The sequence below is a fragment of the Solanum lycopersicum genome, chromosome 10 (assembly GCF_036512215.1).
Source record: "Solanum lycopersicum chromosome 10, SLM_r2.1".
Classification (NCBI taxonomy): Eukaryota; Viridiplantae; Streptophyta; class Magnoliopsida; order Solanales; family Solanaceae; genus Solanum; species Solanum lycopersicum.
Genome location: NC_090809.1, coordinates 22,735,267 through 22,807,355, shown reverse-complemented (window position 1 = coordinate 22,807,355; position 72,089 = coordinate 22,735,267). Strand labels below are relative to the sequence as shown.

Sequence of the window (72,089 nt, the reverse complement as noted above, 5' to 3'; positions counted from 1 at the left end):
CTTTAAAATTACATATGTTAAGTCTCTTGAAAAATTATATGACTGTTATGATTTGGAATGCATAATTGTAGGCTCATTCTGGAAAAGTGAAAGCATATTCAGCTAAGTGCTCATGTGTGTGCCTATGATTTGTGAGATTCTTCTCAAATGATGCTTACTGTGAAGGTGAGTACTATGTTAGAAATTGGAATTTTGTGAGATGACTTCCTATTTTTTGTGATGTACTTGGTATTACTTCCCATTTAGACTTCACTCGGAAAAAGACATGATCATGTCTTGGTTAAAAGTTGAGAATTTCTCAGTTTAAAAGGAATTGACCTTGTACCTTTCTTAAGTGTGAACTCATGATAAATTTTAGTGCGTGTTATAGATTGTATGTTATGATCTTATTAATTCTTAAAATGAGTTATAATTATGTTTAAAGATGTTATATGGAGTTTTGAGAAGTTTGGAGGTCAAACGATCAAGAACGTCCAATGTTTTCGAAAGTTAGCCCATACGACGCTCAACATGTGTCTAAATGGGGCGTAGGGTAACTGGATGAATTGTAGGTTTTTTATTTGGCTAAAACTTGTGTGGAAGGTCTAAACCTGGTTAAGGTTTGTATTGACATTGGAAACTTCCGGGTACAACTTCTAAAGGACCCTACAAAAGGCCCCAAAAGAAGGACCAAACGACGGCCAGTTGGTCAATCAATGGCCCGTAGGTGAGTTCTCATCAATTGATACTTAGCTTGGGCAAATGATCTCTTAATGTATTAAGGTGTAATGACCATGTTATGATTAGGAGAAGGGTGTTCCTCCTATGAACATGATTAGAGCCTTTGCGTTTGACGCATTAAAGAGTTAGTGAGTAATGGTTTTTTTATTATGTGCATTGAGTGATGAAATGATTTAATGTGTTTAAAAATGTTATGAAATGATATATGATGCATTAAAAGTTCTTGTTGTGACTAAACAGCCCTGAGTGTCATTCAAGGACGAATGTTCCCAGGTGGGGGATATTGTAAGACCCCAAAGTGAGTTAGGGTGTCTAGGGACTAAAATGTTTTTTAATGAAGGTTATATTTCCCTAAAATGAATTATAATATAGTTTAGAGGCAGTGTTTAAAGTTTCAAGTGATATTAAAGTCGAATCAAAAGGGACGACCAAAACGTTTGACGACTAGCCACGTATGTGCCTCATGTGTCCATGCGTGTTTATAGACTAAATTTCATGAGCTTATTTATGTATGAAAATGAGTTATAATGATTTTTAAAGATTTTATTTGGTTTTTCGAGAAGTTTGGAGGCCAAACGATGAAGAACGTCCAAGGCGTTCGAAAGATAGCTCTTAAGACCCTCAACGTGTGTCTCGATGTGGCCTAGCCTGTTTTGACGAGTTGCAGGTGTTTGATTCGGGTGAAACTAACTTTTAAGATATAAAAATTGTTAAGGGTTGTATTTACTTATAGGCTTTCCAATGATATAAGAATTGTATTCAATTGTTATCTAAATGATCCTAGACTGTTAAACCTAGACTGAATTGATAGAGATTTCATTGTATTTGTGATTATTGCTTGAATTGTTTGTTAAGGCCTTGGGTAAGGGCCTTGTGATGTTGAGTTGGACGATTTAGCATGAATTGAAGTGTGAATAAGGTAATGAAGGTATGCAAACCGGATTTCCATAATTTGATATTATTTTTATTTCGATTTTATTGTGATTTGTATGGTCCATTTATGATGGCGGTGTTATGTGTTTTACTTGCAATTAACGTGGCCTTTTCGGCATTACTTTATGTAATATTATGATCATGGACTTATTGGCTACTACTTGAGGTTATGTGTCTATTTGTGTAGTTTGATTATGTGAAGCATTATATTATCTATCTACACGTGAAGATATGTAGTCATATATGTATTCTTCTACTTATGTTGCCTTAAGTGATCATGTTAGAGTATGACTTTGACATTATAATTATAGTGTTAGGTAAAGTCTTTGTTATTCCTAATTTACTTTATGGGTCTATATGGAGAATATTAATGATGTTATGATGACATATATGATGAGTTGAAAATGTTAGGTATTTTTAGAGGTGTTTCTAGAATGACATGTAATATGTATTATGTGTTAAGATTGATTGAAGTGTAAGCCGTAATGGTATCTTTCAAAGTAAACCAATTATGGACTTAAGGTTAGTTCGCTGGAATGACATCATATTAATCCTTAGGAAAGTCATCATGATCTTCTTGTCGCCGTTGTGAGGTAGCCCTAGTGGACCTTCCTTGGTAGGGTAAATGTGATTGGGTTATGAACTTGTTATGGAACCCTTTTATGTGAACCTAATGTATTAATTACTCTATGTGAACGAAGGCTAGCACCGAGTGAGTACGGTAAGGGAAAGTAGTTCTAGTTATGTGCGAGACTAGAATACGAAGCATGCCCTTCATATTTCTTAACCATTTGCCTACATGGGATGTGTCTAAGTTCTACCATTGGCAAGTAGAACAACCTCATCGGAGTAGGGTAGAACTCCGGATTCCATGTCTATCTATCATGGTCTATGTTGGTTATTGCCTATTCTCATCATATGGAATGTCTATTAGAATTATAGGAGATTAGGAAGTTTAGGTGGTGGTGTGAGAGACTACCTAAACATTGCGCAATCGACTTTGAAGGTGTTCAATGTAGGGTAGAAGCGGAATTAAGAGTGTGAGAGAGATGTATATGAAAGGGATGATTTTATTATGAGGGAGAACCCTCTATTTATACAACCAAATTTACATGTATGGCCAATACAAATGGCCGACACTTACTTTTACACATGGCCTAATTATATTTGGCCGACACAAAAAACAAAATACTCACTATTTCTACTTTACATAATGGCCTCTTCTTTTTATTTCTGGCCGACACACACTATTTACTTTATGAAAGACAAAATACTTTTTACATAATTGGCCTTTTATGGCCGACACACTAACTTTCTACTTTATTTCTTTACATACTGGTCTTTACTTTTACATATGGCCGACGCAAAACAATAAAATACAATTACAATAATAATATTATATTATTACTTTACATAAAGTATCTTATTTTTGCAAGTTATTTTATTCTAGTTGTACCTCAGGGATTATGTCATCACCTTGGTTACACTTAGAACATATATGGTCTGGATATTTATGACCAACTAACTTTCAATATCTTGTCATTAGTTCTTCAGAGATCAATTCTTATTTTATTGCTCTAGTTGTTGGAGTAGCTTCTGGTATTAATAAGGACAAAATCCATTTCTAGACTTCCTCCATATCTGCTTGCCTTATCTCTCGCGAATTGGCATATATCATTAAATGGTCTCTTGAATAATAGCTCCATATGGCATTTCCTTATAAATAGTTATTAGCTAACTCCTGTATGATAGTTGATAACCCAATTATTCTTTTGTTTGCATAAAAACTGGGTATCTCAACTTTTGGTATCTCTTGTTGTTGCCCTATGTCTTCTGGTATTATCATCTGTTGTGTTAATCAAAGTTTTACTATTTGGATCATTGGTTTTATCTCGTCATAAAGTATCTCAGCTGGTGCTGTATAGAATCTTATAAAAAATAAGTTTTCATTTGTTATTTTTTTGTATATCAAAAATGATTTGTGGACCTCCGGGATTCCACTTATCTCTTCTCCTATATATGTATAAACTGTATTTAATAGTCCATAATTATAACAAGTCTTAACTAGATTTGGATTCGTTTTTGGTTGTGCAATTAGCTTGTTATAACCTTGTAATTTTTGGATTAAATAGTCCTGGGTTTTTTCTGTGGTTGTGGTAGATTTGGGTTTGAGATTTAAAAAATGTTGTATTTTGTATAGGTTTTCAATGTAAGCTTGGGATATATGGTTATATGTTTTCTTTTCCTTATGCAGGTTTGCTGCATATGTAGATGTTTGTGGTATTGGGGTATCTACTATTTGTACCTTTCGAATAAATGGTTTTGTAAATAAGCTGTTTAGGTTTGTATTTTTTGATGTAGTTTTTTCCATAGCTCCTGTGCTTGTACCTGCAACATTAGCAACGTTATGGATTTTAGGGAGTTTCCCAACGTCTCCTTTTAGCTCTGGCTGTTTATCGTCTGCCGAACGACGTAGCTCCGCATGTTTATAGTCATGCTGCTGACTTGTAGCTTTAGATTTTTCTGCATTTTCTTCTAGATTTCTAACTCTCAAGCCTATACTATCCACTTTTGTACAAAGTGTAGATAAGGTTTTGAGTATGTTCTCCATAAGATTATCTTGTTCTGGCTGTGTAACTTTGTCTTGATAGATAGTCTGCAATCATATTTTTATCAGTTTTAATTACCTCAATTGTAAATGTAAAATTCAATATATTCAGTACTAATCTCCTTATTTCTTTTGTTGTAACTGAATCCTCTACCTTTTTTGTTATCCACCATTTTACCTGTGTGTTATCTGTTCTTACAATAAATTTATTGTAAACAATATATGGTTCAAATGCTAATAAACATTTATATAATGCAAATAATTCTTTTCTGTTTATTTCCCATTTTATTTGTGCTTCTGCATAAGATCCTGAATAATATCTACAATTGTGTTCTATTTTTTCTTTTTCATATTTGTATTTTAAAACTCCTCCATAACTATGATCACTTGAATCTATTTCAACAATATAAATAAATGTTCTATTTTCATAAGGAAAGTAGAGTTTTGGTAATTTTTTACATAAATTCTTAATATTTCTTATATGTTCTTTATCTTTATTGTCAAAATAATATTCTATATCTTTTTTAAATTTTTTGTGTAATGATTTTAAATGCTCTGCTAATTTTGGTATATATTCTCTTACTTGATTTATTAATCCTAGAAAGGATTGTAATTTCTTTTTCGTATCTATATTTTCATCAAAGGTGATTTTTTTTGTACTATATGATTTTGCATTTTTATTCCATTCCTATCTATTTGTATTCCTAGAAATTCTATTTGTGGTTTTATAATTTCTGCTTTCTTTCTACTTAAGCTTATACTTGAATGTTTGATTATATGTATAAATTTTTCTAATAATCTTATATGTTCATCTTATGTTTTAGAATATAATAATATATCATCTATATATACAATACAATTTTCTAACTGGTTAAAGTGGTTGTCCATAAAATGTTGATATCTACCTGGTGCATTCTTATATCCAAATGGTAATACATTCCATTCATAGAAACCTTGCGGTACTGTGAATGATGTTAGCTGTTTAGATTCTTCTTCTATTTTTAGGTGATAAAATCCTGATTTACAATCGAATTTACTGAAATAATTATATCCTTGTATCTGTCTTATTTTTAGTATTTTATTTGGTATTAGGTAATTATATGTTTTAGTTTTAGCATTTAAGTTGCGATAATCTATAACCATTCTGCTTTTACCTCTTTTTTGTTCACTATGTTTTATAACTATAAATGCTAGACTTGTATGTTTACTATTACTTTCTTGTATGTAGCTATTTTCTAAAAGTTCATCTATATGTATTTTGAATTCTTTTAAATCATCACAGTTATATTTTAATGGTTTCTGTGTTATTATACTACTTTCATCTATTAGTTCAATTTTTACTTTTGTCTTATGTTTTTCCCATTCTTGTAATGGATCTTCGTTATATAGTTGTTCTAGTTGTTCATTTATTATTTTAACTTTATCTATTGTAAATATGATAATTTCTAATTGTGATATTTGTTTCTTATTCATATTTTCCATTTCTTGATTTATTTTTTCACTTCCTTTTATCCATTCTGTAGGTTTTCGTTGTTTATTATTTACTCTTTTTGCTCCTATTTTGTTTCCGCATGGTGTAGTAAACCACCAATGTGTTTTTGTTATTATATGTGGGTAAAATTTATCTAAAAATGGCATTCCTAATAACATGTCTTTTGTCGTAAATTCAAAATTGTACATTTCTTCTATTGTTAGTATTTTATCCCATATTTGTATTTTTATATTTTTTGCTTTGTATTTAATCATACTTCCTTCATTATTAAATCCTGTTACTACCATAGGTGTTTTTAGTTTTTCCCATTTATCTTCTGGTAGACAATTATATTTACATATATTCGCTTCTGCTCCTGTATCTATCATAAGGGTATAATATCTGTTGTGATATCCTTCTATAATAATTTTTGCAAGTATAAATATTTCCATTATTCATTTTGTTCTTTTTATAACTATTTTCTTATTTTGACAAGTTATTGTTAATTGTTCATTTTATATATTGTATGGTTTAACTTTTTCTAACCATTTTATACCTAATGTAATATTATGATTTCCTCGGTATATTTTAAATGGTATTATTAAGGGTATTCCTCCTATATTATTTCTTTTTCCGTTGTTTCTTCATTTATGTTTACTATATCACTAGGTAATCCAGGGCATATGTGTCCTGTTTTTATAATTTCTTTTTCTAATACTAACTTTCTTGTTATGTAATTTTCTTCTTGTCCTGTATTTATCAAAATTTTATATTTTCTTTGGTCCATTATTCCTGTTATGAAATAGTGATATGGTGTTATTTCTTCCTTATCTAATAAGTTTTATGGGATTTCATAGTTTCTTTTAGATGTACTCATTCTTGATGAGGTAGCTCTTGTTAACGTATTTGGTACACTTGAAGTACTTAATCTTTCTTTTACTATTTCTAAATATTCTTCCGTGTCAATTTCTTTATAGCTATAGTCATTATTGTCTATTACAGTAATTATTTTTTTGAAAGGATTTTCTAACTTTATTTTATCAATTTTGGTTTTTTGCTGTTATTTTATGTTTTTTTGTTAATATATATAAGTTTTTACATCTTGCTGTAAATATTTTACTGCCTGGTGCTAACTCTATTCCAGACATTTTCCAGTATAATACTAATGATTTATCTATATTTCTGTCTGTTACTGCTACCGTATAATTGTCACTTATTATAAATTTAAATTTTTGGTATATTAAGTTTCCTTTTACTGCACTAATAACACTTTTTTCTATAGGGTGTATGATTTTGTCATCTACTAAGAATATTTCAATAGGCATATCTATTCCTTCTCTAAAACAAGCTTTTATTAATATTTCTGTTCCTCCTAAATGTACATATTTTATAGGTGTTTTAGCTTTTATATCTTGTATTTCTTTATTTATTATTCGTTTACTTAGTATAGGTATATATGTTTTTCCTCTTATATATTTACAATCTATAATATGTTCTTTGTGACTAACTACATAATATTCTTCCCTTTGTCTTTTAAACCTATTTCTTAAAGTAGGTATTTCAAGTACTTTTTCAACACTTAAGTCTAATTATTTTTCTTTTATTTGTTCAAAAATTGTATTATCAAATATAATTTTTTGGTCTGATAATTCTTCATTTTGATAATCTTCTTTAGATATTATTTTTATCTCATCTTCAGACATTATATTTCTTCATCTGTTTCATTGTTATCTAGATTAATATTTTCTTCTTCATTTTCCGTTTCTATATCTGATACTTCATACATACTATCGTTTTCACTTAATTCATAGTCTATGTATTCTATTTGCATATATTTATTATTATCTATAATTACTTCTGCAATTTGCTTCCTTTTTGGATCTTTGGGTAGTTTACAGTCTCTGGCTAAATGTCCTATCTTTCCGTAATTATAACAAGTACATTGGGATATTTTTCTTTTTTTGTCTATATGGTCTTTTTATTTTATAGTTTTTTATATAATACCTTCGCCTTGGTTTCTTATATTTATACTTGGTTTTAGTTTTTCTATAATTTTTATACCTTTTGGGCTTTTGCTTTTTATTTGTACATCCAAACTGTGGTGTTATTTTATTTTTACAACAGGCTAAATTCTTCTTTAGTACTTTTTCCATTTTTAATTTTTCTTTTTGGTTTTCACATAGTTGTATGAACCATTGATGTAAAAATTTTCTTCTAGCTACTAATCCTTCATCATTCCAATCTTTAATTATTTTTGTGCTAAATGGTTCTGGTAATTTTGTAAAATATTGTTGTCTTCTTTCTTTTTCTTCATCTAAATTGTATTTTGCTTTGTAATAGTATTCCTTAAATGCACAAGTGTATTCTTCTATATAACACATTTTACATATAGCTAATTTTGTCATAAGTTGTCTATTTATTATTTTTCCTTGTTTTGTTCTCTTATATCTGTGGTCATACCTCCAAATTCACTTCTTATTGCTGATTCATATTTATCTAGTATATCTATATTTATTGATGATGGAGATCCATCCATTTTCTTGTCACTTCTAAGTACTTCTAAACATTCTAAGGGTAGATTTTCTATTCATAATCTTGTTGTTCCTACAAATGTTCTTTCTATATACCTTGGTGTTTCTGTTGTTTTTATTTTGTTATCTATTAGTTGCCTAGATATATTTCCTATCCATAGTAATATTGCTTTATTTGTATCCGTGACACAATCTAGATCTAAGAAATTATATTGTTCGTTTATTGGTCTTGGTGTCCAATTTTTATTTAATCTACTATTCCATATTGCGTTAGTTCTATCTGATTGTTGATATCTTTCTGTATAATAAGTTGGTGGTGTCCATCTAGGACTAATTCTAGGACTATTTCTGGGACTATTGTTGGGAGTTTTAACTCTTGACGTACTAGGTCGATTCATATCTCCTGTGTTTATTTCTAATTTTTTCAGTTTATTTACCTGTTCTAGAATTTCTGTATATGTCTCAGTTATATCATTTATTTCTGATTTTTGGTCATTTATTGTATCTAATTCATTTTTGTCTATTTCATTTACTGAGGTCTTCATTTAGTTTTTGTTCCATCTCTTTTATTTCATTAGTTAATTCTAGCTCTTTTTCTCTTTCTTTCTTTTTTGTTTAGTTTCATATAATAATTTTAACCTAGCTAATTCTTTTTCTAATTCACTTATTCTTGTATTTTTTATTTCTTCCAAATGTTGTGCTTCTTGTTTTGCTTGTATTTTTATTTTTTCGATTTCTTTTGATTTGTCTATTTCTTCATTTTCTTTGTTATTCTTATCATAGCTGTTAGACTATCTTCTAATTTTGCTGTTTCTTTTTCTATCATTAAATATAAATTATTTCCAATTTTTTGATGTCTCCTTCCTAAATTTGAGAATATTATTTTTATTATCATTCCGTCTTGATTTTCATATGTCTTTTCGTCTACTGCAAATTCTTCTTTATTCATTATAATTTATGTATTATGTCATGTTGTAATTTATATTCAAGGTGATCTATTTGTATTTCTAACATAGATATAGCTTTTCTTTGTGCTAATATCGAATTTTTACATACTCCTGCTAACATGTTTTCTATTAATCTTTCTTTCCTATGTTGTAGTTCTTGTCCTTTTTCATCTATTTTTTCTATCAATTGTTGCCTATATGTTTCTTTGTTCATACAGTTTTTTCAAATAACAAACATATTTGTATTCTGTTTTTGAAATTATATTTATCAAATAATTTGCCTCATCGTCACTTGTTTTAATAAGTTGTGATAGTTTATATTCAATGTATAAGGGTTTTAATTTTTTCCATATATTTCGTACCTTTTTATCTATCTTGGTTTTCGTTATTTTAGTTTCTTTACTTGTTGTATTATTCATTTATATTTTTCTATACAAAATTTTAAAAAGTTTACTTAATTTGTTTGGGTCTTTAATAAATTTTATCTTATAATTATTATTACTCCGTTTTTTCCAAACTTCAAACTTTTTTGGTTCAATCATTGATCCCTGAATATCTCTAGATCATCATATAAATCATATATGTCAAAATAAAATTCATCATAAAAATCATTTTGTATATCTAATTTAGTCCAACCTTGGGTTGTTACTTCTATTACTTCATATGTTACCAACATATCATAAATTTCTCTTTTTATATCTGTATTAAGATCTTTTATGTAACGACCCTCTTAGTCGTTTTAGAAATTCCAACTATTATTTTTTATATTAACCTTTTTAGTAGATTTTATAAATAATTTATATGACTTGTAATAATGAGTGACATGATTTTAGATTTAATAAAAGATTATTTTATTGCTAAAAAATAATTTAAAAAAATAGAAAAGGAATTAATTAAATAAATGAATAAAATAATAAAAAAAAGGGGCAAAGTGCCCTAAATTGTGAAAAGCCGCAAGGTGCATGAGAAAAAAAAACGATCTGAAAAAAAACGCAGAGAAGAAAAGAAAAGAAAGGAAGAAAAGAAAAGGGAAAAGGAGGAGAAAAATCAATATTTTCATCTCAAGGCGTCAAGGTAATTATTTTCATCCTTTCTATTAAGTTTTTATGTAATTAGAAGTAGATTTTTAGATTAAAACGTGTATAATTTACACTAATATGTGAAACTAATTTTTAATTTTGTGTACATGTATGCATATGTTATTTAACATAAATTTCACCTTAGTCATTAAGTAATTATGACCAATTGTTGATGATCATGAAACAATTATTGGGAAGAGAGGTAAATAGACATGCAAGAAGCCTTCCGTATAAAAGTATTTCATGAAATATCTTTATTTTGGTGTTCAAATACGGGTGATATAAATTGGGATCAATTTGAGATCCTTTTAATAGTTTTCATATTATCATTTAAGTTTTGATATATTATGTTTTAAACTTGTTTTTAGAATAGAACAAGATCATAATTAAGGAGAAGAAAGTCTGCTGCGATGGAAACAGCCATCTGACAAATCTCCAAGAAACCTCAGACAAGGAGAAGGGAAATATCACAAAGTCCGGGCTAGTAACCTACAAAAAAAATTGTAGTAGCAAGGGTTGAGTACCAAACCACACGGTACCCAGCAAGTAAAACGTCTAAACACAACCTAAGGGGATAAAATATGGGTACTCCTACCAGCCCCAACCAAACCTCCACAACTACAACCTGCATTAAAATCAACCCAACCTAACAGCTCACAGTTTACATAGCACGTAGCTCAACAACAACACTTAGAAAATTTACATATCCTCAACAACAACACTTCAACAAATTACATATCCTCAACAACAATACTTCAACAAATTACATATCCGCAATAACAAGCTCAATGTTGATCAATCACAAGTTCCGCAGAAAGGCAATCAGAAGATCAGCAAAATATGATATCAAGTTCACTAATGATAAGTATGTGCAATGCAATGGAATGCAATGTCAAGTATAATGATGCATGTCTGACCTAGTGATACACACCCGCTGTCTCTCAGTCCGGGACCCATGGGGGACATATCTGTCCATGCATCTGTCACGGCGCACGACACGACCCTCGATAATTGTCACGACCCAAATCCGGGCCGCGACTGGCACCCACACTTACCCTCCTATGTGAGTGAACCAACCAATCTAAACCTTAACATTTCAATGTAACATCAACAGAAAATAATGCGGAAGACTTAAACTCATTAATAAAAACCAATTCAATAACTATCAATATTCAACATCTATTATTCCCAAAACCTGGAAGTCATCATCACAAGAACATCTACTTTAAACTACTAATTCTAAGAGTTTCTAAAAGCTAAAAATACATAAGAAGCTAGTCCATGCCGGAGGTTCAAGGCATCAAGACATGAAGGAGAAGATCCAGTCCAAGCTAGAAGCGTTAGCTTACCCTGAAATTTGACGTGATCAAGACTGGCTAGAGTTGCGGTTGAATTGAAGACGACGGTATGTTTGCTGCACTCCACAATGAACAAAAGGAAAACATACAAGTAGGGGTCAGTACAAAACACGAGTAATGTGTAGATATCATCGGTCAACTCAAAATAGAAAACAGTATATATCAGATAATATCATAAAATCAACTACAATACTCAACAGGTAGCAACAACAAGTACAAGAATCATTGATAATAACGCCAAGTACACCCATTAGGACGCAAGCCTCTATACCATACTCATTTGGGAAATAGGTTCATTAAATCTGAGTATATTACCATAATTCAAGATTCCCTCTCTTTATTCCTCTTGTGTCAGAACGTGACACTTCGATCCCCTAATACTATGTGTCGATTCGTGACACCCGATCCCCCAAATACTATGCGTCGGTTCGTGACACCCGATCCCCCTAATACTACGTGTCGGTTCGTGACACCCGATCCCCCTAATACTACGTGTCGGTTCGTGACACCCGATCCCCTAACCTCATTCTTTTAGTTCATCAAGCCTTCTTTTATACCAAGGCATCATCATTAAAAAGAGGTTTTCAAGATTTAGGATTCAATAGCTTCATCATACTTATTTCATCACAATTATATCGTCACATCATGAAAACATACAATTAAGCATATAGAAGGGTTTACAACACTACCCAATACATATCATTAGCTATTAAGAGTTTACTACGAATAGCATAAACCATAACCTACCTCCACCGAAGAATTGAAGTCAAGCAATCTACTTTCCCAAAGCTGCGTTCTTCCTCTCTCTTAATCGATCTATTCTCCCTCTCTCTCTGTTCTTTTTCTCTTTCTTATTCAAACCCTCTTTCTTTTACCCTAATTAGCATATAATTAAGTATAAAAGATGATAAAATACCCCACTACTTGTTTCAAGGTTCTCTCTTTTAACCCCCAAGTAATTGAATTATTAACATTCAACCACTAACTTTATAATTAAAAGCAGGAATAGTCCAAAAAACCTCTTAAAACATTTAACAGAATTCCGACCCAGTCAGGGTCACGTAGCCTGTGACGGGCCGTCGTGCCTGCGACGGTCCGTCCTGCTGAGTCGTCGCAGAGTTCAGAGACTCACTTTTTATTTAAGACCCTGTGACGGTCCGTCGTGCCTACGACGGTCCGTTCTGCCATTTCGTCGCGAAGTTCAGAGAGTCGATCTCAATACCCAAATTTCAGAATTCTAAGTGTTTTGGAACGAGACACCCTCAACGGTCCGTCGTGCCCATGACGATCCGTCGTGGGATCCGTCGACTCAGACTGTAATTACCAGAAAATACTCTACCGCTCAAACAAACTAAACAGGTCGTTACAATAAATTATTTATAAAATCTACTAAAAGGTTAATATAAAAAATAATAGTTGGAATTTCTAAAATGACTAAGAGGGTCGTTACATTGAAGAAAAGAAAAGAAAGGGAGAAAAGAAAAGGGAAAATGAGGAGAAAAATCAATATTTTCATCTCAAGGCGTTAAGGTAATTATTTTCATCCTTTCTATTAAGTTTTTATGTAATTAGAAGTAGATTTTTAGATTAAAACGTGTATAAATTACGCTAATATGTGAAACTAATTTTTAATTTTGTGTACATGTATGCATATGTTATTTAACATAAATTTCACCTTAGTCATTAAGTAATTATGACCAATTGTTGATGATCATGAAATAATTATTGGGAAGAGAGGTAAATAGACATGCAAGAAGCCTTCCGTATAAAAGTATTTCATGAAATATCTTTTTTTGGTGTTCAAATACGGATGATATAAATTGGGATCAATTTGAGATCCTTTTAATAGTTTTCGTATTATCATTTATGTTTTGATATATTAATATATATAATTAAGTATTTGGTATATGGTATTAAGTGAATGTCCTAAGATTTATGATATTGAAAAGAAATTAAAATTTAATCCTAATCTTGAAACTTAAGAACTTAATTATAAATTTGCTTGAGTTTTTGTGGTTTAGTCTAGACACGTGCAATATGTGTGTTGTTAACTTCGAAACCTTATAGTGTTTAATTATTTGAATAGACTGGATTTTATTTGAAAGTGCAACAAAGGAGGATGGCTAAAGTCCCGAAGTGATTGTTCGATAAATTGAGGCAAGTGGATCTCAAAACTCTTGTTAAGTGTATGAAATGCGTGTATGTCCTTGTGGTATATGTTGGAAGTAATGGGATTGGTGATGGGTTGACTTGTCCACATTGATTAATTCTAATGATGAAAAGAATGAGGATAACAAAAAGGCAATGTGATTAATTGTTATGTGCGTTGTGTTGAGAAAGGGTTGAAGGCTTGTTGAATCATTGTTGATGTAACTTCATGTTTGTGTGGTTATGAACTGTACGATGTTATGAAAATAGTCATCTCCTCATTATTTGTGTGAACTTATCATCTGCATTATTCTGAGGCATTTGTTGTGACAAGTGTTATGTGCATTGAGAAAGAATGGGTACTTCAGAGGATGCACCATTTCGAGGGACGTATCGCGCGCCGTGATGGATACTATATTTCGAGGGACGTATCGCGCGCCACGATGGTTACTATTATCGAGGGTCGTGTCCTGCGCTGCGACAGATGTATGGACAGATATGTCCCCCATGAGTCCCGGACTGAGAGACAGCGGGTGTGTATCACTAGGTCAGACATGCATCATTATACTTGACATTGCATTCCATTGCATTGCACATACTTATCATTAGTGAACTTGATATCATATTTTGCTGATCTTCTGATTGCCTTTTTGCGGAACTTTTGATTGATCAACATTGAGCTTGTTATTGCGGATATATAATTTGTTGAAGTATTGTTGTTGAGGATATGTAATTTGTTGAAGTGTTGTTGTTGAGGATATGTAAATTTTCTAAGTGTTGTTGTTGAGCTACGTGCTATGTAAACTGTGAGCTGTTAGGTTGGGTTGATTTTAATGGAGGTTGTAGTTGTGGAGGTTTGGTTGGGGGTGGTAGGAGTACCCGTATTTTATCCCCTTAGCTTGTGTTTAAACGTTTTACTTGCTGGGTACCGTGTGGTTTGGTACTCAACCCTTGCTACTACAATTTTTTTTGTAGGTTACTAGCCCGGACTTTGTGATATTTCCCTTCTCCTTGTCTGAGGTTTCTTGGAGATTTGTCAGGTGGCTGCTTCCATCGCAGCAGACTTTCTTCTCCTTAATTATGATCTTGTTCTATTCTAGAAACAAGTTCATTTGAGACTTGAGTTTTTTTTCTTTTGAATCAATTGTAATACTTTAGAGGCTTGTACACGTGACTACCAGGTTTTTGGGTTTTTATTAAGTTACTTATATTTTATTTCCGCACTTTATTGTAATGGTTGAGTTTTAGGCTGACTTGTCTTGGTGGGATAAGACGAGTGCCATCACGCCCATTTTTGGGTTGTGACAAAATGGTATCAGAGCCCCAGGTTCATAGGTCTCACGTGTGTACAAGTCGAGTCTAAATAGAGTCTTGATGATCGGTACGGAGACGTCTGTACCTATCTTCGAGAGGCTGTAGTGACTTTTAGGAAATATCTTCACTTCTTGGATCTCTATTGTGCGTACTTGGTCCCATTTTAATTCTTATCACTTCACTCCATTCGCTCTCATTTATGTGATGACTCGTGCGTAGTACCTTTTGTGAATCACTGGCATGTCGTGTATTGGTTTGATGTTAGATCTGGTATTAAGGTGAAAATGATATACTTATGAAACAAATGCGTGATCATATTTAAAAGAGTTGAGTAAGGTTAGTTATCATTGTAAAATAATAATAATAAATAAAGTACTTATTAGGTATAAGCAAAATATGGAGTGGTTCGACAATTCAAAGTTAAATGTTTGAAGAATTGACTAGATAATAAATAGTGTAATACAATTGATATAGTTGTCATACCATTAATGGGTTGCTTAGCAAATGATGTTGCGCCAATTCAGGTCAGAATCCCTTCTGTGGTTTCACAGATTGAGTGTATACCAAAGAAGGTCATGATACGACTATTACAATGGTATTAATGGGTACTTGGTTAGAAATATGGAGTGTGTTACTTTTGATATTGACCTTGCTTACGAAAGAATACTTATAGCTTTGGTTAGATACAAAACTAATTTGGTAATATTTTATAGATATTTGATGGATAAAGTGTGTGACCTATTTGGAAATGATCTTCTTAATAGATATGATATGTTCTAGTGGTGGATGTAATGAATTTTCACGATGTGTTACTAGTGGTACATGAAAACGGACATGTTGATTGTTAAGTGCAAATATTAACTACTTAAGGACTTATCTATGGTATACATGCTCATATGATAAGATTGGTGTTGAACTCATATTTGAGAACCCAACTAGCTTGTTGGTACGGGTGGATGTGTTAAACATTATTTATAAGGAAGCTTTTAGTAGTGGATCGTTGGTATGATATTGATATGTTCAAATTGTGAAATGTATTTTATGAATTTTTAAATGAGTGGTGATTTCATCGTAATGTCCAAGAAATTGGATCAATATTGAGTGACAAACATATGGGTAAAGGAAGTTCTAAAGAGTATACTTATGTGAAGACAATTAAGAGTTTTAGTAAGGAAGTGCGGATAAAAGTGGGTTAGTTCTTTGGATTGGATTGGTATAACTGGGTTTAAGAATTCATATTGATGAAATAGTTGACTTCGTGGTGTTAATAAGAGCTAACTAAGCATGATGGTAATAGGAGTTTGTGATGGATTGCGATTGAGACTAAATCATAAAATAAGAATTGAGGGTTAAACGAGTTTTTATGGTAATAACGACTTGCGAGCATCTAAGGTTGTGGTTTTTCACTATTTGATGAACAATGTAGTTGAATGAAAAGTTGTATGATGTGTTGAAAATTTTGCTTGAATAGAACTGAAAGAAGCTAGGTCATAAATGGAAAAGAATTAATGGGAAGTATTTTATTCATTGGAAAGAGACAATCGAGAAAAACGATATTTACTATAATTATAAAGGACAAAGATATATCTTTAGAGAGTTGAGAATTTAGTTCAAGGATACGCGATTTCATCTGTTTCATTTTGATTATGGTAATAGTGTCACACGTTCATTAGATTGATAAAAAAATATAATAATATAGATATTGGGTAAGAATTGAGAAAGAATCCTACACAGTTCGACTCGAGTGTGGTGATAAGTTCTTTTATAGTTTCGAAATTGGTAACGGGTACCATTGGATTTTTAAGAAAGGGTATGACAAGGTCGATGGATAGGCGATCAATAATAAACTAAGATGTCCAAATTTGTAAATATTTTCTATGTATGAGCTAATTTCAATAGATAAAAGTATTGAGTTACATAATTGAATTCAAAATTCAAGTTTTTCATTGTGAGTTTAGATTTGTGGCAGTGTGTTTTTCATTGTGAGTTTAGATTTGAGTATGAAGCATATGAAGGACTTAAAAATAATTTGAATAGTAAATTTGGTTACTTTTGATTGTTATACCTAAATGGGATTTCATGTAATGTTTTTATTTCAAGGATAATATAAAAATACCATAGGTTGTTGGTCAAAGGATAAGATTGGTAAGCAAGTCAGCGAAGAAAAAAAGAGTTTGGTGTATTGAAGAGTTCAAGGTATTTAAAATTTGTGTCATCGAAAGAATTTAAAAGATGTGAAGGAATAAGAATACTCGTGAATCTGAGTTAAAGGGTCTATGAATGGACATATATAGTTCTAATATGACTATGATTGTGAATCAATTCGGTATAGACTTACTAGGAATTTATCAGCAATTTTTATGAAGATTGAGTGTTGATTTGGGTAAAACCCGTGAGATGTGTAAGAGTATGTGTTGTTATGTGGAGCTAAATGGTTCAGATTTTGTTAAGTGACTTATGGATACGTAATAGTATGGACATACAATTATACATGGTCGTTGATGATTTTTTTTGGAATCACTTGTTGTGATGTGTTACATAGATACGTGATGGTAAATAGAGATTATGTGCCCATAGTATATAGAATAATTGGGGAGACCTAATATTTCTCTAAGTATTGGCATGAGGTATGTGATGATTAGGAATGACAATTGAAGCATGGTATGTGAAAGTTGTGTGGAGTGGACTTCGGGTGTGATTTAATAGTTTTATATCAATGGAAAGGTACTATCATATTTGAAACTAGTGTTATCAATTTTATTTATTTTTTTGTAGGACATGTACTTGCCATGGAATGCTTAAAAAGAAAGAGAGGTAGCCATAGTTTGAAAATTTTGGAGGAAATAATGTGTTTGTTAAGAAGATTTTAATACTAGTGACGATTTGAGAATAAGATAAATGGTTGTTGCGACTATGAAGTTCTTTTAGAATTAAAAGTGTTGACCATAGTGAAGTATTGTAAAGAGCAGTTGTGGTTTGATAAAACAAGTATGTGAGAAATTATAATCGAGACTAAATTGGTGATTGTGGGTAACTAGAAAATTAAAGTGATAGAGTCAAATAAATGCAAATGTTTGATATGGGCACTATGAAAAGAAGTTTCTAGTCTTATTCGATTCTGATTTTATAAATTCTTATATTACCATCTACTTCGTATTGGATATGGTTTAGAGTGTGATTTGCTACCTATACACATACATGTTTTCATATTTACGGGTGAATTTCTAGTGGTGGATCAGGTGTACTGATCTTGTGATTGTTCTCATGGTAGAGTGACATCCTTGGGCAGACTTGATCATTTCAGTCATGGCAAATTTGGTGATGTTTGAGAAAGTAGAAGTATACTACTGGTTCTACATGCACGCCATTGCGTATGATTTTTTTTTATAGAAGAGCTTACATGAAGAGTTACAGTTATCTGACAGTGTTGTTAATGGTTTTGCATCCTAGAGTGTACCACTTGTTGGGTGCTTACTTTATCTTGTTCTTATTTGGATTATGTATGTTTTGATTCTCCCTTGATGGATACCCGAAGTCTAAAGATCAGATTTTTATAACTTAAACTTGTAAAAAGATTGTGTTCTGAAAAGGGAATCGTTATAAGATGTGTGATGGTTTGTGCACTATAAGTATTTGATGATTGGTTCAGGTTCACTTCTAGTTGTAGCTAGTATCAATAGAACATTATCTTTGCTATGTGAGAAAGGATTTGTCATGATTATTGTGTTATGGTCCAAGGGGTTTCAGTTTAAATTTGGTTCATGGGTTAGTATGTAGCTTGACAATCACTTGTGATATGTAGATCTGTCAAATTCTCTATAGTTCAGTTCTTGGTAGTTGGTCTTGATAGAATGGTGTTAAAGATAAGCTTTCATGGAGAGATGAACAACGACTCTGGAAGATCATGCATTAGATTTTTGATAACGTCAATAATTCTTCCTTCTCCTATTTTATGTTCGAGGACAAACATGATTTTTAGTGGTGGATAATGTAACGACCCTTTTAGTCGTTTTAGAAATTCCAACTATTATTTTTTATATTAACATTTTTAGTAGATTTTATAAATAATTTATATGACTTGTAATAATGAGTGACATGATTTTAGATTTAATAAAAGATTATTTTATTGCTAAAAAATAATTAAAAATAGAAAAGGAATTAATTAAATAAATGAATAAAATAATAAAAAAAAAGGGGCAAAGTGCCCTAAATTGTGAAAAGCTGCAAGGTGCATGAGAAAAAAACGTGTATAATTTACGCTAATATGTGAAACTAATTTTTAATTTTGTGTACATGTATGCATATGTTATTTAACATAAATTTCACCTTAGTCATTAAGTAATTATGACCAATTGTTGATGATCATGAAACAATTATTGGGAAGAGTGGTAAATAGACATGCAAGAAGCCTTCCATATAAAAGTATTTCATGAAATATCTTTATTTTGGTGTTCAAATACGGGTGATATAAATTGGGATCAATTTGAGATCCTTTTAATAGTTTTCATATTATCTGTAACGACCTGTTTAGTCGTTTTGAGCAGCAGATTTTATTTCTGGAAAAACAGGCTGAGGCGACGAACCCAACGACGGACCGTCATGGGCACGACGGACCGTCGCAGGGTCTCGTTTCCAAACACTTAGAAAATCTGAAATTGGGTACTGAAAATCGACTCTCTGAACTTCGTAACGGAGTGGCAGGATGGACCGTCACAGGTGTGACGGACCGTCACAGGCCATTCACCCAAAAATCAAGTTTCTGAACTATGCGACGGCCCGTCACAGCTTGCGTAATCCCGGTTGGAGTTGGATTTCTGGTTATGTTTTAAAGGGGCATTTTGGACTATTCCTGCTATAATTATATATTTCGTGGGTTTATATTAATAACTCAAATTCTTGGGGGTTAAAAGAGGTAACCTTAAGTTAATTAGTGGGGTATTATTGCCATCTTTTATTCTTAATTATATACTAATTAGGGTAAAAGAAAGAGGGTTTGAATAAGAAAACAGAAAGAACAAGAAGGGAGAGAGAGAAACGATCGAGAGAAGAGGAAAGCACCAAGCTTTGAGGATTAACTTGCTTGATTTCAATTCTTCGGTGGAGGTAGGTTATGGTTTTCATGCTATTCGTAGTAAAATCTTAATAGCGAATGATATGTGTTAGTAGTATTGTAAACCTTCTATATGCTTAATTGTATGCTTGCATGAATGTTGTGATTATGTAATTGTGAATAAATAAGCATGATGAAGCTATTGAATCCCAAATCTTGAAAAGAAACCCTAATCTACTTTGTTAATGATGATGCCTTGGTATAAAAGAAGGCTTGATGAACGAAAGTGGTGAGATTAGGGGATCGGGTGCCACGTTCCAGTACCAGGATAGAATATGGATCGAGTGTCACGTTCCGACACCAGGATAGAATATGGATCGGGTGCCACGTTCCGGTACCAGGATAGAATATGGATCGGGTGTCACGTTCCGACACCAGGATAGAATATGGATCGGGTGCCACGTTCTGATACCAGGATAGTATATGAGGATCGGAGTGTCACGTTCCGACACTAGGATAGAATATGGATCGGGTGCGACGTTTTGGGTACCAGGATAGAATGAGGATCGGAGTGTCACGTTCCGACACCAGGATAGTATATATTGAGGAGCGGAGTGTCACGTACCGACACGAGGGGAATAAAGATAATGAATCTTGAAATATGTTAATATATCCAATCTAATGAACTAAATTCCCAAATGAGTATGATGAGGAGGTGTGAGTCCTCATTGATGTGCTTGGTGTTGTAACCAAGGGTTATGGTAACTGTAAATGCTGCATGCTAAGGATATTAGTTGATTTTATGATATTGCTTAATACATACTGTTTTCTATTTTGAGTTGGCCGATGATATCTACTCAGTACCCGTGTTTTGTACTGACCCCTACTTTTATTGTTTTCTTCTTGTTTATTTGTGGAGTGCAGCAAACGTGCCGTCATCTTCGACTCAACAGTAACTCAAGCCAGTCTTACTACATCGGAAATTCAGGGTGAGCTAATGCTTCTAGCTTGGACTGGATCTTCTTCAAGTCTTGATGCCTTGAACTTCCGGCAGGGATAGCTTCTTATGTATTCTTAGCTTCTTAGAATACTCTTAGTTTAGTAATTTGATTATAGATGTTCTTGTGATGATGACTTCCAGATTTTGGGAATAATAATAGTTATTGATTTTATTAATGAGTTTAAGTCTTCCGCATTACTTTATGTTGATATTACCTTGAAATGTTAAGGTTTAGATTGGTTGGTTCGCTCACATAGGAGGGTAAGTGTGGGTGCCAGTCGCGGCCCGGATTTGGGTCGTGACAAACTTGGTATCAGAGCATTAGGTTCGTTGGTCTCATCACACAAGAACAGGTCTAGTAGAGTCTTAAGGAACGGTAGGGGGACGCCTTTACTTTTCCTTGAGAGGCTATAAGACTTTAGGAAAATTTCACTCTTTCATTCTTTCTTTCGTGCTACTACTTGAGTCCAATTGGTATCTAGGCGATACAAATTGGTATCTGACCATCTTCACTCTCTTTCGCAGATGGTTAGAACTAGAGCAACGACTACGCCAACACCAACACCAGCACCGGCGGACATGGTGCGTCTGAGCCAGCTGTCACGACCCAACCCGATAGGCCGTGATTAGTGCCCGTTTTGGACACCCACATACAAACCTGCTAAGTATGACCAACTGAAACTAAGACAATATGGAATTTAATCAAATCAAGCCAACCCCAATGTCATATATATATAAGAGGACCTGTCTCATAAGGAGTCATAACCGTTCAACCATAACAGCATACGCGAGCCAACAAGGCCGCCACTATTAAAAGCATAATGATGTACGCAGCCGACAAGGCTGCCCCTGTACAAACGAACATCCCAAACAAACCATGTCCAGACCATTATCCAAAACATATATATACAACCCACATAATGTCCACAGACCTCTAAGAGTACATTAGTGAAACTCGACGGGACAGGGCCCCGCCATACCCATAGACGAGCAAAAGACTACACAAAAGTTATGTACCAAAACGACTGGGCTCCAGAACAGTGGAGCTCTCCCAATCAGCAGAGTAGATATCCTAGGCGGGAGGATCACCGAACTGCGCGTCTACACCTGCGGGCATGAAACGCAGCCCCCCAAGGAAAGGGGGGTCAGTACGGACAATGTACTGAGTATGTAAAGCATAAGGTAAAGATGACAGGATACCAATGTGGCAACTCGAAACAAAATATCGCTACACATATACTTTTTAAGTGAAAATCATGCATATATTTAACATTTAAGGTGCCCAGCTTCCCTAGTAAGGGGCTCGGCAAAATAATCATCACGTCATCTCCGTCATCATCATCATCATAACCATCCTCATCACCAATCATATATATAATATACATACCCGGCCCTCTAGTGAGGAACTCGGTGACATATGCAAGAAACTCCGCACGAACATTACCCGGCCCGGGACTCGGTGAAATGATAAATGACTCTATGCACGAGCAGAATATTATGAGCAACCGTATGCAAATAAAAATCATTTCTTATAACTCAATAGAACAATCAACGTGAACCAGCAAGGAGTATTACCAAAGATTAATGTTTTATCAAGATTATGAACCTTTAATACGATATGGAAACGTAAAATCTCAATGACTCTAAGAAGCATTACCATAGATATTAGAGATCATCATAGCCTTAGACATAGCCGATATATAGAGGAATAATTGTGGAAGCAAGAATATACATCACCTAGACGCTTTAGAGGTAAGTATCAAATCTGTCCGTTATTCGCTTATTTTTAAAAGTCATGCCAAGCAAAGAAAGAAGTGACAGCATTACATACCGTATAATCGAGCCGCACGTCCAATATTTACTGCTCAAGCTATTAATCTATAACAAGCAACAATCGTGCCGCAATTAGATAAACATCGTGCTTTACTTTCTTGTAAGCTAGCTAATAATCTAACGAAAATTCGGTAGCACCTCCCCTATTTTCCTTACTTCGTCCCAATCCGACAACAATCCAAATTATCCACAGCAATACCAATAACACATATAACCCAAAGAATCATATTAAACAGCCCCCTCCCCAAAACAGTTCCATCTCGGCAACTATATCAGCGAAGCAACGACACACCGAGTGATAACTCGTTTTATAATTCGTAACACATCTACCTTATCGTATTCATCCTTTGGAGTATATACTCATAATCACATTCAACATATACATAATGCCAAAACAGAATTTTCCTGCAGTTTGCTTTAATCAAAACAGCCCAAGCACCAACACGACACCACTAATAATCCGATTATGGTTTCCAATCATACTTAGTACATTCAATAACTAAAACAAACTTCCTAAGCTACTGGTCACGCCCCCTTCTTAAAATTAATGGATAATTAACAAGGGTATTCTAAAGAATTAACACGCCAAACAAGGAGATTACTAACCAAATTATTTGCAGCTGCTGGCCAAGAGTTGCAGGGTTGGTTTCTCCATTTCCATGGCTGCCTAAGACAAGTGGTGAAGAAGAAGATGATATGCAGCAATGCATTTCACCACTTTATATAGCATGGAGTGGATTTCTCCACCTCATTTAATAGTATGAAGTGGAGGCAGCCCCCCTCTACACCTGTCCACTAAGGCCAGCCCAAAATCTGATCCCTTTTTAATTTTTTTTTGCCTTGAGTGGTGGGGCCCATTGAATTAAATCAGTCCAAATTAGCCACTAATTAATCCCTCACTTAAATTTAATGGCACTTACATTAGCCAACTCATACTTAATATCACATTTGGAAATAACATCCTTGCCTAATATTTCTTTATGTCTTCTAGATCACGATGCGCACTACGTATATAAAAAAAATACGAGGCATAACACCAGCCACTGGGGCTGTAGCTCAAGGAAGAGCAGCGGCAAGAGGCCGTGGTAGAGGTCGTGGGAGGACGTCCTCTAAGGGAAGAGGACGAGCACCTAGCCCATCTGATACTAGGGCAGTGACTCCTCCACCGACTGAGGAAGTAATAAGAGAAGGGGAGGATGGGGAAACTGAACAAGTGCAGAATGAGGGATTGCCACCCCAACCTACCCCAGAGATGATCAATCAGGTTCTCGCCTATCTCAGTGGGTTGTCTGATCAAGGTCAGGCACCTCCAGTGTTTTCTGCGCCAACACCTCCGGTTTCAGAAGTACAACATGCAGCCACTATGGCTCCTCGTATGGAGGCCTCATTGGACATAGGCACATTTCCACGTCTGACTACTGGGCCTATAATGACAAATGATCAGCATGAACTTTTCAGTAAGTTCTTGAAATGGAAACCTCCGGTCTTCAAGGGTGCTGAATCGGAGGATGCTTATGATTTTCTGGTTGACTGTCACAAGCTACTACACAAGATGGGTATAGTAGAACGGTTTGGTGTGGAGTTTGTGACTTATCAGTTTCAAGGGAACGCCAAAATGTGGTGGCGGTCACATATTGAGTGTCAACCAACAGAGGCACCACCTATGACTTGGGCCTCATTCTCTAGCTTGTTTATGGAGAAGTATATCCCCCGAACTTTGAGGGATAGGAAAAGGGATGAGTTCTTGAGCCTAGAGCAAGGTAGGATGTCGGTCAATGCATATGAGGCTAAGTTTCGTGCATTATCCCGGTATGCCACCCAACTGTGTTTCAGTCCACAAGAGCGAATTCACCGGTTTGTGAAGGGGTTGAGGTCAGAATTGCGGATTTCGGCCTTACAGATAGCGGCAACGGCAAAATCCTTCCAAGAGGTGGTAGACTTTGTGATAGAAGTGGAAGGAGTGAAGCCAGACGACTTCACTACGACATCGACATCAAAAAGGTTTCGAAAGGGAGGTGAGTTTAATGGTGCTTACACTAGAGGACAGGGTTCGGGAAGTTACTCAGTCCGACCAATTCAGTCTTCACTACAGACTGTAGTTGGGAGTCCACCTCCGACCGGTCAACACTTCTCTGAGAGACCTATGCATGAACCCAGAGAGTGCTATGGATGTGGGGAGATTGGACATATTAAGAGATATTGTCCAAAACAGAGTTACAGACCTCCAAATGTTAGAGGTAGAGGTGGTCATGGCAGAGGCCGTTATTCTGGAGGACGTGGTGGTCGAGGAAATGGTGGTCACCAAAACGGCCGAGGTGATGGGAAAACTAGAGCCACTACATCACAACAAGGTAGGGGCAACGGACAGACGAACGATAGGGCCCATTGTTACGCTTTCCCTGGGCGGTCTGAAGCGGAGGCATCTGATGCTGTCATCATAGGTAATCTTTTGGTTTGTGATTGCATGGCTTCTGTATTGTTTGATCCTGGATCCACATTTTCTTATGTATCTTCCTCATTTGCTAATGGTCTAACTTTACATTGTGAATTACTTGATATGCCTATTCGTGTTTCTACTCCGGTGGGTGAGTCTGTGGTAGTTGAAAAAGTGTATAGGTCTTGTTTGGTGAATTTTGTGGGGAGCAACACTTATGTAGATTTGGTTATCTTAGAAATGGATGATTTTTATGTAATTCTGGGTATGACTTGGCTTTCTCCGCAATTTGCGATCTTGGATTGTAATGCTAAAACGGTGACGTTAGCCAAGCCTAGGACAGATCCGTTAGTGTGGGAGGGTGACTACACTTCCAATCCGGTGCGTATCATCTCCTTTCTTCGTGCTAAGAAAATGGTTAGTAAAGGTGATTAGCTTTCTTGGCACATCTCAAGGATGACACTACCCAAGTGCCTTCGATTGAGTCGGTTTCAGTAGTCCGTGAGTTTCTGGATGTGTTCCCTGCAGATCTTCCTGGTATGCCACCAGATAGGGATATTGACTTCTGTATCGATCTCGAACCGGGCACACGCCCCATTTCTATACCCCCTTATAGAATGGCTCCCGTAGAGTTAAGAGAGTTAAAGGCACAACTTCAAGAGTTATTGAACAAAGGCTTTATTAGACCAAGTGCATCTCCTTGGGGTGCTCCGGTTTTGTTTGTGAAGAAGAAGGATGGGAGTTTTCGAATGTGTATAGACTACAGACAACTAAACAAGGTAACCATAAAGAACAAGTATCCTCTTCCCCGCATTGATGACTTGTTCGATCAGTTACAAGGTGCTTGTGCCTTCTCTAAGATTGACTTGAGATCCGGTTATCATCAATTGAAAATACGGGCAACTGATGTGCCAAAGACTTCTTTTCGAACGAGGTACGGGCATTACGAATTTGTAGTGATGTCTTTTGGTCTTACGAATGCCCCTGTTGCGTTCATGAGCTTGATGAACGGGATTTTTAAACCATATTTTGACCTCTTCGTGATCGTATTTATTGATGATATATTGGTATACTCAAAGAGCAAGAAGGAACATGAAGAGCATTTGAGAATGGTATTGGAAATGTTGAGGGAGAAAAAGCTTTATGCCAAGTTCTCTAAGTGTGAGTTTTGGCTAGATGCAGTGTCCTTCTTGGGGCACGTGGTTTCTAAGGATGGAGTGATGGTGGATCCTTCTAAGATTGAGACAGTGAAGAATTGGGTAAGACCTACTAATGTGTCAGAAATAAGGAGCTTTGTTGGGTTAGCTAGCTACTACCGCCGATTCGTCAAGGGATTCTCTTCTATTGCTTCCAAACTGACGAACTTGACTAAGCAAAATGTTCCATTTGTATGGTCGGATGAGTGTGCGGAAAGCTTTCAGAAGCTCAAGACTTTGTTGACTACCGCACCCATTCTCACCTTGCCAGTGGAAGGTAAGAATTTCATTGTCTATTGTGATGCATCTTATTCGGGTTTGCGTGCAGTGTTAATGCAAGAGAAGAATGTGATTGCTTATACTTCGAGGCAATTAAAAGTGCATGAACGTAACTATCCAACTCATGATTTGGAATTGGCTGCGGTAGTGTTTGCATTAAAGCAATGGAGACACTATTTATATGGGGTTAAGTGTGAGGTCTACACGGATCACCGTAGCCTTCAGTATGTCTTTACTCAGAAGGATTTGAACTTGAGACAGAGGAGATGGATGGAACTACTGAAGGACTACGACATCACTATTTTGTATCATCCGGGGAAGGCGAATGTTGTAGCAGATGCTTTAAGTAGAAAGGAGGGAAGCATGGGAAGTCTAGCTCACTTGCAAGCTTCTAGACGCCCATTGGCTAGAGAGGTTCAGACTCTAGCTAATGACTTGATGAGATTAGAAGTAAATGAGAAGGGAGGATTGTTGGCTAGTGCGGAGTCAAGATGGAACAAAAACTAAATGAAGACCTTGAAGTAAATGAAATAGACAAAAATGAATCAGATACAATAAATGACCAAAAATCAGAAATAAGTGATATAAGTGAGACATATACAGAAATTCTAGAACAGGTAAATAAACTGAAAAAATTAGATATAAAAACAGGAGATATGAATCGACCTAGTACGTCAAGAGTTAAAACTCCAGACAATAGTCCCAGAAATAGTCCTAGAATTAGTCCTAGATGGACACCACCAAATTATTATACAGAAATTTATCAACAATCAGATAGAACTAACGCAATATGGAATAGTATATTAAATAAAAATTGGACACCAAGACCAATAAACGAACAATATAATTTCTTAGATCTAGATTGTGTCACAGATATAAATAAAGCAATATTACTATGGATAGGAAATATATCTAAGAAACTAATAGATAACAAAATAAAAACAACAGAAACACCAAGGTATATAGAAAGAAGATTTGTAGGAACAACAAGATTATGGATAGAAAATCTACCCTTAGAAAGTTTAGAAGTACTTAGAAGTGACAAGAAAATGGATGGATCTCCATCATCAACAAATATAGATATACTAGATAAATATGAATCAGCAATAAGAAGTGAATTTGGAGGTATGACAACAGATATAAGAGAACAAAACAGAGAAAAATAAATAAATAGACAACTTATGACAAAATTAGCTATATGTGAAATGTGTTATATAGAAGAATACACTTGTGCATTTAAGGAATACTATTACAAAGCAAAATACAATTTAGATGAATCAAAAGAAATAAGACAACAATATTTTACAAAATTACCAGAACCATTTAGCACAAAAATAATTAAAGATTGGAATGATGAAGGATTAGTAGATACTTTAGGAGCTAGAATAAAATTTTTACATCAATGGTTCATACAACTATGTGAAGAAATAGATACGCCTATTGAAATATACTTAGCAGATGACAGAATCATACACCCTATAGAAAAAAGTGTAATTAGTGCAGTAAAAGGAAACTTAATATACCAAAAATTTAAATTTAAAATAAGTGTCAATTATACGGTAGAATTAACAGACAGAAATATAGATAAATCATTAGTATTAGATTGGAAAATGTCTGGAATAGAGTTAGCACCAGGCAGTAAAATATTTACAGCAACATGCAAAAACTTATATATATTAACAACAAAACATAAAATAATAGCAAAAAATAAAATTGATAAAATAAAGATAGAAAATCCTTTCGAAAAAATAATTACTGTAATAGACAATAATGACTATAGCTATAAAGAAATTGACACGGAAGAAGATTTAGAAATAGTAAAAGAAAGATTAAGTACTTCAAGTGTACCAAATACGTTAACAAGAGCTACCTCATCAAGAATGAGTACATCTAAAAGAAACTATGAAATCCCACAAAACTTATTAGATAAGGAAGAAATAACACCATATCATTATCTCATAACAGGAATAATGAACCAAAGAAAATATAAAATGTTGATAAATACAGGACAAGAAGAAAATTACATAACAAGAGAGTTAATATTAGAAGAAGAAATTATAAAAACAGGACACATATACCCTGGATTACCTAGTGAGATAGTAAACATAAATGAAGAAATAACGGAAAAAGAAATAATTGTAGGAGGAATACCCTTAATAATACCATTTAAAATATACCAAGGAAATCATAATATACATTAGGTATAAAATGGATAGAAAAAGTTAAACCATACAATATAGAAAATAAACAATTAACAATAACTTGTAAAAATAAGAAAATAGTTATAAAAAGAACAAAATGAATAATGAAAATATTTATACTAGCAAAAATTAATATAGAAGGACATCACAACAGATATTATACCCCTATGATAGATACAGGAGCAGAAGCGAATATATGTAAATATAATTGTCTACCAGAAGATAAATGGGAAAAACTAAAAACACCTATGGTAGTAATAGAATTTAATAATGAAGGAAGTTTGATTATATACAAAGCAAAAACTATAAAAATACAAATATGGGATAAAATACTAACAATAGAAGAAATGTACAATTTTAAATTTACGACAAAAGACATGTTATTAGGAATGCCATTTTTAGATAAATTTTACCCACATATAATAACAAAAATACATTGGTGGTTTACTACACCATGCGAAAACAAATAGGAGCAAAAAGAGTAAATAGTAAACAACGAAAACCTACAGAATGAATAAAAGGAAGTGAAAAAATAAATCAAGAAATAGAAAATATGAATAAGAAACAAATATCACAATTAGAAATTATCATATTTACAATAGATAAAGTTAAAATAATAACTTTAGAAATTATCATATTTACAATGAACTTAAATGTGCATACCTGTTTCTGTATATTTGTTGCTTCTCGTTTGTTTTCCATAGTTCTAGTTTTGATTATCTAGCTCTGATACCAATGTAGGGTGGAAGCGGAATTAAGAGTGAGAGAGAGATGTATACGAAAGGGATAATTTTATTATGAGGGAGAACCCTCTATTTATACAACCAAATTTACATGTATGGCCAATATAAATGGCCAACACTTACTTTTACACATGGCCTAATTATATTTGGCCGACACAAAAAACAAAATACTCACTATTTCTATTTTACATAAGGGCCTCTTCTTTTTATTTCTGGCCGACACACACTATTTACTTCATTGTAAATATGATAATTTGTAAAGTTATTATTTTAACTTTATCTATTGTAAATATGATAATTTTTAATTGTGATATTTGTTTCTTATTCATATTTTCCATTTCTTGATTTATTTTTTTCACTTTCTTTTATCCATTCTGTAGGTTTTCGTTGTTTATTATTTACTCTTTTTGCTCCTATTTTGTTTCCGCATGGTGTAGTAAACCACCAATGTGTTTTTGTTATTATATGTGGGTAACATTTATCTAAAAATGGCATTCCTAATAACATGTATTTTGTCGTAAATTCAAAATTGTACATTTCTTCTATTGTTAGTATTTTATCCCATATTTGTATTTTTATATTTTTGCTTTGTATTTAATCATACTTCCTTCATTATTAAATCCTGTTACTACCACAGGTGTTTTTAGTTTTTCCCATTTATCTTCTGGTAGACAATTATATTTACATATATTCGCTTCTGCTCCTGTATCTATCATAGGGGTATAATATCTGTTGTGATATCCTTCTATAATAATTTTTGCAAGTATAAATATTTTCATTATTCATTTTGTTCTTTTTATAACTATTTTCTTATTTTGACAAGCTATTGTTAATTGTTCATTTTCTATATTGTATGTTTAACTTTTTCTATCTATTTTATACCTAATGTAATATTATGATTTCCTTGGTATATTTTGGTATTATTAAGGGTATTCCTCCTATAATTATTTCTTTTTCCGTTGTTTCTTCATTTATGTTTACTATCTCACTAGGTAATCCAGGGCATATGTTTTTTGTTTTTATAATTTCTTCTTCTAATACTAACTCTCTTGTTATGTAATTTTCTTCTTGTCCTGTATTTATCAAAATTTTATATTTTCTTTGGTCCATTATTCCTGTTATGAAATAATGATATGGTGTTATTTCTTCCTTATCTAATAAGTTTTGTGGGGTTTCATAGTTTCTTTTAGATGTACTCATTCTTGATGAGGTCTCTTGTTAACGTATTTGGTACACTTGAAGTACTTAATCTTTCTTTTACTATTTCTAAATCTTCTTCTGTGTCAATTTCTTTATAGCTATAGTCATTATTGTCTATTACAGTAATTATTTTTTCGAAAGGATTTTCTATCTTTATTTTATCAATTTTGTTTTTTGCTGTTATTTTATGTTTTGTTGTTAATATATATAAGTTTTTACATCTTGCTGTAAATATTTTACTGCCTGGTGCTAACTCTATTCCAGACATTTTCCAATATAATACTAATGATTTATCTATATCTCCGTCTGTTAATGCTACCGTATAATTGGCACTTATTATAAATTTAAATTTTTGGTATATTAAGTTGCCTTTTACTGCACTAATTACACTTTTTTCTATAGGGTGTATGATTCTGTCATCTGCTAAGTATATTTCAATAGGTGTATCTATTACTTCTCTAAAACAAGCTTTTATTAATATTTTTGTTCCTCCTAAATGTACATATTTTATTGGTGTTTTAGCTTTTATATCTTCTATTTCTTTATTTATTTTTCGTTTACTTAGTATAGGTATATATGGTTTTCCTCTTTTATATTTACAATCTATAATATGTTCTTTCTGACTAACTCCATAATATTCTTCCTTTTGTCTTTTAAACTAATTTCTTAAAGTAGGTATTTCAAGTACTTTTTCAACACTCTAATTCTTTTCCTTTTATTTGTTCAAAAATTGTATTATCAAATATAATTTTTTGGTCTGATAATTCTTCATTTTGATAATCTTCTTTGGATATTATTTTTATCTCATCTTCAGACATTATATTTCTTCATCTGTTTCATTATTATCTAGATTAATATTTTCTTCTTCATTTTCAGTTTCTATATCTGATACTTCATATATACTATCGTTTTCACTTAATTCATAGTCTATGTATTCTATTTGCATATATTTATCATTATCTATAATTACTTCTGCAATTTGCTTCCTTTTTGGATCTTTGGGTAGTTTACAGTCTCTAGCTAAATGTCCTATCTTTCCGCAATTATAACAAGTACATTGGGATATTTTTCTTTTTGGTCTATATGGTCTTTTTATTTTATAGTTTTTTATATAATACCTTCGCCTTGGTTTCTTATATTTATACTTGGTTTTAGTTTTTCTATAATTTTTTTATCTTTTGGGCTTTTACTTTTTATTTGTACATCCAAACTGTGGTGCTATTTTATTTTTACAACAGACTAAATTCTTGTTTAGTACTTTTTCCATTTTTAATTTTTCTTTTTGGTTTTCACATAGTTGTATGAACCATTGATGTAAAAATTTTATTCTAGCTCCTAAAGTATCTACTAATCCTTCATCATTCCAATCTTTAATTATTTTTGTGCTAAATGGTTCTGGTAATTTTGTAAAATATTGTTGTCTTATTTCTTTTGATTCATCTAAATTGTATTTTGCTTTGTAATAGTATTCCTTAAATGCACAAGTGTATTCTTCTATATAACACATTTTACATATAGATAATTTTGTCATAAGTTGTCTATTTATTATTTTTTCTCTGTTTTGTTCTCTTATATCTGTGGTCATACCTCCAAATTCACTTCTTATTGCTGATTCATATTTATCTAGTATATCTATATTTGTTGATGATGGAGATCCATCCATTTTCTTGTCAATTCTAAGTACTTCTAAACTTTCTAAGGTTAGGTTTTTTATCCATAATCTTGTTGTTCCTACAAATGTTCTTTCTATATACCTTGGTGTTTCTGTTGTTTTTATTCTGTTATCTATTAGTTGCTTAGATATATTTCCTATCCATAGTAATATTGCTTTATTTGTATCTGTGACACAAACTAGATCTAAGAAATTATATTGTTCGTTTATTGGTCTTGGTGTCCAATTTTTATTTAATCTACTATTCCATATTGCGTTAGTTCTATCTGATTGTTGATAACTTTCTGTATAATAAGTTGGTGGTGTCCATCTAGGACTAATTCTAGGACTATTTCTGGGACTATTGTCTGGAGTTTTAACTCTTGACGTACTAGGTCGATTCATATCTCCTGTGTTTATTTCTAATTTTTTCAGTTTATTTATCTGTTCTAGAATTTCTGTATATGTCTCACTTATATCACTTATTTCTAATTTTTGGTCATTTATTGTATATGATTCATTTTTGTCTATTTCATTTACTTCAAGGTTTTCATTTAGTTTTTGTTCCATTTCTTTTATTTCATTAGTTAATTCTAGATCTTTTTCTCTTTCTATCTGTTTTTGTTTAGTTTCATATAATAATTTTAACCTAGCTAATTCTTTTTCTAATTCACTTATTCTTGTATTTTTTATTTCTTCCAAATGTTGTGCTTCTTGTTTTGCTTGTATTTTTATTTTTTCGATTTCTTTTGATTTGTTTATTTCTTCATTTTCTTTTGTTATTCTTATCATAGCTGTTAGACTATCTTCTAATTTTGCTGTTTCTTTTTCTATCATTAAATATAAATTATTTCCAACTTTTTTATATCTCCTTCCTAAATTTGAAAATATTATTTTTATTATCATTCCGTCTTGATTTTCATATGTCTTTTCGTCTACTGCAAATTCTTCTTTATTCATTATAATTTATGTATTATGTCATGCTGTAATTTATATTCAAGGTGATCTATTTGTATTTCTAACATAAATATAGCTTTTCTTTGTGCTAATATCGAATTTTTGCATACTCCTGCTAACATGTTTTCTATTAATCTTTCTTTCCTATGTTGTAGTTCTTGTCCTTTTTTCATCTATTTTTTCTATTAATTGTTGCCTATATGTTTCTTTGTTCATACTGTTTTTTCAAATAACAAACATATTTGTATTCTATTTTTGAAATTATATTTATCAAATAATTTGCCTCATCATCACTTGTTTTAATAAGTTGTGATAGTTTATATTCTATGTATAAGGATTTTAATTTTTTCCATATCTTTCGTACCTTTTTATCTATCTTGGTTTTTGTTATTTTTGTTTCTTTACTTGTTGTATTATTCATTTATATTTTTCTATACAATATTTTAAAAAGTTTACTTAATTTGTTTGACTCTTTAATAAATTTTATCTTATAATTATTATTACTCCATTTTTGCCAAACTTCAAACTTTTTTGGTTCAATCATTGATCCCTGAATATCTCTAGATCATCATATAAATTATATATGTCAAAATAATATTCATCATAAAAATCATTTTGTATATCTAATTTAGTTCAACCTTGGGTTGTTACTTCTATTACTTCATATGTTATCAACATATCATAAATTTCTCTTTTTATATCTGTATTAAGATCTTTTAATATATAGAGTATTAATGTTTTGTAATTAACATCATCATCTAATAAATAGGAGTTCATTTTATTCATTTGTTCGCTAAAGATTTTATTCCTTCCAACCTCTCAATGGATTATAGTTATTTATTATGTAATAATAATGGTTTAATAATCATCTCGGCTGGTCACTACTACAGTTTTCTTCTTTGATTAGTTATCCTAACAGCGCCTCAACTTTGTTTACTCTCCTAAACGGCCTTCTTGCCTATTGGTTTCAACTTTAGGATGGCATAGTTTGGGCATTCTTATTCGCAGAATATTTTTGTAGCAAACTTTCTAAAAGATGGTTATTATAACATTATTAAAACATGATAAATAATTATAATCAACAAGATATTATCAGGAATAAATTAGTATAGCTACTCATGAACTTAAATGTGTATACCTGTTTCTGTAGATTTGTTGCATCTGATTTGTTTTTCATAGTTCTAGTTTTGATTATCTAGCTCTGATACCATTGTAGGGTGGAAGCGGAACTAAGAGTGAGAGAGAAATGTATATGAAAGGGATGATTTTATTATGAGGGAGAACCCTCTATTTATACAACCAAATTTACATGTATGGCCAATACAAATGACCGACACTTACTTTTACACATGGCCTAATTATATTTGGCCGACGCAAAAAACAAAATACTCACTATTTCTATCTTTACATAATGGCCTCTTCTTTTTATTTCTGGCCGACACACACTATTTACTTTATGAAAGACAAAATACTTTTTACATAATTGGTCTTTTATGGCCGACACACTAACTTTCTACTTTATTTCTTTACATACTGGCCTTTACTTTTGCATATGCCCGACGCAAAAGAATAAAATACAATTACAATAATACTATTATATTATTACTTTACATAAAGTATCTTATTTTTTTGCAAGTTATTTTATTCTAGTTGTACCTCAGGGATTATGTCATCACCTTGGTTACACTTAGAACATATATGGTCTGGATATTTATGACCAACTAACTTGAAATATCCTGTCATTAGTTCTTTAGAGATGAATCCTTGTTTTATTGCTCTAGTTGTTAGAGTAGCTTCTGGTTTTAATAAGGACAAAAATCCATTTCTGGACTTTCTCCATATCTGCTTGCCTTATCTCTCGCGAATTGGCATATATCATTAAATGGTCTCTTGAATAATAGCTCCATATGGCATTTCCTTGTAAATAGTTATTAGCTAACTCCTGTATGATAGTTGATAACCTAATTATTCTTTTGTTTGCATAAAAACTAGGTATCTCAACTTTTGGTATCTCTGGCTGTAGCCCTATGTCTTCTGGTATTATTATCTCTCGTGTTAATCCAATTTTTACTATTTGGATCATTGGTTTTATCTCGTCATAAAGTATCTCAGCTGGTGCTGTATAGAATCTTATAAAAAATAAGTTTCCTTTTGTTATTTTTTTGTATATCAAAAATGATTTGTGGACCTCCGGGATTCCACTTATCTCTTCTCCTGTATATGTATAAACTATATTTAATAGTCCATAATTATAACAAGTCTTAACTAGATTTGGAGTCATTTTTGGTTGTGCAATTAGCTTGTTATAACCTTGTAATTTTTGGGTTAAATAGTCCTAGGTTTTTTCTGTGGTTATGGTAGATTTGGGTTTGAGATTTAAAAAATTTTGTATTTTGTATAGGTTTTCGATGTAAGCTTGGGATATATGGTTATATGTTTTCTTTTCCTTATGCAGGCTGGCTGCATATGTAGATGTTTGTGGTGTTGGGGTATCTACTATTTGTACCTTTGGGATAAATGGTTTTGTAAATAAGCTGTTTAGGTTTGTATTTTTTGTTGTAGTTTTTTCCGTAGCTCTTGTGCTTGTACCTGCAACATTAGCAACGTTATTGGTTTTAGGGAGTTTCCCAATGTCTCCTTTTAGCTCTGGCTGTTTAGCATCTGTCGAACGACGTAGCTCCGCATGTTTATAGTCTTGCTGCTGACTTGTAGGTTTAGATTTTTCTGCATTTTCTTCTAGCTTTTGAACTCTCAAGAGAGAAGTTGAAGTATGTCCTCAATTGTCTCGAGGGCATATGTGTCTTTATGTTTTCATTCAAAGTATTGTAATAGACTAAGTATTTTTATATTCGTATTTTGAAGTATGGGCCATGTCCCAAGTACTCTTGTGTCTTAAGATGATGAGATGGAGGTTTAGTATTTACTATTACATTTATATGAAAGTGATTTTGAAGACGATATCACATTTTGTGAAAAGTTTTAATTCCGCACTACTTTTCACTAATTATATGTAATTAATGATATGAAAGGGATTGTCTTAGATCTACGAGAGGTCAACTATGGCGGTTACAATCTAAGATTGTACCCTATCTTATAGGGTATGGTTTAGGGTTGTGACAAAGATTGGTATCAGAGAATATGTTGGTGGAAGTAGTATTAGGAATCAATAATTCTCATCAAGTCACATCTATAAGAGTCTTGACCATCGGTATGAGTCGTGACACATCTATGGGAAAGAGGCTATAGGACGATAGAGTTTCCCTTCTCTTCTTATCCTATATCGTGCGGTAGAGTAAATGTTATGATTATCCTTCTTATGAGTTTCCTTTTGTTTAATAGGAGTTATTACTGTCCGCTAAAAGGTTGGAAGAGGAGAGGGTGAATGAGTAGGTTCCCCCTCAAGTTGATCAAGTTCCTCAAGGTGGAAAAGGAGTTTAAGGTGCTCAAGATGCCCAAGTGCCTCCCCAAGGTAATCCTATTCCTAATGTGGAAGGAGGTATTGAGGTTCCAGAGATGTATAATAGGGATATGAGACAGGCTTTGATTGCTATAGCCTGAGTCTTGACTACGTAGGCTAATTTGAATATGATTCCTAAGGTTTTTGAGAGCACTATGTCATCCAGGTTGAGAGATTTTCTGAGGATGAATCCTCTTATCTTTCTTGGCTATAAGGAAAATGAGGATCCCCAAGAGTTTCTTGATGGAGTTTACAAAGTTTTAAGTGTTGTGGGGGTTACATCTAGGGAGAAGACGGAGTTGGATTCGTATCAATTGAGGGATTTTTTTCAAATTTGGTTCACTCAATTGAAGAATAATAGTCCGGAAGGATCGGGTCCTATTGAATGGGAAGAATTTAAGAAAGATTTTCTTGGTATGTACTTTCCCCTAGAGAGGAGAGAAATCAAGGTAGAGGTGATTATCAATATCAAGAAAGGCAATATGAGTGTGGAGGAGTACTCTTTGAAATTCTCAATATTGTCTAGGTATGCCCCTAATCCAAGAGATGAAATGAGTCATTTTGTGATGGGTGTAGCCGACTTAGTGATGGAAAAATGTCGTACCGCTATGCTACATAATGATATGACCCTAGCAAGACTCATGGTGTATGCACAATCTATTTAAGAGTCTAAACTTAGGAGGATGGCTAGAAGTTTTAAAAGGAGTGGTGCTAATGATCAAGGGAAAAGTAGGCTTAAGAAGAAGGTTTAATACCAAGGAGAATCTAGGACTGTTAAGTTCAAGGTTGAGAAAGGAGGTGGTTCCAAGAATGGCAATCCTACTTGTGCAAATTGTCGCAAGAAACATTTTGGTGAGTGTCTATTGGGTACCGGGAGTTACTTTGGTTGTGGTAAAGATGTGCACAAAGTGAGAGATTGTCCTATGGTTGCTTCTAGAGGTAGAGAGGGTAAGAAAGTTTCTCCTAGTGTTCCAAAAGATGATGCTTCAACAAAGAGGCATTTTTATGCACTCCGTTCTATGGTGGAAAAGCCGGATGAGAAGGAGAGGGATGATGATGTTTGTAAGTTCTCTTTCTTTTGTTAAAATATGAGTTCCTTCTAAGTGGGGGTGTATGGTTTGTAGATGGGATACAAGTCCTCAAAATTGTTGCTTGTGCATGAAGTTTAGGAGTTCGGTTTAAGTTTAATTTCATTAACTTCTTTCACTATGTGTTTATGAAGCCATGATTATTTTGTAAGATGTGTTTATATGATATTTTTTTGCATATTAGCATGTTTATATCATGAATTGTTTAAAATGTGGATTTTTGAAAAGTTTCTTTAAAACCACTGTTGCTTTAAAACTACATGCTGCCATATTATGAGAAAATGACTAACTGATTTATTTGCCTATGAATATTGTAATTTGTTTAGAATTAATGTATATAAGTATGAATTAAGCATAAAATGAGTTTTTACAATTTGTATTGAAGAATGTAAGTATTGTAGCATATTGAGTTATAGAATTGTTTTTAATTTTCTTGTTGTGCTATGAATCTCTTGACTATGTGAAATTGATGGTTTCTTGGTTATTATGTGTTGTATGGAATGGTTATTAGCTGTTAGTTGAGTCTATAATCTTGGAAGTATTAGGAGAGTGGTAAATGTCATTTGAGGATGAATGTTGTCCAAGTGGAGGAGATTGTAACACCCCAATGATGATCTTGTTTAGCTTGATCCAATATATTGGTATTGATGTTATAAGGTCCTTAACATGCCTAATATATGGTATAGAGGCTGTAGCTAAAGTATTAGGTGTGTTGGAAGTCAAACATCAAGGGACGACTATGTCACCTAAATGTCTCTTATGTGGTTCAATGTTTTTATGTGTGTTTCATGATTCGTGAAGGTTCTTAATGGTGTTATTATAGTATGTATAGGCAGTGATTAAAGTTTCGTGAAGTTTGGAGGTCAAACGAACAAAAACGTCCATGACATTCAAATATATACTTTGAGTCGACCTTGTACGTCTAGGTGAGTTTCGTTGAGTTTTACGTGTTCCTTTTGGATGAAATACATGTGATTTATATACGGTATAAATGGGTTGGAGACATTCGGAAAATTATCCCCAAGGACCACGAAAGGGTTCTTGAGGAAAGACCCAAAATCATTGTGCAGGCTGTCCTAGGAATACCCTGGCGACGGAGCACTCAACGGCCAGTCGTGGCTGTAACGCCCCATCAAAGAGTCCAGTCGTGAGGGACTTAGCCTTGTGTCATTAATGGAAGCTTGTCCAGCCATTTTTACCACCGACGGAGGCCTGTGACAGCCCGTCGAGGTGGTGACGCCCCGTTGAGGGCATGTCATCGCGTGACCTGTTCCTGCACAGGTGCTGCTCACCCCACTTCTAAATTAAGTGTTGGAGGGTTTATTGAGGGTTATTTGGGTATTTTGATTATCTATATAAGGGTTAATCACATGGAAGACTTCATTCTTCAAAATCATAAACCCAAAACACTTAGAAAATATCCCAAAACCTCCACTAAAGTACAACTTAAAGAGTCAACTTGGTTAGGGGTTTTTGTGTCAAAATTCTTCATTAAAGTGAAGAATTACCATCCTTTAGGTTTTCCTTTTTATCCTTGAAACTCGTTTCATCAAGGAGCCCAACTCTCAAGATGTTTTTTCAACATTTTCTAAAGTGAATTGTCCAATTTCATGATTCTACCATGGTTTATTGCATAAATGATTTCTAAAAATTTAACTATTATCTAGTTGATACTGTATTGATGATTTGAATCTACATTACCTATGAACACATGTAAATTGATGAACCCTAGTTTTTGACTATAATGTGGGTTACTTGATATTAAGCTAATGTTGATGAATTACTTTGTAGTTTACTATGGACTTTCTAATGATATAAGAATTGTATTCAATTGTTATCTAATTGATCCTACATTGTAAAACCTTGATTTAATTGATAGAGATTTCATTGGATTTTATTATTATTTCTTACATTGTTGGTTATGGCCTTGGATAAGGCCTTGTGATGTTGAGTTGGACGATTTAGCATTGAATTGAAGTGTGAATAAGGGAATGAAGGTATGCAGCCCGGATTTTCTTAATTTGACATTATTTATTCTTCGATTCTATTGCGATTGGTATGGTCCACTTATGTTGGTGGTGTTATGTGTTTTACTTGCAATTGACGTAGCCTTGTCGGCGTTAATTTATGAAACATTATGTGCATGACCTTATTGGCAACTACTTGAGGTTATGTGGCTATTGTTGTAGTTTGATAATATAAAGCATGACATTATCTATCTACATGTGAAATTATATAGTCATATATGTATTCTTCTACTTATGTTTCCTTAAGTGATCATGTTAGACTATGACATTGACATTATGATTATAATGTTAGGTTAAATCTTAGTTATTCCTAATTGACTTTATGATTCTATGTGGAGTATATTAACGATGTTATGATAACATATAGGATGTCTTGAAGATTTTAGGCTGTTTTAGAGTTTTTTCTAGAAATGACTTGTATTATGTGTTAAGATTGAAGTATGTGTATCTTGTCTTAGTTGACTTGTATCTCTTGCTTGATATGAATATGGTTATGAATCTGTGATGTCTTGATTTAGGGTGTTATAACTCTTAGTCTTGAATGTATGATTGACATGTGACTTTAAAGGATGTTATGAGAGTCTTTTATGTGCAAACCTTGACTTAAGGGTATGGTTAAGATTCATTGAAGTGTAAGCCATAGTGGTATACCCCAAAGTAAAGGAATGATGGACTTATGGTTAGTTGGATGGAACGGAATCATATTAATCCTTAGGAAAGTCATCATGATCTTCTTGTCGCCATAGTGACGTAGCCCTAAAGGACCTTCCTTAGAAGGGTAAATGTGATTGGGTTATAAACTTGATATGGATCCCTTTTATGTGAACCTACAGTATGAATTACTCTATGAGAATGAAGGCTAGCACCAAGTGAGTATGGTAAGGGAAAGTAGTTCTAGTTAAGTGAGAGACTAGAATACATAGCATGCCCTTCATATTCCTTTATCATTTGCCTACGTGGGATGTGTCTAAGTTCTACCATTGGCAAGTAGAACAACCTCATTGGAGTAGGATAGAAATCCGGATTCCATGTCTAGCTATCATGGTATATGTCGGTTATTGCATATTCTCATCATATGGAATACCTATTAGCATTAGAGGACTTTAAGAAGTTTAGGTAGTGGTATGAGGCACTATATAGTGTTAGAGGAGTTTAAAAGTCTACGGAATACCTTTATGTCATGTATTAGTCTTAATGAACTAATGACTTATGTTATGGAGTATGTATAAGGAATAAGTATCTATCTAGAGTAGTTAAGGGTTGTCTATTTAAGGTGTGAAGGGGGCATAGGAATGGTCACTTCGTATCTTACCGAGATGAGTCTTACGAATGACTCTAACTAGGGAATATGTTGATTATGTGGAAATGATCAGAATTTAGGAAGTCATAAGGATTATTTAGGTTGTCTTGAAGGGCTCAATAATGGACGTTATCTTCTTGACCTACTTAAGTATGTCTTTTGATAGCCTTTGATGAGGAAATGTCATAGTGTTTATATGATGATATGCTTGATGTCTTGATGTGTGTTTGTGACTCATTATAAGTAATCCTAAGGATCCTTTAGCACATCTAAAAATGATTTATGGTTGGTCTCTCTTTGTGTGACTTAAGTGAATCTTAGGATGACTTTAAGTGAGAAAATTACATGCTAGAAGTATATTATGTGTTTCTAAATGTATTTATGATCTTATTATGATTAAAATATGTTTTTAAAATGAAAAGATGCATATTTCCAATAAAGTCCATGTTCATGATTTTTATGCATAATGTCATACTTAGTACATGTGGTTGTACTATCTCCATGTTTTTATCTATTATATAGTTCTTGGTAGGTGAGGAGCTTTGAGAAGTGAAGACTTGGACTTAGAAGATCGTTCAAGAGAATTTGAAGTATGTCCTCACTTGATTCGAGATCATATATGTCTTTATGTTTTCATTCAGTGTATTGTAATAGACTAAGTATTTATATATTCGTATTTTGAAGTATGGTCCCTATCCCAAGTATTCTTGTTTCTTAAGATGATGAGATTGAGACTTAGTATTTCCGATTACTTTTATATGAAAAGATTTTAAAGAGGATATTATATTTTGTTAAAAATTTTAATTCCGCATTACTTTTCACTATGCATATGCCATGAATGATATGAAAATCCAAGAATTTACCCTATCATCTAGGGTATGGTTTCGGGTTGTGACAGTATAGGACTTTTCCTATGAATTGCACATGTGTGCCTTGATAGGATAGTTCTAGTTTTGGTTTCTATATGTATGAATATATATGTTTTACATGTGTCATAATATGTTATGTGAAAGGTTTGCTCACATATATGTATACACACACATCTATGAAGACCTAGTCAAGAGAGGGGCCTTGAATGTGTATTCATGTGTACCCTAAACTAGATGATGTTTTACATATGCGATGTTCATATGAAGGGATTCTTTACATAATTTAGGTTGATGTACTTCCGTCTATGACCTATGAGTTAAGCATATGAGCAGATGACTCTCCTAAACCTATGTTTTTATAAAGTAAAAATATAATAAAGGCTTTTCATGAAGGTAATTAGCTTAGCACCGAGTGAACTTGAATATGATTGTGTGTCCCCTATAGTTGTTTGAAGGTAGGTCATCATAAATCTCATGAGGTGGATAACCACAATGCCTCAATGTGCATAAATAGGTTTCCATAAGTGAATAACTACAATAGATAATCTTGGCATAAAGAGGGTTTTCACATGTACCTCCAAATTCTATAACAATGTTTCCACCATAGGATACTAGCTAGTGGATACACCTAGAAAGCTATATCACATTTGGTTCTACTTTGGCCGGTAGACGACCACCTTTTGGTGTGGGGTTCTATGACACCAGATTCCACGTTTAGCATCACATGGTCTATGTTGCTTAAGGCTGTAGTTTTGCTAAATTAAAAAATGGACAAAGGAATAAAATGACTAGGACCCTAACTAGAATTACTTAAGGGATGTTACTTACCATATGTAGAAGTAATGAACCCATCTAGACATTGCACAAGTAGCTCCTTAGGAAGTTCTACGAAGGTGTTCTAATGCATGTCACTGTGTATGTGTTTTTTATGCATGACATTGTAGTATTTGTCTACTTGTTATGAAGATGTGCAAATATGAGTCTTTATGCATGATGTTGATCTTGTTGACTATATGATAAAGGTCTTGACTTAACTATGTCTATGTTGTACTATACTTTTATAATGTTATGTGTTGCCTATGTATAGATTTTATGTATGTATTCTTGTGGCCTTAAGGTGATGCATTGTACCAAGTATCACTAGAGGGTTACTTCAGAAGTTAATGAATAATAAAGAAAATAGTTCACTATTAAGGGAATTGAGCTGAGTGTAAAGTGACTCAATTATGTAATAAACTTGATAAGTGATATTATGAAGTGTTTGACATTTGAATATGCTTATATGAAGTATGTGAATGATATAAATGTTATTTTTTTAAAGGTTTTATAAAGATTTACTCAAAAAGGCATGAAGTATGATTTGAAGAAAATGTCCCTTTTAAATGTATTTTGCATGGTTGTCATACTTAGTGCATTCTTGTACTAATCCCATTCTTCTCTACTTTTTACACAATGTAGGTTATGGATGCTTAAAGGATGTCTATCATTGAGGAGCTTGATATGTTATTCCCAAGCTCAAGGAAAGGGGTCCTTAAGTTCCTAGGATTCCCTACTCATGTATTAATGTAAAATGTTTAAAGATTGTATAGTTATGTCTTATGTATTATGGATCGTTTCCTAATGTATTCTAATTTTGTTGAGTCTAAGATGGCAAAGAGACTTTGAGTCTATATATGTATTATGACTTATATTTTATATGTATATGAGGTAAAGTTTCTAACAAATGAGGTTCTATGAAAAGTTTTAAATTTTCCGCTAAATTTACTATGTCGATACGATTAATTATAACTATGGGCTTGTGCAAGACCTCCGAGAGGTCAAGTACACCATGTTACTTCTAGGGGGTGCTCCCCAGATTGGACAACTTCACTTCATATATATAAAATATAATACATATTTAGACATTTAGTCTCTTTGTCATCTTAGACTCAAGAACATAGAGTACATTGGGGACACGACCCTTAAACATAAACATAAGTACAACCTTACACACTTTACAGTAAAGGCAGAAGTAGGAGATCCATGAACTTAAGGATTCCTTTAATTGAGCTTTGCAATCATCTATCAAGATCTACACCATTCAAGACATCCTTTAAGAATTCATTACCTACACTTTGTATAAAATGTAGATAAGAATTAGAAAAGAACAAGAATACACTAAGTATGACAATCATGCAAAAACATGCATTTCAAATGGATATTTTCTTGAAATCATACTTCATGCCTTTTTGAGTAAATATTCATATAACCTTTAGACAATAACATTTATGTCATTCACATACTTTATATAAAACATATTCAAAGGACAATCATTACATAAGATCACATATAGAATTTATGTCATTTTTGAGTCACATTATAGTGAGCTGTTTTTATGTTACAGTGAGCACTCTTTCCTATTATTCATTAACTTCCCAAGTAACCCTGTAGTGATACTTGTTGCATCGCATCACGTTAAGGTCACAAGAAATAATATATACAACCTACATAAGTCATCACAGATAATCATATAAGTACAACCTATCAAAGACACATTTAAGTCAAGACCTTAGAAACATTACAATAAGCTACTTCCATTTGTAAATATTTATATTTTTTCATAGACATCATTATAAGACCTTGTTCATGACCGCAATATTTGTCTACTCGTGCAATGAACATTTGGAGACACATAACCCCATACATTCTCAGTAAACCCTTCATGAGACCACAAACCTTGATATTCAATTTATACATCAACATAACACATAAGGACAACTCTATTCATATCAACAATCTTCATCATATAGTCATTAAGACTCACATAATGCATATTAGAATAAGATGATATCACATAGATTCATACCATGAACATCTTCATCACAACAAGTAGACCAATACTACAAAGTCATGCATATGTACATAAGCATAAACATATATTAGAACACCTTCCTAGAATCACCTAAGGAGCTACTTGTGCATGTCAAGATGGATTCACTATTTCAACTTATCCTAACTAACCTCCCTTGTGTCATCCTAGTTAGGGTCTTATTCATTTACTTCCATTGTCCATTTTACTTTAGGAAACTATAGCCTTAACCAACATAGACCATGTGATGCTAAACATGGAATCTAGTGTCATAAAACCCAAGACCAAAAGAAGGTGGTCTACCGGCCAAAGTAGAACCAAACATGACATAGATTTTTAGGTGGATCAACTAGCTAGTATCCTATGGTGGCAACATAGTTTAGGGAACATGAGGACAATCATGGAAATATAACTCTTCACCCGTTTGGGTTATGAAGCTATCCACCCCGTGAGGCCCGTAGTGAACCCTATCTTCCATATGTGGGGAAGTGTCACTCCCTCATCTACAAGTTAACTTGATGCTAAGCTAAGTTCCCTTTATTGAAAAACTTTTATCATCATTTATTTGTATTACCTAGGCTTCGGAGATCTATCCCCTCAATACTTAGAAAATAGGTCATAGATGAAAGTTTATCAACCTAAATCATGTGAGAAGATCCTTTCACATTGACATAACATATATTGTTAGAACTATCTAGTTTAGGATACACTTGAGCAACCTTTGAAGTCTCCTCTATTGACTAGATCATCATTCAGGTGTGTGCGTATACATATATGTGAGCAAACCTTTGACATAACACCCTAAGTCACACATGTTCATACATTCATATTCATAAATATAGAAACGAAAACTAGAACTATCCTATCAAGGTACCCATGTGCATCATCGGAAAAGTCCCATACCCTTGCCCATACTAGTACACCTACCAGGTCATCCTAGCTACGGAAACACATATCATACTTGAATAAGATCATCTTAACATGCATAGTAGTAGACACTTGTGAATATGAGAACTACCTTTCATTTAGATACCATGACCTATACTATCTGTAACATACATGTAGAGTGAGTTTGTGTGTACATTGGTCAACATGATCACATAATGGCTATGAACAACACAATAAGGCAGCCATCCTCCTAGACTATAATACTCTTTCAAGCATAGACCACACATAATAGGATAGGAGACAAGTCAACTTCATATTACACTAAAGACTCCTAACTTGTACTTTTCATGCATTCAGATTGGGGTACACAGGTAAGGTATTATTAGAAATTTTTAATCACCAACGGAAGCACCTATACTTTACCTTAACATAGATATACACATGCTTATACAATAGACATACAACCTAGATCACAACTAGAGTAGGAAAGTAGGCATAAACTTCTCATAGTATCATCATAAGCAAATGTTCATATGTTCATCCATTTTCCTTCAAGGCCATTGTCAACAGATATATAATGACAATAGAGTGAACACTGCAACCATCAAGACACACTCTAGTGTCTTAAGGGCTATCTTTCGAACACCTTGGACGTTCTTGGTCGTTTGACCTTTTAACATCTCGAAACTCGATATACCATCTTTAAAAATCATTATAACTCATTCTAAGACTTCATAAACTCATTAAATTGAAATATAAGCATGCATAGACACATGAGGCACATAGGTGACTAGTCGTAGAACGTCTTGGTCGTCCCTTGACGTTTAACTTCCAAATCACCTCAAACATTACACACAGCCTCAATACAATATTATAATACATTTTATGACCTTAGAACCTTAAGACAAACATGTTAGGCTCTAGACACCCTATCTCATTTTGGGGTCTTACAATATCCCCCACATGGGAATTCGTCCTCGAATGACACTTAGGACTTTTTAATCACAACAAGGACTTCACTGCATCATAGAAATTTCCATCACATTCATAATATTATAACATATAATACAAGTCAATGAACCAACTTAAAAATAAAACTTCAATTTATTTTAGCACTCAATGCACAAAAGCAAGAAAAAAATTTTCATTCACTCACTCTTTAATGCATCAAACACAAAGGCTCTTATCATGTTCATAGGAGGAACATCCTTCTCCTAATTATAACATGGTCATTACACTTCAATACATCACTTTGAAACTACTCTTTAAGTTACACGTAGGAGGATTTCAACAACACTCAATAAGCAATTAGGCGCTCATACATTGCACATTGACTTGAATTAATTGAATCAAAAAAGATCTTTATTGGTTAGACCTAGTGCCATGAAGGTCATACTTAACCATACCATGCTTAGTGGTGTCCATGGAGGAATTTCCTTCTCTACAACACACTTACATGTATCATTAGTTCACACTTAAGGAAAGTACAAGGTCAATTCCTTTTAAAATGAGAGATTCTCAACTTTTAACCCAAAACATAATCATGTTTTCTTCCTAGGAAGTCTAAATGGTAAGTCACACCATGCACATCACAACAATTAGGAAGTAATTTCACAAAATGTCGATTTCTAACATAGTAATCACCTTCACAATAAGCATATTTTAATAAGAATAACACAAATCATAGGCACACACATTAACACTTAGCTAAACATGCTTTCCCTTTTCAAAAGTGAGGCTACAATCATGCTTTCCAAGTCATAAAAGTCATATAATTTTCAAGAGACTCAACATATTTCATTTTAAAGATACTCAACTTTCCATTATAAGGCTAAACATTACACCTTACAAGAGACTATTACCATGTTTTCTTACCTTACCTCATGAAGTCAAATGCACAACTAGAGTATCAAGATGCAAATCAATATGAGAAAACATGGATTTTATAAAAAAGAATCTTTCATGCACTTTGGAATCTTAAGATGTCCTTAAGTTAATGTAAATGAACACATACCGAATAGAAGGACATGATAGAAAATATCTACAACCTTACTACTCCATCACCATCCCCACTTTCGGTAAACCCAATTAAGAGAAACTTAACACAACCTTTAGAGGATCTTAACTTAACAACCTTCATTTTTCTTCACTTACAAGTGATAACCACTTTAGAAAGAATTTACATTAAGTTAACATTGGAACACCAAGGTATTCTAAACCTTATAATTTTAGGAAAATTATCCTCCAATTATCAAGTTAGGTCACACCATTCAACAAATTAGTTTTCATACACAAATGGTCATCCAATATTAGGGAAAACATCAAGGAGACTTAGCCATAAAAATTCTTCTTTTTATTTGGACAATATAGTAAGGTGACTTCTAGGTCACTATAACCCACATTATCATCTTACCAAGACAAACTTACTACCTCCACACATAGGATAAAGTCTATACAAGAAATTCCAATCCATTTTAGGCTATTTATCAATGATGACACATTAACAAAGGAAAAATATTGAACACGTTTTAGCACATATTCTCATGGTAGCATGCTTTCATAGCTAGTCACTAAGCATTTGAAGCTCAAATCATAATATTTTTGTACCATCTTGTAAAACCTTGTAGAAACACATTATTCCAAATGAAACCATAATAACTATTAACATTCTTTGACTATATCACGGCATACATTTTGCAATATATCATGCTATTTCACATAAGTCTCATACATAGCTATAAATGGAATCACATCATCAAAACATGCAAAATTCACCTTCACACATACTAATTCAACCCTAAAACAAAGATAAGCATTTAAACTCGCCTCTTTCTCCCACAAACATAGAGAACAATCTCATCTAATAAATCAAATTTAAAAGACCACCGGACAAGAAAATATAAGAGAGAGATCTTAGAGAATTGAGTTCTATGGCATGATATGAGAATGATGGAAAAGGGAAACTCTATCGTTCTATAGCCTCCCGTACCATTTGATGTGTCGCCACTCATCACCAATGCCACGAGACTCTACTAGACGTGGCAAAATGAGACTTCTTGGACCCTAAACCACTTTTAAAAACCTCATTCTCTGATACCACATTTGTCACATCCGGGGAGCACCCCCTAGAAGTAACATGGCGTACTTGACCTCTCAGAGGTCTTCATAACGCATATATGGTAGAAACTTTGCTTCATAAATATAAAATATAATACCTATGTAGACATTCTGCCTCTTTTCCATCTTAGACTCAAAAACAAAGAGTACATTAGGGAAATGTCCCTTAAACATAAACATAAGTACAACCTTATACACTTTTACAGTAAAGAAATAAGTGCGAGATCCTTGAACTTTAAGGAATCCTTTCATTGAGCTTGGCTATCATCTATAAAGCTCTTAACAATTCAAGACATCCTTTAAGCATCCATAACCTACACTTTGTGTAAAAAGTAAAGAAGAATGGGTTTCGTTTAAGAATGCACTAAGTATGGTAACCATGCAAAAACATGCATTTTAATGGTACATTTTCTTGAAATCATACTTCATGCCTTTTTGAGTTAATCTTCACAAAACCTTTATACATTAAAATTTATATCATTCACATACTTCATATGAACATATTCATAGGCCAAACATTACATAAGATCACATATAGAATATAAGTCATTTTTGAGTCACATTATCGTGAGCTTTTTTTTGTTATAGTGAGCATTCTTTCCTATTATTCATTAACTTCCTAAGTAACTCTCTAGTGATACTTGGTGCAATGTATCACCTTATGGTCACAAGAAAGCATATATACAACCTTCATAAGTCTTATACATCATCATATAAGTATGACCTAACAAAGACACATTTAGGTCAAGGCCTTAGGAACATTATAGTAAGCTACTTCCATTTGAAAATATTTTTATTTATTTTTATATACATCATTATAAGCCCTTGTTCATGACCCCAATATTTGTCTACTAGTGCAATGAGCATATGGAGACCTATAACCCCATACATTCTTAGTAAACCCTTCATGAGACCACAAACCTTGATATTCAAATAATATAGTCATTAAGACTCAGATAGTGCGTATATGAATAAGACCATATCACATACGCTCATACCATGAACATCTTTATCACAACAAGTAGACCAATACTAGAAAGTCATGCATATGGACATAAGCATTACCATACATTTTAGAACATCTTCCTAGAACTTCCTAAGGAGCTACTTGTGCAATGTATAGAAGGGTTCATTACTTCCACCAATCCTAAGTAACCTCCCTTAAGTCATCCTTGTTAGGGTCTTATTCATTTATTTCCATTGTCCATTTTACTTTAGGGAAACTATAGCCTTAATCAACATAGACCATGTGATGCTAACATTGAATAAGGTGTCATAAAACCCCACACCAAAAAAGGCGGTCTTCCGGCAAAAGTAGAACCAAACATGACATAGCATTTTAGGTTGATCCACTAGCTAGTATCCTATGGTGGTAATATAGTTTATGGAACCTGGGGAAAACCATGGAAATATCACTCTACACCCTTTTGTGTTATGAGGCTATCCACCCTGTGAGGACCGTAGTGAACCCTACCTTCCATATGTGTGAAAGTGTCACCCCCACATCTGTAAGTTCACTCATTGATAAGATAAGTTCCCTTTATTGAAAAAACCATCATTATTATTTATTTGTAAAACATATGCTTAGGAGATTTATCTTCTCGTATGCTTAGCTCATAAGTCATCGATGAAAGTTCATCAACCTAAATCACGTGAGAAGATCCTTACAGATGGATATAGCATATATTATTAGAACTATCTAGTTTAGGATACATTTAAGCATACCTTTCAAGGCTCCTCTATTTACTAGATCATTGTTCATGTGTGTGTATACATATATGTGAGAAAACGTTTTACATAACACCCTTAGTCACACATGTTCATACATTGATATTCATACATATAGAAACAAAAACTAGAACTATTCTATCAAGGTACAGATGTGCTATACATAGGCAAAGTCCCATACCCCTGCCCATACTAGTACACCTATCAAGTAATCCTAGCTAAGGAAACACATATCATACTTGCATAACATCATCTTTACATGCATAGTAGACACTTGTGAATATGAGAACTACCTTTCATTTAGCTACCATGTAGAGTGAGATTGTGTACATTGGTCAGCATGATCACATAATGTCTATCAACACAACACATTGAGGTAGCCACCCTCTTAGACCATAATACTCTTTCAAGAATAGACCACACAAAACACAATAGCATAGGAGACAATTTTACTTTATATTACACTTAAGACTCCTAACTCGTACTGTTAATGCATTCACATAGGCGTACATAGGTAAGGGATTATTAACTATTTTTACTCACAATGGCAGCACCTAAGCTTTACCGTAACATGTATATACACATGCTTATACAATGGGCAAACAATCTAAATCCAAACTAGAACAGGAAATTAGGCATAAACTTCTCATAGTATCATCATAAGCACATGTTCATATATTCATAAACATGGTGAACAAATATATAATGACAATAAAGTAAACACTGCCACCATAAGTGAACCATACTACACAATGCCATACAAGGCTTCATGAACTACATTAAAATAGAAAACTAGAGGGATGACTCATTCTTACCAATTCATTGATCCTTGCTCATCTTTGATCAATACTCCTTTCTAATCATTTATAAATCATATATCAGTAGCTATAAGTTCTTAAATCATAAACAAAACCATGTACAAGTCGTCACAAGAGCATGATTCAACTAGTGCACTATGTCACATATATGGTAGAAAGTAGAGAGTTATAGATCATCAAGTAACTTCTCTAGTTTTTCTCATCAATAATATACATTTATGGAAGTAGCTAAATAGATATAAATAAACTCTAAATCATGATTCATCTACCATAGAAATAAGATCACATAATGTTCATTGCAACATTCAAATTGTAGGCTAGAAGAACCTAGATCAGTTCATGCCAAGACTCATTTTCTTTGATCATCAAGACTTCATACCCACAATTCATTAATATCATCAATATAAGTCAGTAGTTAAGAAAAACATAACCTAAACAAAATCCTACTACCATTGTCATAACGTCTAGATCATAGTGAATATGCGATTTTAGACATCAATGAAAAATAGAAGAATCATATGGTAATATAAATTGATATAAATGAATCACTTATTTACAATTCATCAATACTATCCAATTAAGACAGTAGATACAACCAGCCTTACAAAATTGAATTCCATGTAAAATCATTAAAAGACCAATGTTACTGTGAATCATGGAAAATTGTGCTAAACATGTCCAAATCATCATACATTGATCCACATAGATTTTTCAACATGAATTCATGTAATAACAGTAGATACAACCACTTCAGCATAATAAAATCACAAATCAACTGATAACATGTCAAGATCACAAAGCCCATGCAAGGACTAAATCGATTTTGGGAGGGAACATGGGTTAATCATGCAATTGGATTAAAATTACGTTCAAACAAATACATTAACATCAAGTCCTCATAATTTAACCATTTAAAATATTTTTAGAAAGAACTCATGGCTAGATTGAAAGATTGATCATAAAATCTTCTTTCAAAACATTGAGAAGAACCCTCCAAGTGAAAGGTTAATCCATGGAAATCCATGCTCCAATCTGTTCTTGAGCTTCACCAACAATAATGGTTTCAAAGGAGAATATTTTTTGGGGAAAAGGTTAAATCCGTGTAGAGGGATTGGGAATGGGTTGTTCACGTTTTAGATGAATTATATACATAAAAATAGCTAGATAAACTTATTAGAGTGATTTTAGGACATGGGATGAATTTCTCATTCACCCCTTAAATAAAACAAACGCAGGGCAGTAGTAACAGGCCACCATCGATGGGCTTAATCAACTGGCCGTCCTTTGGCTTCTGTAGATTTGTCATTTGAAAATTTTTGGGTTGGGACCTCCAGAGTATAATTTTCCATCGACGGTACCTCATAAACGGGCCATTGGTCAATCTACTGGTCGTCGTTTGGTCCGGCGATTAACACTGCCAAGAGAATGTCTTGTCCAGCCTTGGGTCTATCTTGTGGGGCTTTTTGCGGGGACCTTTAGAAGTCGTACCCAGATGTTTACAATGTAAATAAAAGACTAAGAATTTTTAGACCACCCACATGAATGAGTTTTACCCAAAACATATACTCGCAACTTGTCCAAACAGGCTAGGCCCCATCAAGACACACTCGAGCGTCTTAAGGGCTATCTTTTGAATGCCTTGGATGTTCTTGGTTGTTTGACCTCAATAATTCTCGAAACTCCATATAACATATTTAAACATAATTATAAATCATTTTAAGACTTCATAAGATCATGAGATACAAATATAAGAATGCATAGACACATGAGGCACATAGGTTACTAGTCATCAAACGTCTTGGTTGTCTCTTAACTGTTGACTTCCAAATAACCTCAAACTTTACAAACTGCCTCAATACAATATTATAATACAAACATGTTAGGATCTAGATACCCTAAATCATTTTTGTGTCTTACACATAATCTGGAAACACAATATACAGGTCATTGAAGAATTGCAAAATTGGGAGACGGGCATTATTGATGGTTTGTCGGTGGATCGAAGGTCCGTTGATACTGTCCGTCGGTGGATCTTAGAATATTTTAGAAGTCTATAGTTCACAGACCTCTCATTTAGAAATGACGACGTGAAAAACGTCCTATCAATCAATCGACGAACCGCAGTCCACTTCCGTCATACACTTAGAATAATTCAGAATTGTTCAAAAATAAGGGTTGCAGTTAGAAACGATGGACGTGCAGAATGTCCAGTCGATCAATCGACGGACCATAGTCCACTTCCGTTGTTCCAATGTTAAGAAGATTCAGTGTGTAGCCATCGACGGACTCCATTAATGTTCCATCAATCAACAGATGGTCCGTAGACGGTGTATTGTCCTATTGGTCAAAGACAGGGTTTTAGGAATTTGTTTTAACTCTACATATGGACAATTTAAAGCACATCACAAGTTCACCCAACATGTAATAACAAGAATAAGACCAATTCATCATCCTTAGGGCTTCGACTTTGCAAATTTCGATCATGGATTTTACGAGACTATCAAGCCCTAAGTCAAAAAAACAACAAGCACATTGAATTAACACAGATTTCACCCCCAACCCATTCACTTTCTATCATTCCAAGGGACATAGAACCTAATTTTAACAAGTATAACATGCAATCTTGTCCCTAAGTCCAGACCCACATACAATATATTTGATTCAGTAAGTAAATGAACGAGAATTCATTAAGAAGAGGGAAATGAATTACATGTAACTGTAGTGGATAGAATGAGTGGGTCATCTTGCAACAACCAACCTATGTGATTCATTCGAACACATACCGAAGAAACGATTGATTTTTAAAGTAGAAAACTCGGGAGGTTAGGGTTTTGTGATACTAGGAGTTTTGGAGTTTTGGGATTTTAATGTAAATAAAAATGAGTGATTGTGGGAGTTAATGGAGAAATAAGGGAATAAGAGAAGGGAAATGGTTGGAGAGGGAATTTGAAAAGGTGAAGGAGGTAACTGAATGGATATATGTTAATATACCCGGTAGGGTCGGGTCGGGTCACTGGTTTTTGTGAACTGACGGTACCCCGGCGGCAGTGCATAAATAAATAGACGATCCATCCAATGGACCGTCAATTGTTTCCTAACTTAGACAAAATTATAAAACATACTTGGGATATATGGACACCAGTAGCAAGGAATGGTCTTCCAAGAATAATAAGCACCTCAAAATCCACCTCACGGTAAAGAATCACAAAATCGGACGCAAAATAAAAATGACTCCACATTCACTAACACATCAAATCATGGAGTATCCCAATGGGCCTCTTCACTGTTCGATCTGGCATCAGTAACCACATCGAAGTGGGCTTTGGGTCACCCAAACCCAGTTTCTTATAAAAGGAGAGATGCATCAGATTTATGCTTGCACCTAACACATAGTGCTTTAGCAAAGTGTAACAAATCGATGGTACATGGAATAGTGAAAGCTCCCAGATCTTCTTTCTTTTGCACAAGAGACCCTGTAGCAATAGCACTGAAATGTTACATTCGGTTATCATCCTTCAAACTTACCAATTTCTTCTTTGTAACCATATCTTTCATACACATGGCATAACCGGTTGTTTGTTCAAGAGCTTCTATAAAAGAGACAGTGATGGAAAGTTGTTTCAACATAGTAATGAAACGCTAGTATTTACCATCCTCACTCTTTTTCACCAATCATTGCGGGAATGGTGGTGGTTGTCTCGGAACAGGGATCACCTTTTGGGGTATCTCTGATTCTTACACTGTTTTATCTACCGACTCACCACTAGCTTCCACTACCTTATTATCTCTTCGCAACTCATTTTCTATGCCAGACGGCATCATTGAATTAATGGTTTGCTAACCCCCTCAAATAGTGATTGCCATGCAATGTCCATCATTTTTTAGATTTTTGACGGTGTTGCTAGGAAGAATACCCGGTTGACGTGGGTTCACTATAGTAGACAATTCGGACATTTCCAACTCAAGACGCTTGATTGAGACTACATGTGCTTCAATCTTTTTCCCAATATTAGCCAAGTCACTTCTCAACTTTTTGGCGCGCTCATCACTAGCATAAAACCTCCTCATAATATTTTATAACATATTTTCAACTCACGCCATACTACATCAATCATCGGCAGGAGTAACTTACCGATTTTGACGTGGAAGATAGGGCCTACTTTGATTGTTTCTATTACCATAGTTACCCCGGTTGAAGTTGTTGTCATGGTTGTAGTTTCCATATCAAACATAATTTCCCTCCCTATTGTAATTCCCATAGTTATAACCTTGATTTCCTTGACCTTAGCACCAATTCTCCTGATTGGAGCCTTGGCGTTAAATCGAAAACCCCCTGTTTGCTCGTTTGCCGCATAAGAATCTTTTTCATAGTAGTAGTCATCCGCTGACAGTGGTGGTTTAGTCAAATAATTCACCGCATTTACTTTACCTGTACTCCTAGTGACATGTTTCAATACCAACCCGAGCTCAGTTCTCATTTGAGCCATCTTTTCATGAATCTCACCTACGGCCGGGTTGTATGTAGCTTGCAATGCAAAGGTGTTTCTCCCAGTGTTCGACTTTCTAGTGCTCCAAGCCTTGTTTTTGTGGGAGATTTTTTTCAAATTCTCCGCGAGCTCTGCATATGTGTACTCACCATAAGAACCAGCTGTAATAGTATGAAGCACTGCCTTATTATTATCATCTTGCCCCCGATAGAAGTACTCTTTTAATGACTCATCATCAATGCAGTGGTTTGGGACACTTATCAAGAATGAGATGAATATATCCCAAGAGATACTCATTGACTCCCAAGTCCGGCACAAAGTTGTTCACTCTATCTTTGTTGTTGAGGTTTTTACACACTGGGTAGTACTGTGCTAGGAACAAATCCCTCAACTTGTCCCAAGTATAGATCGAATTATAGGACAACTTAGCAAACTATACTGTGGCCTCTCCCGTCACTGAGAGAGAGAACACTCTTAACCTGATGACGTCAATGTCTAAGCCTAGCCTCCCTACACAAGTCTTACGCACCGACCTTGATTTGGCAATATGATCATGTGAATCCTCATATGATAGCCCCAAGCAACTAGTTACCACGAATGTGTGACCCTGTGGTAGAGGAGGTAGGATAAGAGACCCATCAGAGTCAGTGATGTTAATGTTGCCCCTATAGAACTCTTGAGGGTGTGGAACACGAAATCGCATCCTCAAAGCACCATCACCAGGGTTCTCCACGATCACTTGGTTGTGAGCATCAACCGGTGGAGGCAGCTGACGGTTAATCCCATCACCTTATTTGTTGGATTCTATTAATCATTCATTATGTGGAGTGTTCGGTAAAATTTAGAATTGAATGGTATGATTGGTTCTCCTCGGCTCCGTGTACTTGGCAAACACTAGAGCTAGAACAAAGACAAATAAAAAACAAAAGAAAAAAGTAAAATTAGGAGATTGTTGATTAAAATTTAGTATTGTTCTTAAAGTTAATCTAGAAGCCACTTTCTCTGGCAGCGGCGCTAAAATTTAATACGCTCAAATTACACTTTCCTAAAGAAGTATAAGCGGTCGTATCAAGTAAAGAACCCAACTATTAGTTTGGGGTCGATCCCTCAAGGAAATTGATTTATACTTAACTTCAATGTACGATTACCTCTATCGAGTCAAGTCCTTTTTGAAAACTAGTAATTAAAAGTGGGGGTTTTGTGAAATCAAACAAATAGCAAGAGTGAATTTTGGTGTTTATTAAGTTTTGAGAGAAACTAGGGTCTAAGTGTTCCCATAGGTTCATAACACCATAATCCGAGCTATAGCAATTCTTTCCTAGTGTTTTGCATGAAAAGTGATAAAAGTTATGTATCGCTAAATCTTTGGTCCGGCATTTAGAAAATTTCACCCAGTACCTTGGTCCGGCTACGTGTGTCAAAGTTTATAACCCTTTTCTTAACTTCATATTAAGCCTCATATTCAATGTATAAAATAGTTATTAGTCTGCATCAATCGCAACTAGACAATTGGATAGTATCCACTAAATCTATGTCGGTTATTCTTTTCCTATTAACTACCCCCCTTTGTCCAGCAAGTAGCAATAAAGCGAGTTCTAATGTGTCCACTCTTTAAAAAGACTTCTAAAGGAAAGAATTATCGATGCATGCAATAACCTATTTTAGAATTGTTATTAAGCTAGGCTTATTTTTTTAATCACCCATGGTTCCCACAACCCTGGTTGTGGATTTAGTTACCCATTCTTAGAAGAACACAATTCATAATTGATAAATCATAAATCATGAACTTAAATTGAAAAATTCGAAGAAAATCCAAAAATTCAACTTGAAATCAAGTAAAATTATCTTAAAAAACCAAATCTGGAAATTAGAAATAATGCTCAAGTTGCAACAGCAAATATCCAAGAACAAAAGTATGAAATTAGTAAAAGAATCCAACCCAAAAACTAGGTTTTTCACCCTATTTATAATAAAAGAAAGTCCTAAAGTAAAAGGAGTTCAGATAAGGAAAGTTTGTCCAAAACGAGGCTTCAATCGATGACCCCCCACAAACGGTCCGTCGATAATACGACGGACCGTCGACTGCCTTCGTCTGTTCATAATTAGCATCTTTTCTCAACCTTCACATTGCCTCTTCTCTGATCCAATCGACGGACCAACAGCACGGCCAATCAATACATCTACGGTCATTTTATGCTTCTTGTCATTCCATACTTAGCTTTTCTTCAACATCGGGTATTGGTACATTCTCTGATTTCATCGACATTTTTTCAGGACGGTTTATCGATCAGTCGATGGACCGTCAATATTTCGGGTTACCCACACTTAGTCAAAATACCCCTAGTTCCTTCCAGATGCCTAAATCTCCAATCGACGGTGACCAATGGCTTCATGGGTCACTTCTGCACTGATTCTTCACAGCCTTGTACATTTTCATTTTGGGCAACTTTCCTGCAAAAGAAAGATAGAACATAATAAAAATACTACAAAAATGCTCTAGACACACACTAATCTTAAAGAAAAAACATTGAAAGTACCGCTAAACCAAGTTACATCACACATGTGCAATGCATAGTCAAATTCCCATACCCTTGCCTATGCTAGTACATCTATCAAGTCATCTTAGTGAATGATACATCACACAACATCATACAATGGCTAGCATAGCATAGGACTCATTTATTTAAGACTTAACACATTCTTACAATAAGTTTTCATCTTTATGTACCTTAGATTACATCACATATAACATTATATGACCTCATCATAGGCAGCAATTACATATAACCTTAACATAACCATTTACATTCTCATAACACTAGTATCATCAGCTAGATTCGTAACTTGTGATGAAGACTAGGAACAAGTTACAAATAAGGTGATCCTCATAACCACTCATTCATATATTCATCAATTTTCCTTCAAGGCTATGGTACACAAATATATAATGAAAATAAATCAAGTACCGCCACCATATGTGGATTATACCACACAATCTCATACAAGGCTTCATCAACTACATTAATATAGAAAAGTAGAGGAGACAAACATTCTGACCAATTTCTCACCCTTTGATCATCATTGATTAATATGCCTTGTTTATAGACAATTCATATATATAGATCAGTAGCTAAAATGGTCATTACTCAACCGAAACAATGCTTTATCTACCCTAATATTTATATCATGTCATATACATTACAATATTCACTTTGTAGGCTAGAAGAGTCCAAATCAATCTTTACCAATTCCATGGTTATCTATTCATATTGGATCAATTATACCTAATTATCATCACATGATACTTTTATGCAGTAGGTAAGGACAATCAACCATAATCAAGTCATATAGAAACCATCCCAACATCAAGATCAAAAGTTACTACTTGATAGCCTTGAAAAACTACATCAATTCATGCAAGTCTAATTTAATTTGATCATCACAGATTTAGACACACAATTCATCTATAATGTAAAATTAAAATAAAATCTACAATCATCTTCACCCAATCAAATTCAACATTAAATCAATAAAAGGCCAATGTTATCGTGAATCATGGAAAACTAGGCTAAGCATGTTCATATCTTCATTACATTGATCCACATGGATCCTTCATCATTAATTAAACATTAATTCACGTAAATAACAGTAAGTATAATAAATTTAACATAAGAGAATCACAATTTAACCATTAACAAGCCATGATCACTATGCACATACAAGGGCTAAATCGATTTAGGGAAGGAACATGGTTTCATCATGCAATTGGATTAAAATTACGTTAAAAACAATACAATAACATCATTTCATCATTATTGAACCATTTAAAACGTTTTTAGAAAGGACCCATGGAGAGTTTGAAGAAGATGAACTTTTGATTATGAAACTTCTTTGAAATCTTTGAGGAGAACTCTCCAAGTGAAAGGTTACATAGAGATAAAGGATCACCATACATTTTTCTAGTTGAAACCTTTAAAACTTGGGGAAGAAACCATGAGAATCCAATCTACAAGCTGTTCTTGAGCTTCAACAATAGTGGAGGTTTCTAGAGACAATTGTTTTTGGAGGGAAGGTTCAATTTCGTGAGAAGGGATTGGGAATGGGTTATTCACGTGTTTGATCCCTTAAATATACTCAAAAATAGGTAAATTAATCAATTAGAGTCAGTTTCGAATGTGGGGTGAATTTTCTATTCCCCTTTTAAATTAAACAGCCGCAAGGCCAGTTCGAGGCCACTATCGATGGATCACTATCGACGGGCCATTGGTCAATCAACTTACAGTATGTGGCTTCCTTTGATTGGAACTTGGCCTGTTTTTGGGTTAAGAATTTCCCAGGATAAGTCTCCATCAATGATACCTCACCAACGGGTCATTAGTCAACCAACAAGTTGTCGTTTTGTTCAATCGATTGACACTGCCAAGGCACTGTCTCGACAAGCCTTGTGTCCTTCCTATGGGCTCTTTTGTTGGGACCTTTGATGTTGTACCTAGACGTTACAAAATAAATCCAATACTTAATAATTTGTACACCTCCCACATAAGTTTCACCCAAAACAAATACACATAACACGTCCAAACTGGCAAGGCCCATAAAGACACACTTGAACGTCTCAAGGGCTTACTTTCGAACGTCTTGGACGTTTGACCTCCAAACTTCATGATACAACATATAATTTCAATAAAATAATTATTACTCTTTTTAAGACTTAATAAGATCATATCATACAATCATAAACACGTATTGACACATGAAGCACATAGGTGACTAGTCGTCGAACGTCTTGGTCGTCCCTTAGCGTTTGACTTCCAAATCACATCAAAATTTTCTCACATCCTCTAAACCATATTATAAGTCATTTTAGGACCTTATAACCTGATTAAAAACATGTTACGATCTAGACACCCTAAATCATTATGGGGGTCTTACAGATAGACTCATGGCCCAAATGACATAGATTGATATTTTCATATAGGCCTTCAAGTTTCATAAACTATGCTTTCCCCATAGCATCTAGCAAGTGATATAACCTAATTTTATAGCATGATGTCAATATTCTACTTTTGCAAGGTAGAGCACCACCCTTTAGTGTAAGGTTCTACAACAACAAATTCCATGTTTAGAACCTATACTCTTCATGTCGGTTAAGGCTATAGTATCCCTTAAGTAAAATGGACAATGGAACTCAAGAAATTGACTCTAACTAGGATAACCTAAGGGAATTTGCGTAGCGTAGGTGAGGGTATGAGGCTTTACCTATTCATTGCACAAGCAGCTCTTGAAGGGGGTTCTAGAAAGGTATTCTAATGTATATTAATTATGTTTATGCTCCTTACGCATGACATTGTAGTGTTCTCTACTTTTTGTGATGATATACATGGTATGATTCCTAATGAGTCTATGTGATGTGGTCTTACCTTATATGCATAATGTTGGCTTTATTGACCATATGATGAAGGTCTTGCTTGGTATGTATGAAGTTTTCTATAATTGTATTGTTAATGTATGAAGTAAATGGTATTCTTTTGGACTCTTTATGAGTTTAGAAAGTATGTGTTAGGTTATGGTATTTTATATGTATATTGCAATATTAAACTTGGATTGGGGTTTTGAATAAGGTATTATGATGTCTAAGTTAAGAGAAGTCTAAATATGTTATTGATTGACTAAAGCCTCTTATGATGATATTGGTAAGTATTGACTCATGTGTGGTATTGTAATGAGTTCTTCTATGTGGTCCATAAAGTTTATTGAGTCAAATGTTAGTTATGCGCCTTCTTATATGAAATGGTCTTATGAGTGCATGTGTTTGATTAATCAAGGTTGTATGAATGATTTCCTTGTGTCGTAAGGTGATACTTGAGTGTGAATAGTGTAATGAGACATTATATATACATTGCACCAAGTATCACTAGAGGGTTACTTGGGAAGTAAAGGAGTTAAAGTAAAGAGAGCTTACTATAAAGAGAAAAATAGATAATTGTCAATAAAGTAAGGTTATTGTGGAGTGATTTTAGTTGTTTCTTAAATGCAATCTACGACTTTATGTGATATTATGACTATTGTATATACCTAATGAAGTATGTGAATTATATGATGCTTACGATATAAAAGTTTTATGAAGTTTTCACAAAAATGCATGCCGCATATTTTCAAAGTAAAATGTTCCTTTTAAATGCATGTTTTTTGATGGTTGCCATACTTAGTACATTCTTGCACTAACACCATTCTTCTTTCCCTTTTTACACAAATTTAAGGTTATGGATGCTTAATGGATGTCTCTAAGGTAAAGGGATGGATATTCATTCCCAAACTCAAGGAAAAGGATCCTTATGTTTAAGGATTTCCTATGTAATTATTTTATGTAAAGTCTTCTAATAGTTTAGTTATGATATATGGTGAAAGGGCTGTGCCCCTATTATACTCTAATGATGTTGAGTCTAAGATGGAAGATAATTTAGAGTCTAACTATGTATTGTGATATATATATGGGTATGTATATATTTGAAGTGATGTTCTAGCATACGATGTGCTATGAAAGTTTTAAATTTTCCGCTAAATTTACCTACGAAAATGGGATGAATGATAAATATGGGATTGTATAAGATCTGTGAAAGGTCAAGTATGCCATGTTACTTTTAGGGGGTGCTCCCCGGTCATGACAAGTGTGAGGGACGGTGTGTGACTTCTCTTACACATTGCACTTGTGGGATCCTAAGGGATGGTTCTAGTAATATTCTTGTATGATTATGTTGAGTATTACTCATTATGTTAAGCTATGTATGTTTTCTATGAATCTATCATGTTATGATGAAATATGAGATTATTAGTGTATGTATGAAGAATGTTGCTTAATGTGAAACTTAGCTTTCAATAGGGTTATGGGGTTCTATTCTTTGCATTGTATTGCTTTGGTTGCTTATATATTGGTGTTATGGTGGGTTGAATAATAATATTTCACTATATTTTCAAGTGAAGGTTATTTATTACAAAGCATGGTTTTGACTAAAATATCCCTTTTCTCATACATTGATGATTTTATGTATAGAAGTCATACTTACTGTAAGACCCCCAAAATGAGTTAGTGTGTCTAGAGACTCGCATGCGCCTTTAAGCTTGTTAATATTTTAATGAGTGTTTTAAAGTATTCATTAATTCTTTGAATTCATTTTAAAGTCAAACCTCCAAGACGTTTGTAAGTTAGCCCTTCAGACGTGCATGTGTGACTTGAGTGTGCCTATCATGTTTGGATACAGCAAGTGGTTGTTTTGGGTGAAACTAATATGGAAGTTCCTTGACATATTAAGGTTTATATTATGTTGGAAACGTCTGGATAATAATCCCCAACGGCCCCACAAAAGGCTCATAAAGCGGACCTAGTGTTTGTCACCAACGACCCTCGATCGATGGCCAGTAGGTTCACCTACGACCCGTCGATGGTAGGGCGTCTATAGGGACTTATCCTGGTGAAAACTCAAGTCTGTTTTCAAGCCCTCGACCCAAACAACGTTTGCAGTACAGTCCGTCGATGGAACTACAGGGCGTCGATGGGTCCATCAATGTAGGCTACAACAATTGCCATTCATGCTGCTTTCATTAAGGGGTGAATGGGAATTTCACCCCACATCTTAACGTGACCGTAGTTGGTTTATTTGGTTTTCTTTTGGTATATTAAGCTGGTAAATAATGTGACAACCCCATTCCCAATCCATGACTTAAAATTAAACTTCCCTCTCCCAAAATATCCTCTCTAGAAACCTCCATTGGAGATGAAGCTGAAGAAGACCTTGGATCCATGATTCTCATTGGTTATTGATGAAATTTCAGTGACTTTCTTCTACAATGAGTTGTGGTTATCCTTCATCTCTTTATAAACTTTCAGCTAGAGAGTTGTTTTCAAAGTTTTCAAGAGAAAATATGATCAAACCTCTTATCTTGCAATCTATTCATGGGTTCTTTCTCAAAATGTTTTTAAAGTATTCCTCATGATGAATTCATGTGAATGTATTTATTGTAACGTGAATTTCAATCCAATTGCATGATGAACCCATGCTCCCTTGAAACTCTCGTCTTAGCCTATGTATGGGCTTTGGGATTTTGAACTTATGTAAATAAAACTGTTATTCAATTATGTTTAAATGCTTATATCTACTGCCTAGTATGAGTATTGATGGTTAATTGTTGATGAGTGACCCATGAGGATCAAGGCTTGATTGTTTATATAAAATTATCCTATGTATTGGTTATTATGATCTTAATATTATGAGGATTATAATGTGATTCAATTATGTTAAGGTGATGGTTAGATATTGTCTATGATGTAATATGATGATGAGTTATGTATTGTTAGTACAATATGTATTGATTCTTGAAGACTTGATCTCTACTTCCTATCGATTGTTAATGTACAGTATTCAGTGTAATCTTTATTCTACACTGCATGAATGTAAGATTTCGTGTATGTAAAGATACTTGTAGTTACTGCCTTATATTGAAATTATTGATGAATTGTGTGTATGAATACTTGATTATTAAAGCAAGGGACTTTAGGTAAGTATTATCTACATTCCTCAAATTCTATAGATTAATGATATAGTTTACTTGATATGATCTTGATCTTGTTATGATTAATGCATGATTTAGATTAATGTTAGTGTAGCTTTAGCTACTTTCGTAGATATGATTACTGATGAAATATGGGTATTGATCAATGATAATCAAGGCCTTGATAAATTTGTAAGAATGACTCTTCCTCTTTACTTTTCTATAGAATTGTTAGTTGGTTAATCCTTGTATGACATTATGTGGTATGGTCCACTTATAGTGGCAGTGTTTACTTTATTGCATATATGTATGTGATGTGATCATGGTCTTGAATGCAATTGTATTATGAATGTGTTGTAGTGATGATCACCCAATGTGTAGCCTATGCCTCGTTTCTTATTCTTGTTATAATCTAGGTTGTGATACTAATGTTATGAGCATGTGAATGGTTATGTTAGGATTGTCTTAGGTGCATCCATTGATGAGTTATAATAATTATTAATATGTGAATAGCTAAGGTGAGGAGTCTTGAAAATAATGTGATGTTGTCCTGTCTCTAATGCTATTATGTGTTGTGTTGTCTACGCTTGAAGGTGCATTATAGTCCTAAGAGTCTTGCTGCCTCATCATGTTGATGAATTTACACACACTTACACATTATGCATTCTTAAAAGTAGTATAGGTTCATGGTGGCTATGAAAGGTTATTCCCATATGCAGTCATCTCTACTACAATCCATGTACAACTTATGTCTATGAAGTATGTTATATATCCCTAAACTAGGATGACTTGATAGGTGTACTAGTTATGGATAAGGGTATGAGACCTTGTGTATGCATTGCACATGTGTGCCTTGATAGGATAGTCCTAGGTTTGTGATTTAAGTACATGAATAAGAATGCATGAACATGTTATGAATATGAATTATATGCTATGATTTTAAGTATGTTATATGACGAATAATGAATGTGCATAGTGTCTAAATGTGTTTACATGAATGGTTTGCTCATATATTTATACCTATACACTTATGCATTAATAAAGGGAAGTATGAACATATGCGGCCTTAATGTGTTTATGTTTATGGTTTGCTCTTATATATGTATACACACACACATATGATGATCTAATCAATAGAAGGGCCTTGAAAAGTGTTCTCAAGTGTACCCTAAACTAGATATGTGCTTGAATATGCTATGTACATTTGAAAGGTTTTCTCATATGATATTGGTTGATGAAAGGACTTCTCATCTATAACATATGAGCTAAGCATATGTGGAGTGAACCTCCTAAGCCTATGTTTTATAAAGTATTGTAATAAAGGCTTTTAATAGTACCAAGTGAACTTAAATGAGGGGTTTGCTTCCCAATGTGTGAAGGCTTGTTCACCATATTACTCACGAGGTGGATAGCTACAATGCCTGAATAGGAATAAAGATGGTTTCTATAAGTGGATACCTACAATACCTCATTTTCCATAAAGAGGGTATTCACATATACCTTCAAGTTCCATAAACTATGCTTTCCATAAAGGATCTAGCAAGTAATGTCTCTTAGTATGCTACCATGTGTTAGTGTTATACTTTTGCTAAGTGGAGCACCTACCATTGGTGTAAGGCTATACAAAACCACATTCTATAGTTAGCACTCATGGTCTTATTGTAGTTTAAGGTTATAGTTTCATAAAAGAAAAATGGACAATGGAAGTAAATTGCTAGGGCCCTAACTAGGTGTAGATGGGGGTATGGGACTTTACCTATGCATTGAACAAATAGCTCTTTAAGAGAGTTCCAGAAATGTGTTCTAATGCATGTGACTATGTTTATGTCTTGATTCATGGCATTGTAGTGTTGTCTACTTGTTGTGACGAAATGCATGGTATGAGTCTATATGATGTGGTCTTGTCCTTACATGCATAATGTTAGTCTTAATGCCCATTTGATGTAGGTCTTGCATGACATGAATGAAGTTGTCTATGATTGTCATCTTAATGTATGAAGTAAATGTTAAAGCTTGTGGTCTCATGATAGGCTTACTAATTATGTGTGAGGTTATGGGGATTCACATATGCATTGCACTTGTAGACTTAGATTTCGATTGTGAGTAAGGTCTTCTAAGGTTCTATGTGAAGTAAAGTTAGTATCTGTGCATAATGACTAGAGCTTACTATAATGATATTGTGAGTCTTGATTAAATGTGTCTATAATGTACTATGCATTGCACCAAGTATAACTAGAAGGTTACTTGGAGGATAATGAAATAAAGAAATAAGTCACTATATAGAGTAGGAGTTCACTGTAAAAGAATCATGCTTACGGTAAAGTGGTGACTAAAATAAATATATGAAGTATTGAAATGGTATAATGCTAATTGTATTAATGCTTTATGAAGTTTTCACAAAAAGGCATGATGCATGTTTCAAAGTAAAATGTCCCTTTTAAATGCATGTTTTTGCATGGTTTTCCTACTTAGTGCATTCTTGTACTAAATCCATTATTTTCTACCTTTTCACACAAAGTGTAGGTTATGGATGCTTGAAGGAGGTCTATAATGGTGAAGAGCTTGATATGTGATTCCAAGCTCAAGGAAAGGAATCATTTAGTCCAAGGATTTCATAAGTCTTACTAATTACTGTATGGACTTTTAATAATATACTTATAATGTAGTTTGTAAGGGTCGTGTCCCTAATATACTCTAATGATATTGAGTCTAGGATGGAAAAAAGATACTAGAGTCTTTGACTATGTATTATGTTATTTTATACATACTGGAATTGAAGTTCTAGCATATGATGTGCTATGAAAGTTTTAAATTTTCCGCTAAATTTACCTATGAAAATGTGATGAATCATAACTATGAGATTGTATAAAACCTCTGAAAGGTCCAGTACGTCACGTTACTTCTAGGGGGTACTCCCCGGTCATGACAATTAGTGCGACTGATGTTCCAACTTATATTTTCTTCCCTCACTGTAACATTTTACACCTATGAGAACCCCTGTAAAGTGTATCCTAAACTAGCAAATAGTGTGGCCTTTGATAAAAGGCTACACTTTTTGTCTTTAAGAAACACTTCTCCAGGGGTGGATGAAAGAGGTGTAACCTTAAAGTTTAGACAACCTGTGTTTCCTTGTCAGCAATGCTTAACAACAAACTTAAAAGGCAAAATGGCCACGCTTTTGCAACTACGCTTAAAATTGTTGCCTTATCTGCTACGCTTAAAAGCGTATCCTTAAATATGAAAAATTCACGCTTTGAAGATACACTAAAAAGTGTGGCCTTATCAGCTACACTTAAAAGTGTGGCCTTTTCTTCTATATTACCCATGATTTTAAAGTCTTGCCTTTTATATATCTTATGCATGACAACACTTTTAAGTGTAGTCCTTTCCCATGTGCATACCACAATTTACAGTCCTGTGATACACTTTTAAATGTGGTAATATTATTTTTTCTATAAAATATTTCTATACCACAATTTCTAATTAAAAAAGCCAATATTGATGTTCTACTATAAATAATCTCAAACATCAAAGTAACTAATAAGTTATTCAAATATTTAAATTTTCACTAAACTTCAAAATATAGTATGTCTTGTGCACATATGCATATAAAGAAATATTCTGAATATATGTGTACACGTGAAAGGTTCAAAATGTAATTTTGCAATAGTTCCATATAATGTATCAAACTTTCACAATAGTTCTAAAACTCTTCATCATCCACTTTGACTTCAAGGGGATCAAATTTTACTTTTGGAGATCCTTCAAATTTGATCACCTCCATTTCCCTACACAATTAAAATGAAATTCACAGTCAAAACACACCAACAAATCATAGGATAAATCAGTGGCCATATGATTCAATCTGAAGTCGCAGAAAAAAACAGTGTTCCCGAAATTCAGTTAATTCAAGATTCAACCCAGAAACACCATTGAAGATATACTTAGAGCCTGTTTGGCTCAGCTTAAAAGCTGGTCAAACTGACTTAAAAGCTGATTTTTGACTTATTTAGCTATTTGACAATACTCAGAGTAACTTATTTTAAGTTAAAAAAAACTTATTTTAAGCCAAAAGTTAAAAACTGGGGTAGGGGTACTTTTTTTAGCTTATAAGTTGTTTTAAGTTGACCACATTTTTATCTTTTTGCCCTTAATATTTTTATAAAATCACCAAATTACCCACATAACCCTAACATCTCTTTCTTCCATTTTTCCCTTTTCATGTTTGGCATAGCAACTTCAGCACTTTTATCCAAACACATAACTGCTTATTTTAAAAATAAGTTTCAGCACTTTCAAAAGTACTTTTTTTAAAACTGCTTTTATTAAACCCATCCAAACGGGCCCTTAGAAGGACAATTAATGATTCAAGATCATACCCTTGGAACTTTACAATGAGCTGCAAAGTTCCAGGCTTCAACAACGACTGCCCATCGATGGAGCGTTTGTCCACAAATGTACCGTCATGGCTGGTCATTTTTTGGATTAGAGAATGTCTATTGGGAGCTTGTGCTTCATAGTCTAATTCATGACCAACGACAAAAAACGACGGGGCGTCAACCAGCCTACTGGCCATCGATTTCCTCAATTGATTGGGGTTGGTCTTGACAGCCTTTGGCTCTTGTGAAGGTCCTTCCTCAAGAACCCTTGGTTGGTCCTTGGGGATGTTTCCCGGATGTTTCCGAGACTAATATGATCATATACGATATTAGGATCTCCCTTCTAAATTTTATCAAAAACAAACACATAAAACTCGATGAAACATGTCAAGACACACAAGGTCTTCTGAGGCAAACTTTTCAAATGTCATGGACGTTCTTGGACGTTTGACCTCCAAACTTCATGAAAATTGGCACACTGCCTACAAACACTATACTAACTCGTATTAGGACCTCATAAGCTCATAACACACTCACAAAGACATAAAAACGCATGAAGTGCATAGGTGCCTAGTCATCGAACGTCTTGGTCCTCCCTTCACATTTGACTTCGAATTCACCCAATACCTTAGACACTGACTCGTTACCACATTATAAACCATTTTAGGACCTTAGACCCTCATGATGAATATGTTAGTCTCTAGTTTCACCTAAGTCGTTTTTGACATATTACAATCTCCCCTACTTTTAAAACATTCGTCCTCGAATGACACTTACTACTCTCCGAACACTTCCAAGAATAGAGATTTAACTAGAATCTCATAACCATATGATATAACACATTATATAATACAAAAATCTAGAATAAACATCAATTTCACATAATCAAGAGACTCACAACACAACAAGAAGATAGAAACTCGTTCTACATCTCATCATGCAATAAGACTCACATCCTTCACTCCAAATAGCAAAAACTCCTTTTATAATCATTATCATGCTCATATACATAAGTTCTAACCACATTACAATAATTTTCTACCAAAGAATGAATTAGTCAGTTTTCAAAAAATCTTATAGTAAGCTGCCAATGCTACAGTGAACATGCTTCCAAAATCAAAAAAATGCAACATTTAGGAAATTGATGACAGAAACATGCTAATATGCAAGGTAAAACCATATAAACTCGTATTACAACATAATCATAACATCATGAAATGCACAATGCAAGGAATCAATGAAATTCAATTCCAACAAGACTCCTAATTACCATGCACATGCAACATACCTCTATGATTATGTTTTCTTGTCTCTTATGCTATTATGTATTGTGTTATCTATGCTTAAAGGTGCATTGTGGTCATAAGAGGGTGGCTGCCTAAATATGTTTTTTATATCCATTATGTGATCATGTTGACAAATGTACACATACTTACACATTATGCATGTTCATGGTGGCTAATGAAAAGTTATTCACATACGTACTCATGTCTACTACTATGCAAGTAAATATTATGTCTATGAAGTATGTTATGTATCCCTTAACAAATATGACTTGTTAGGTGTACTAGTATGGATATGGATATGATACGTTATCTATGCATTGCACATGTGTGACTTGATAGGAAGTCCTAGGTTTGGGATTTAAATAAATGAATAAGAATGCATGAACATGTTATTAATATGACTTATATGATATGATGCAAAGTATGTGATATGAGGAAGTATGAATATGCATAGTGTCTAAATGTGTTTATATGAAAGGTTTGCTCATATATTTACACCTATACTCTTATGCATTGATGAAGTGAAGTATGAACATATGTGGCCATAACGTGTTTATGTTAAAGGTTCGCTCACATATATGTATAAACACACAAATATATGATGATCTACTCAATAGAGTGGCCTTGAAAGGTGTTCTCACATGTACCCTAAACTAGATATGTTCTTGATTATAATATGTCCATGTGAAAGGTTTTCTTACATGATAAAGTTTTATGAAAGGACTTCTCATCTATAACCTATGAGCTAAGCATATGTGGAGTGAATCTCTTAAGTCTATGTTTTATAAAGTAATGTAATAAAGGCTTTTAAGTAAGGGAACTTAGCTTAGCACCAAGTGAATTTAAATTAGGGATGACCCTTCCCAACGTGGGAAGGCTTTTTCATCATAGTCCTCACGATGTGGATAACTACAATGCCTCAATAGGAATAAAGAGGGTTTACACAAGTGAATAACTAATATGCCTCATTTGGCATAGAGAAGGTTTCCACTTATACCTCCAAGTTCCATAAACTATTCTTGCCACAGAGGATCTAGAAAGTGATATCACTTAGTATGATAGCATGTTTTAATATTCTACTTTGGCTAAGTGGAGAACCTTCTATTGGTGTAAGGCTCTATAACACCAAATTCCATGTTTAGCACCTATGGACTTAGTGTCGGTTAAGGATATATTTTTCCTAATGTAAAATGGACAATGGAAGTAAATGACTAGGGTCATAACTAGGATAACATAAGGGAAGTTGCTTAGTGTAGGTGAGGGCATAGGACTTCACCTATGCATTGAAAAAGTATCTCTTGAAGGGTGTTTTAGGAAGGCGTTCTAATGCATTTGACTATTTTTGTGTCTTGATGCAAGCATTGCAGTGTTGTCTACTTGTTGTGATGAAATGCATGATATGAGTCTAAATGATGTGGTCTTGTCCTTACATGCATAATGTTGGTCTTAGTGACTATATGATTGTCACGACCCAACCCGGTGGGCCATGACTAGTGCCCGTTTTGGACACCCACATACAAACCTGCTAAGTATAACCAACTGAAACTAAGACAATATGGAATTTAATCAAATCAAACAAACCACAACGTCATATATATAT

At 33.8% G+C, this 72,089-nt stretch overlaps 1 pseudogene; it reads right to left on the bottom strand.

Annotated features, from left to right (window-relative positions):
- Window positions 1–32,939: 32,939 nt before the first annotated feature.
- Window positions 32,940–56,577, bottom strand: LOC109121251 (uncharacterized; annotated as a pseudogene).
- Window positions 56,578–72,089: the final 15,512 nt, after the last annotated feature.